The sequence below is a fragment of the Leptinotarsa decemlineata genome, unplaced genomic scaffold (genome assembly GCF_025532065.1).
Source record: "Leptinotarsa decemlineata unplaced genomic scaffold, Ldec_3_MD MMD2_P_RNA_scaffold_9, whole genome shotgun sequence".
NCBI classification, from domain to species: Eukaryota; Metazoa; Arthropoda; class Insecta; order Coleoptera; family Chrysomelidae; genus Leptinotarsa; species Leptinotarsa decemlineata.
The window spans coordinates 3,078,684-3,150,772 of record NW_027412536.1 but is presented as its reverse complement, the minus strand read 5'-3'; the positions used below and the strand labels follow the sequence as shown (position 1 = coordinate 3,150,772).

The following is a 72,089-nucleotide window of genomic DNA, read 5'->3' as shown; positions in this document are numbered from 1 at the left end:
TCGAACGAATGAGAACAAATGAGAAAAAAGTATCGCAGAAGGAAAACGGTTGTTCACACTTCAATCCCCTACAAAAACGAACTAGAAGAACGTGAACAACTTCAACGGACAAAGATGTGTTCAAATCCAAATGATCCCTGGTTGAAACACCTCGAAAAAACAGAAGTCTCAGATAGCTCGCTCTGATGGAGAAAATGTTGAGGAGGATGTCTTATGCATTTATTGTATTGACTCGAACCACACTTATTTGGAGTTTTCGTAGCGTTGGGTGGCCTGCCAGCTATGTGGACAGTGCTGGGTTCATACAGCCTGTGCAGGAGTTGATGACGCAGATTTAGAAGAAATCCATCTGCTTCTTCTGTGACAAATAAAATAGTGTACCCCATACTGCCCCGTACTGGATACCCCATACTGCCCTGGGGCACAATGGAGTTTTCATGAAGATTTTGCGAAATTAAAATTAAAAATATTATTTGATTTCTTACTTCACCAAATTCGGTGTCAAATAATAAATTAGGTTTGTTCTGGTTTTACGAAATTTAGGTTCTAAGACGTCAGGATCATGCGCAGTTGATGTAGAGCGTTCTGGTTTATTGAGTATAATTTTGGGTTGATGAATCCTCTATTCTGGTTTCGACTGCAAAATGATCCTAAACTGTCTTGAACCGTCCCAAATCGTTCTTGGTCTCAAGTCTGAACTGTTGAGAACTGTTCCCGTGGCTCATGCGCATTCATGTGGAAATTTGTTTGGGCTATTTTCTAGAGTATTTTTTTTTTGTTTATTTGATTCAAATAATTGATGATTTGGGTTAGATAACATTGGAACTGACTACAAGGATACGCTACATAACAAAATGGACATGATCAACAGTATTTTCTCTTCATATATAAGATAGGTGGCACAGTGATCTCCTCAAAATGCGTTCTGGTTTAACCAAGTGTCCGAGATTATTTCGGACTGTTTGAGATTTTTTGCTTGTACGCAGCATGTCTTGCGCAATTTCCAAACAGAACCAGAAGAAACCTATTGATAGGTCACCAAAGAGTTATCATTAGTTTTCATTAAAAATATTTTGTGTTAATTTTTTTATTGTTTATTTCCCTTAACGTACTCATCATACCCCCCTCCCCTACGTAAACCAGGTCAAAATTTTGAGTATGTTATTCGATTTAAAGCTGAGCTAAAAACAATATATCCATTACCTCAAAATGTTATGCCAAAATGGTTTGAACTCCATGAGAACCATTGCTTTGAAAACTTGGGGTGTAGACATAAATATGTTGATGACAAGTCCAACCGAAAGCTTACAATGTGAATCAGGCCAATCATATTCAGCAACCCGAAGACAGTTTTTAACCCTCACCTATGCTGTTTCCATAACAGCAAACTATGAAACCTATGAAAACCTAGTATACCATAATGTGATCGTCAATAGATTTTCGTCAACATAAAAAAAGAGCTGACTTTGCTATTTATGAGAGACAAAATCAGTATCATGTACATAATTTGAACCTCCATCAACCAAAAACCTTCTCCAACCCGAATATCCCTAACCCAACCCCATGGACTACTTCAAAAAATATTATTTAAACAAAACTCAACCAGTTCAAAAAGGTAGACATGAGTTGCGAAGTCATCGACTGTAATCTATATGAAATGATTCATACAAAACACAAAGAGTTTGACACAATCTACAAGTACACATCCAATATGACGACGGCGTAGGAGCCGCTTTTACCAGTCATCGATCTGGTTCTTCATTCAAACTCCCCCTAGAAAGCTCAGTGTTCACTGGGTAACTTTAGGCCATATCGAAAACACTAAAGTACATAGAGAAGAGCAACTCCATAAACGTTTTGATTATGTCAGACTCTTTGAGTGCCCTGGAAGCAATCAACCAATTATACTTCAACCATCCTATCATTCGTAATATAAAAGAACTGATCGATGTACTCTATGGAAAAGCGATAGTCATAAAATTTATATGGGTCCCTTCTCATGTAGGTACAATAGGAAACGAAAAGGCTGACCGATTAGCTAAAGAAGTCACTATCAGTCCTTTGAGCAGTACAGAAAACTATGTTGTCTATACAGATTTGAAGCCGTGTCATCTTCAATGACACGGATTCAAATGCTGCATGAGTGTTTCTTCAAAAATGGTTTGATTCTCAACAGATCCAGTTTTCTATAAAATATGTATGGTCACATGAAGATTCTGGATTTTATCCTTCTCCAGGCACGGACAACGGCACGGCAAACAAATGCTTCGTATAGGCCGCAGCTGACTCAATATACTTACGAATTCGAAATGAATAAAGGGGCTAGTGAAGCAGTGAAAGGGTTAATGTTCAAACTTGCTGAACCCTCTGAAAGGGGTTTGTAGAATTTATCATATAGACCTGGAATCATCCATTAGTGAGTCTGTACTGACTTGTTGGCAAAACCTTCCTTAAACAAAACTGGCTGAGAGTAACTGAGTAACTTTGATGTGGGTGCCAAATTACAAGGTAGGTACTTAAAGAAAATGAAAAATATGATAGTCTCACAGATGGCTTCTTCGAAAGGGGAGATGACTATGCTTATTTATATATAGGCTTGTCCTTTGAGGACAGTTGAGTCCGGAATATGTTCGTGGTTCAGCCTTCTACCACTGATGAGCCTGTGGCAGATTGAAAGAGTCCTATGTTGAATAACTTATGCTTTGGCTCTGGTTTTCACTAGTTATTTTGCAGTAACACTGCAGAGAAAGATAGAAGATGAATCTAGTTCGGTGGTGTATGTCGAACCTTGGCTTCCAAATATAAATATAAAGTAAATATAAGTGATTTTTCGTCCCATAGATGGCGTCTTTGTAGGAGGAGATGTCCATGCTTACTCATAATGAGAAAAGTTGTGATGTGCCGAATGTTCGACCAAATATTTGTATTAGGTGCATTTGACATATTTTTTCATGTTCGTATTCGTCTGAATATTCGGTTGCTTTGCCGAATAATTTCATAATATATTTATTAAGGTTAACATTTAAAAACATTTCAACTGTAAGGTTAACTAATTACTAAATAAGTGTTTTCCCGAAATTTCTACATAGTTTTTGTAAATGAAAAAACATTACTTTGTGTTCCAATTATTTATCGACAAAATAAAAAAGATTAAATTAAACAATCAATCTAATAAAATTTCAATCAAATGAACTTCTGCTTTTTCAACAAATGATAATATACACTGAATTTTTTTAATGAAATTAACGTATTTGGTTGAACTTACATTCGAAGGATAACTGTGGAAAAATGCAAATCGGAAACGACATCTCCTTCTAGCAGTAGTTTTATTAAAACTCAAACTTTCGATGGCGAATTTTCACGGTCAATTTATCGTAGACAATTTGAGGCCGCTGCGGAAAATAATGGGTGGAGAAATGAGGAGGAAGCAACAGCTCTCATACTGGCACTAAGAAGAAAGGCTTCTGAAATTCTGCAAAATATTCCAGTGAATAGGCAGAAGGATTATCATAACAGCTTTGGAGGTCAGATATGGTAGTGAGCACCTTCAACAAGTCTACCAAGTTCAACTGAAGGTGAGAACTCAAGATCCATCTGAGAGTCTGCTGGAGTTTTGGGGCTGAAGTCGAAAGGTCGGTAAGGCTTGCCTACCCAGAAGCACCTGATAACTTCACTCACTGGATTAGCGCCCATAGTTTCATGGAAAAGGTTCGTGACACGGAGCTGCAGCAGTCATTGAAAATGGTACGTCATAAAAAATTGAATGATGCCATCATTTATACCCTAGATTTTTTTTTATACCGGAAATTTCTAGTAAGGGCCATCAATGAAAAGGAGGACGAAGGAGCAGATCGACTCATGGTAGGTCTTGAAAAACTCTTTAAGAAATATATGTTGAATGGAACTGTGCCCAAGACAAGAGGGCGGCCTAAATGGTATAACTGCGGCAGAGAAGGACATTTGAACATCCGATGAAAGAAGAGACTGGTGTCAGAGATCACCCAAACTGGAGCGACAGGGTTTAGAAAAACTAAATTCAGTGAGAGAAGTACATTGGCTGCTGCATCCCAAGCCCTCAAGTATTTAATTTCCATGATTGGACGCAACAGTAACAACTCAGTTGTCGACGAATCTCTGAATAATCATTAATGCCTTTTTACCATCGATACGGGAGCAACGATATCGATAAAATGAGAGCCGGCGTTTTCAACAGAAGCAGTTTGAAGAAATTATCAGTAGCACCTGTTCTGGAAACAGCCACTTGAGATAAATTGACAGTTTATGGGGAAGCTGAAGTGAGACTTAGGCTTGAGCAGTGCGAAATAGAAACTAAGGTATCAGTGGCCAACATCATCGACGAATTCACTTTGCGACTAGACATCATGTCCCCCTACGGATTCGTGGTGGACATAAGGAACAAACTTCTGAAAGTCGGAAAATGAGGACATTTTGCTCGGCGTGCCCTCTCAGCCTTATGACAGTGTTAAGGTGATTATCCTGGAAGATTCTAGAATTTCTCCCAACACCGAGAAAATATTCAAGCGGAAATTGCTGGGCATGGCGGCTTGGGTACAGCATTGATAGAGCCATCCAACGGCTCTGAAGCAGGAATTATTGTGGCCAGATTTCTCGTGAATGGTAACAATCAGACCATTCCAGTAATAATAATCAACCCTAATAATAACACGGTGACTCTCAAGAAAGGGCAAGTAATAGGCACCTGCGAACCGATCGTGAAAATCAACAAAATCGAAAAAGAAGTCTCTACAGCGTGCTCAACAACCCGCAAAGGAACTCATAGACTCTTTCAAAAAGATGTGGAACCATCTGTCTGAAGGAGAACTATGCAAGGCCACCCGATTCGTGGAGGAAGAGAACGATATGTCTGTGAAGGGCAAAATCATTGATCGAACGGATCTAGTTCAACATCGCATCGATACTGTCGATGCCAAGCCCATACGCCAACTACCGAGACGTCTTCCCTTCACAAAGCAAGACGAAGATGCATCCATTGTTAAGCACATGTTGGAGGAAGGAGTAATCGAGAAATCAAACAGCCCCTGGTCGTCACCTGTTGTGTTAGTGAATAAGAAAGATGGATCGACAAGATTTTGCATAGACTACAGGATGCTTAATGATGTCACCAGAAAGGACAGTTACCCTCTTCCTAGAATAGATGACACCCTGAATATCTTGGCCGAATGCAGATGGTTCTCAACATTAGATCTGAAAAGCGGATATTAGCAGGTGACCGTTCACCCGTTCGGATCATGCAATGCACCCGCAACATTTGAACGCTTGATGAAGTTGGTGTTGAGAGGACTTACCTATAAAACATACTTGGTCTATCTTGATGACATTATAGTCACCAGAAATAGTTTTGACGAACATCTGTCAAACTTGAGGAGTGTTTTCACGAGGCTACGGAATATTCATCTACAGATCAATCTCAAGAAGTGTTGCCTCTTCCAAGAGAAGGTGAATTTCTTGGGACACGTTGTGTCTTCAAAAGGAGTTGAAACAGATCCGGAGAAAATCATGACATTGCAAGAATGGCCAACAACGAAGAGCAAGCACGACGTAAGAAGCTTCTTTGGACTCTGTAGCTATTACCGGCGTTTCGTGAAGGATTTTGAGAAAATCAGACCGCTGCATAACTTAACTGAAATGTGAACTCACGATTTTGAAATTCAACATCGGAAAGAAAAGAGTCACGGAAACGCAGATAGCCTCTCGAGAAGACTATGCCTGATATCCGGATGCAAATTCTGCCAAAGCCAGCAGGACAAGGATACCCAACTACCTGATGAAGAACTTTCCACCAGACTTGATAAGGTAGCGGGCAGAGACTTCTTTATGGACAGCTCTGATAGGAAAATAAGCTCCCCTACCTCCCACTGCTTTGGGTTTTCTGTGACCAGGAGGGTAGCAATCTGTAAAGGTCCCTTGTCCAGGGATACGGACAGCCAATTTGAGGAATCACCTGACCATGGTGTGGTACGGTCGTTAACAGCCTCTGAGGGTAACACTACTTTCCTGACGAGGCAAGGCATCATCTTAGCGCACAAGGAGGATCCCGCCTTGAAAACTGTACGAGAATGGATTGCCAAAGGAGTGAGGCCGGAATGGCAAAAGATTTACAAGCACTTCCAGCAGAAAGAGAGTTACTGGCTCTAATGGGACTCCATGAGCACTCGAGATGTCCTACTCACTCGGAAACGGGAAAGCTCGGATGGAAGAACCCACCTATATCAGATGATTTTCCATAAGACGTGTATCCCGAGTATCCTTGAACAGCTCCACGATGGTTGCACTGGGGAGCATTTCGGAGTAAATAAAACTCTGGCGAGAATGAGTTAGAGGTTTTATTGGGTCAATTGCCGTCGAGACGTGGAAGAGTGGTGTAAGGGCTGTGACCTGTGCTCTTCGGGGACGGGTCCGAAGAAAAGGCAAGGAGTAAAGTTGAAGCAGTACCTCAGTGTTTGTTTGAAGGTGGTTGAACGCAGTACCTCAGTAGGTACCCTTTCGAGAGAATCGCAGTCGACATTTTCGGACCACTCCCTATGACCACATCCGGTAACAAGTATCTTATGGTTATGATGGACTACTTCTCGAAATGGCCTGATGTAGTAAGCCTCACCCAAGCAAGAGGTCAAAACGGTGGCAGAAGTCTTTTGTAAAAGGTAATTGCCAGACACGGTTCCCCAAGAACTACACTCGGATCAAGGCCGCAACTTTGATTCGGATTTATGGAAGGAAACGATGACTATGTTGGAAATAAAGAAGACAAGAACAACTGCTTTTCACCCACAATCCGATGGAATGGTCGAAAGGTATAATCGCACCATCAATGTTTGTCTCCGAAAACCAAAGAGACTGAGATAAATTGGTTCCCAACATGACGCAACAGATTACACACCATCCATGTTGTTAACTGGTAGGGAACTGAAGCTTCCGATAGATGTATTGTGTGGCAGCCCTTTCTATGAATCTCAAGAGGTATCTCTTTCAGAGTAGGTGAATGACCTGAAGGAGAGACTGAAAATTGTACACGAATTTGCCAGGACCAAATAACAGCTTTCCAGCGACAGCATGAAGATAAGATTGAACAAAAAGTCGCTGCCAGTGAACTTCAAGAAGGGCGATGCAGTGTGGCTCCCACATAGAGAGGCTGAGTTTTTACATGGGTCGTGATGTCCCTCTTGGAATGTTGTTCGAGGCGAACAACCTCAGGAAAAGGGGTAGTGTTATGAATCATGCCCGAAAGAAAATAACATCGGCCGCCACTGGTAGCCATAAACCAATGGTGACGTAGCTAAAAGCGCGCGAATGTACGATGTTCCCTATCATTCTAGAAGCAGCGAGAATAATGCCACCGATTTCGACGAAACTTTCTACAGAAATTTCTACAGCATTCGTTTACGATATTTAAACGCTAGCCGCGAGCATTTCGCCACAGGCAAGTGGACGTTACAGTGCGGTACGCGAAGTGATCCAGTAAGGCGATAGATATTCAAATAATGGTTGAAGTTTAGTTGAAGTGTTTTTTGTATTTAACGTGGAATAAAGTTAACTTTGATTATTCAGTGCCGTCAATTATTGGGCAACCCACGGGGGAAAACGTGACAATATGTTAGTTACATTTCAGGAGACAGAGACAGAAAAAAAGACAACAAACATTTATTGAAAGTCATTTGAGGTATAAACAGCCGCTAAGTAAAATGAAATAGTAGTGATACAGAAGAATATAATATAATATTATATATATATATATATATATATATATATATATATATATATATATATATATATATTTCATTTTTTATTTTTATATCATACCCACTCGATAAAATCTCTCTTTGTATTTATATCCTGGACCCGGATGTCACGCAGGTAGCTATAGCTAGCATGTTAGATGTAGCCTGGGAATTCTAGGTCTTCTTACTGGAACCACAAATGTGCGGTTGGCTTCTGTTGTTGACTCCGTGCATATGTGTTATTTCCTGCTGTCGGCAAACAAGTGTTGCCCATCTTTACACTTGGCTACTCCGCGCTGATGAGGCCAATAGCCAGAAACACGTGTCCGCGGTTTACCCCACTTTTGGAGTGTTGTGTCCACTAATTGTTTCATTTTTGATTTTTATATCATACCCACTCGATAAAATCTCTCTTTGTATATATATATATATATATATATATATATATATATATATATATATATATATATATATATATATATAATAATTTCATAAGAACTTCGTTTGAATAATCAATATTTGCATTCATTTTTGGCGATTTTATGAACCACCGTCAATAACCATTTATCAATTACTCATAACAGTCACCAAACTGTCATAAGCTTGATATTTCTACGGCTATCTAGAAATCAAATTCTTTAAAAATTATTTTTTGTACAACTGTTATTGAAAATCTCTTTGATAGAAACACTTCAATCAGAACACCTACCAAAAATCATTTAAAAAAGTTCACACATGCAGTTCGTGCTATTGGTAATATTAAATCCCTGTGAAATTACTGACGATGACGAAGTAGTATTCAGTCCAACTGTAGAAAGTCCTTCATGACTAACCGATAATCCTCCTTGAAATAACGTGAGTTGGCGTATGTAGTTGTAACATATGCCTTGTAATCCAAAGATCGTGTGTTCAAATCTCATGCACCCTATAATTTTTTTTATTATCAGCAGTAACGTTATACAAAAAAATTTGTATGATACATTTGTTAAAAGTGATTTTTCCACAAAAACGGCTTTATTAAGAAAACTTGACGATTTAGGTATAGAGACATGTATATCATCCTGAAGCATTTTTCTTCAATTTATCGAGTACCTAATATACAGGGAGTTTCATTTGAAAAAATGAACTTTCTACTACTTTTATGCACAATGGAAATAATATGCTGTATGATATGGAGTCGATTTCTTGGTGTTATTCGAATATTTCGAGTTTGTCCAAACTATCATCAAAATATCAACTTTTCATGAATTGAGAGTACTGATGTACTTAATTTAAATTAAGGCTATGTTTTGGATCATATTTAGCACAATTTATTTTTTATCTCGAAAACAGATAAAGATAGGTATAGGACATTATTAACAAAAAAGTATTAAAATACTAGAGCAATTCCAAAAATGTATTAATATATGGGGTGTTCCATTAAAAAAAATATAATTGCTAGGACTTTTTGATAGAAGTGGCAACGCCGCAATGCTGAAAATATTTTAGATCGATAGAACAGGTAAGGAAATGTGAGAGGTGGAATTTTCAGAAAAATCATGCATTGCGTTTTCCAGAAACGTCTAACCTACCATCGACCGTGAGTCACGCTGTATATGTCGAAAAATTTTTCTTTTTTGTTAATCATATCTTCATTAAAGGACACGTTTTTAACTGTAATATGTGATGGGACATAAAACACCGTAGTGTGCGCTGGTCAGGCCCTATTCCCCGAAGCCCCGATACATTCGGGAGGGCGCGCCAGCTTAATCAACCAATGACCACTCCCCACACCTTGGGGTAAGTGATCATTCGGTCCGAGAATCATGTGCCCTGAGCAAACGCAGTGAGCCAAGAATGACAGCCTTCTGCATCTGTGCGGCTAAGATTTCTGCCTTAGTGCGGCAAGCCGGTATGATTTTGAGATTCGAGAGTAGAGAGGACATCATTCCACTAAGGACTCCAATAATCAGAACAACCATCTTGACAGAGTGATCTGGATAGAGTCTGCGGAGTTCGAAGAGAAAATCTCGATATTTTATCCGTTTTTCCTCCTCTTTTCTGACGATATTCGTCTCGCAAGGAGCTGAAAACTCCACGACAAATATCGTTTTGCTCTGGTGATCGAGAAGGACTACATCAGGCTTATTAGCTTGTATGAGCTTGAGGGTGGGGAACGAATAGGTCCAATAAATTCGGCACTTCTCGTTTCCCACAACGGATTCAATATCCCCCAGAGCGTAGGGCAACACCGGTATCTCGTCAATACCGTAAGAGTGGCGTAGATGGTAATATAGCACTCTTAGGGCCGCGTTATGTCGATGGATATAGGCCGAGACCGCATATGCTGGACATGCTGATAGCAAGTGCATTAGAGTCTCTGGCGCCTCGCGGCAGGCCCTGCACCTTATGTCAGGAGCCTCTATACCCATTACGCGACTGCAGTAGACTAAGGTGTTGAAAACACCATCTTGGTAAGCCATGGTGAACCCCTCAGTTTCCGACTTCAGCCCACTCGACCTGAGAAAAGCAAAGGTCAGGCGCTTTGATAAGCCAAGGTCTTCAATGTTATTAAAGAAGACCCCATGCAGTGGCTTATCCTTGTATCTCTGCAGAAGTAAGGTGATCTCTGCGGTTTTTATCTGAGCTTTTTGCTGAACGGGTTCCAACTCGGTAACAAAGTTGTGGTCACCTCGTTCAGAGTCGAAAACTATACCGAGTTCATCAGCTGCTCGGGCAGCTGCCCTAAGGAGAAATGCTCCAATCCATGCTTTCTGACCATTCTGTCATGTAGACACTCCAAACTCAAAAGTACACGGCCTCCCTGTTGTAGGGGAAAGTACAACCGTGAAACGGACGATTTGGGATGCAAACTCCTATAGAGATTAATAATTTTTCGGGTTTTCACGTCGAGTTGATACAGCTCCTCCCGAGTCCACTTCACTACTCCAAACGAGAAGAGTGAGATTGGAACGGCAAGCATATTTGTTGCAGCAACTTTGTTCTTTCCCGACAGTTCCGATGATCAGATCTGTCGAAGTTTGTGCTGATACTTGCCGCGGAGAGAGTTTTTCACTGCTGTTACCTCTTGTGACTGGCGTTGTTCCACCCCGAGGTAAGTATACATCTCTCCGGCATCCAGATGGTGTAGGATGCTCCTATCTACGAGCTGCTCATCCTCGCCGAAGTCCCCGCATCGTCCTCTTTTGAGATGGACCATTGAACATTTGTCTATCCCAAATTTCATACCGATAGCATGCGTGTACTCTTCCACCACCCTCAAGGACTGATGAGATCCTTCTCTCCAGATGCATAAAGTTAAAGATCATCCATAGAAGGGTGATCTTGTGCCTCCGGTTTCCGGGGGTGCCACAGTTATACCCTCGAGTATTTCTGAGCGCAACGGATAATGGCAATAGTGAGATGCAGAAGAGAAGGGGACTGAGGGAATCACCCTGCTTGCTTGACCAGATGTTATAGTGAAGCGAGTTCGCCAAAGTGGTATCAGTTGTTCAATGCATCTCAATATGTTATCGGGTACCTACCGCAAGGCATCTGAGCAAATGCAAGATGAGCTCATGCGAAATTGTATCAAATGCCTTACGGTAATCGATCCAGGCCATAGAGAGGTTACGCTTATATTGTATCGAGTCCTGCGTTACACATCTATCGATGAGCAGGTTCTCTTTACATCCAGCGACTCCTCTCTTCGACCCTCTCTGCTCATATATCCGTTCGAACACTTGGTCAACTGCTGTGAGTATTCGTGTGTATAAGATGCTTGTAAACAACTTATAACACGAATTCAAGCATGTTATCGGTCTGTAATTCTTAGGAATCGACAAATCTCCGCTTATGGGGATGAGAACGGTCCGCCCCTCGACAAACCAATCCGGAATCGGCTGCTCTCCGTCCAGTCATGAGTTGAAAACTCTGGTCAGATGGCGGTGGGTACTCGGTAGTTTTTTTCACCAATAAGTGTTCAGCCCATCTGGGTCTGGAGCAGCAAAGTTCTTGGAACCAACAAGGGCTTTTCGAACGTCATCCGGGGTTATCGGGTTGCGCAGTTCATTGAGCTCAGGCTATCAAAGGTCTCTGTTGGAAGCTTCGAACTGCGCTAGGGCTGGAGTGTCTAAGTTGAGTGGCTGCGGGTGTTCATAGATATCCTTCCAGAAGGATTCCACCTGATCAGCAGTCGGCGGATTATCCACAACACGTGGAGGCTCTTGGAATAAGCGAGAAGGTTTCTCGCGGAACCTAAGATTTTCCGCGATACTTCTCGCTCGCCTCACTAGTGAGTTCTTAGCAGCCACTAGCATTCGTATCCTATCAAGGCAGTGCTGTTTGGTGGTCAACAGCACGCCTTGGCTTAGAGTGTGATGGATACGTCGTAGATTGGCGGCTATTCGCCGTACTGCGAGCGTGAAAGGCCTATTGGCCGCCCTGTAGTCCATCACACATTGGATACGAGACGCGTGTTGTCTCGCCGACGTGATCTTAGCCTCCATCTTGTGTACACGCCGTTCAATCTTCCGAACCGCAAGGCCGGGATTTCGTCCTTCCGATTCGGAAAGCGATTGGACGACGTTATACACGGCGGTGTTGATTTGCCAGATGTCAGCCTCTTCTATTAGAACACTATGAACCTCCGCATCCAAACAAGTCAGTTCTTGTGGCTTCAGGGGCCTAATTCTGTGGAGCGCCCTGCGTGTTCTGATTGTCGTCTCCATTGGTGATATGGTGCGAGTCTCCTCTCCAGCCGTGCCAACGGGTAGTAGAACTGCCACTTCTACCACTTCGTTAGCAGGCTGGGGAGAAGCTATATAGCCCTGCCACCGAAGATAGGATACGTAATCCCTAAGATTTTGGGCGGAATTTTGATAGTCTTCTGAAAAACTCTGAAGACTCATGGGCTTTCTCGTTGTTCCTTCCAACAGTTCTTAAGACCATTTCCAACAATCTTGTTCTCTGTGTTTGTTTGTACAGGAACTTTGTAAGATATTTGTCGTGTTTTTCTGGATATAACTTGCGTAACTTCATGGTACTAGCCAGGGGAGTAGTTGTTTTCAGATAGGTGCCAGTCCGCGAACCTATACTGTGCAGGTTAATGAAGATTGGCCTGAATGAATTGTTTTTTCAGATAATTTGATTTACAGTCAGTCTTCAAGTATACCCACTTACTACAGGTGACATTTATTTGGACCATTTGTATGTGTGGTTGGTTAGTACCCCGTCTACTGGTAGAGGGGGCGATGATAGATATATTGCTTGTCGTTCGCTTCAGCTATGTTCGAGGTATGATACTCTGAAATAATTTAATTTTTAATTATTTTGATTATTATAACTAGTTTTCAAAAAAACTTAATTTCTCGATTTGCGTAATTTATTTTTACGAAGATATTCTCTCATCATTCTAGATTGAGGTTGGAGTGTTTGGTAAATATTAATTTTACGATAATAATCTTACGTATTTTCGAATCCATTCATTCGGTTATTTCGAAACAAAAGGTGCCACTTCTGAAGTATTTCCATTGAAAATGTCGCAAAACACTCTTTAGATTATCAATATCTTTTGAAAATGAAAATTTGTCAATTATCTTCATTAGAGTAGGACAAAAGATTGATATTCATTTATGAACATGATTTATTATCTGACGACACAATAATTAGCAAACTACAGAAGAAATATGACTAAATATTAATCTCACAGATATTGGTACAGTGCTTTTCAGAAATAGTTTGAAGGCGCCACCTTGGTTGTTGAAACGCGCACCAAAAAGAGTATTGCATTTCTGGTGATTGGGATAAGTGCTTGTTTTGGATAGAAATTCAAATTTATGTAATGGGGATGAAATTAAAAGTAAACACAATTTTTCAAACCCAACATATAGGTACAAATCAATAGCATACTATACAAGGATAGTAAGACAGCGGCTGTGATAAACTCGTTTGAAGCAATTTCACCCGCCATCTATTACTTTGACGTTCGTTCTTGATATTTGTAAAAGTGATACACATTACAAATCATTCAAAATTAACACATACTATTTCATAAATTTTCCAAAGCCTTGTGTTGAATATCGCAAAAAAATAATGAAATCATCAAGCAAATTACATACTAAAGCATGTGCAAAATGTGCGAAATGTGAATTATGGGTGAATAAATGTGGCAGGAGTGACCGAGGCTTTAAATCTATTGATGATGTTACTTATATTCATATTTATTTGCTCACTAAGTACATTTCATTGGAGAAAGTGGTCCAACTGAACAAAATCTCGATCCTTTAAGCTATCAGGAATTTCAACATACGTACATTATTCCTTGTTGCATTTTTGACTGTAAATTTCATAAATTTCATATATACCTATTATGTTGCATTAAATATTTTCCTCTAATAAAAACTACTAAACATTTTCAGTTTAGTATTTACATATTTGTCTAATTAATAATGTAATATGTACAGCCTCAAAATATTAAAGGCTTGATTTATTTATTAGTTCCATAAGTAATATTCTTGTCAACTGAAATATATTTTCAATTACATCAAATAAATTTACATTATTGATAAGAATAAAACTGTAAATACTATTTTTTATATGGTTTTAGATAGTAAACAAATGCTGATACCTAACGTCTCATTCAGCTCACTTTTTTCCTTTTTGTGGACGCCCATGACGTTTTAACCACCCTTTTAATTGTTCACAAATATGAGCCTCAACTGAATTACAAACAAGTAAAGCACCATCAATATTTTTTTCCAATAATTTATTTGTTTGTAGAGATAATATTCCTTGCCCAGCCACTGTTGATTAAAACAGTACGAATGTTTTGAATTACCGCCATTTCAATATAGCGGCTACGCTTGCGCTCGTCTTATGATGAAAAGGCTGCACGTCGTCTTGAGTTCATTCAGGTTGGAGCCCAGCTCGCTTACCCTTCTGGCGAAGAAGGACAAATGGGTTCATGACTGAGGGGATGTTGACGGCATGAAGTCCTCAGAACATCAGTGCCGCCCTTCACGGTTACCCCTACCTGGCTGGGGTGGGATGGATGAAAGATCTTTTCATCCTTTAACGGGGGACATGAGGGCCTCATTCGACAGTGTCGGGGCCTTCTATATCGGGAGGGTTGTCTACAGCATAATCTATAGCTTCCCTAACTAACGGATTTTCGTGAGTTTCCGCGCTATCAAAAACTCGCCGATTCCTCGACTGAATGGACTGCCGAATGGAAGGCAGCTGAAAATCTCTGCGGATGGCTTCATTCCGCACGAACCAAGGAGCATTCACAATCATCCTCATTAGCTTATTTTGCAATACCTCCAGAATGAATCATAATGAAAAGAGTATTGTATAAGTTTGAAAATGTCCGTATAGGACGAAACTGCAGTAACGTTAGTTACAAATAAAAGTTGTAAAAAACATAGAAATTTTCATTTCTCTTTTCGTTATAACCTTTAATGGCTTTTTATCAGGAGCTGAGCGGGTATCAATTAAAATTCAATGAGACGAAAAGTGATATGAATTTGAGTTTTGTTTTCAGGTAGGTATTTGGCATAATTTTTTTTTCAAAAAATTAATTTCGCAGTTTAAATTGGAAAATTCCAATTTCTTAATCGAAAATGAGTAGCTGGAAAAATAATTTTGAGTGAATAGAAAATATTTCTGGAGTTTTAAGAATATGTTATAAATGTAATAATAATGGTTTTTCTCTTCGGTACAAATTTTTCGATCGATTTTGAAGAAGTTTCATATAGAACCGTTTGACAATGTAATATGATCATTACCTAATATGTTATTAATGAAAACATGATAATAATGTTTGTATGTTCGATACAAATTTTGCAATCGATATTAAACAAACTTCATACATAGCTCTTCATACATAGCCTCATATGTTATTAATGATAAAATAATAATAATAATAATATTTGTATGTCGGACAAATTACTAATCAATTTCAAACAAACTTTTGACCATTTTTACATGTTAATCTCCATAAGCATAAGGAATTATAAGGTTCATTCTGGCGATTTTTGCTCTTTTTGGGGTGGGGGTAACAATCTGAGCCGTGCCTCTTGGCGTTCATCGTGACGTAGTCGAAAGAGATAGTCGAGCGCCTGGCTGAATTATAAAAATAATAATGAGTGTAGATGGTAAAAGTGAGATAATAAAAATGATGAATGAAAAATTATAGAAAAACACAAATGTAGTATGCAAGGTCATTTAAGGGAAGAACATGGTTGCATGAGGCAGAGAAAAATGCACCAATGAGAATATTGAAATTCAAAATACATCATCAGAAGCAACAACATGGCAGCAATGCAATGGAGTATACAGGGGTGTGTCTAAATTTTGTTTTCGAGGTGGGGGAGACGTAGCTCTCAAATTACAAAGTGCGAAACCATCGAGCAAAACGTTCTCGATGTGGAGAAGGGAAAAATGGTTAACGTTATATAGGGGTGGTTCAGAATTTTTTTTTCGAAGTGTAGGGATACGTACCCCTCACAAAACAACTACTCACCTACATTGATATTGAATTACATCCGACATTTATTTGTGCAATGTTCATCAAAGAGGACATTCGCTAAAAACACCTTTACCCACACAGAGACTAGAGATTGAATTGAGCCGAGTTTACATTAGTATGGCAAATTGGTTAGTTGCTTGTACCAGTTGCTTGTAAGGCGACAACTAACCCAATGTCAACCTACCAGGCAAGTAATAGTACAGTCGTAGCGAGGACAGGTAAGTGAATAGCCAGACCCCCCCATGTCCCCTCCCGGGTTGAGTGCCCTGAGTTGAAATTTTCTCAACACGGTTACTGTGTGCAGAACATCCCATCTTGCCCATCCACCCCTGCTCCTCCGGAGCGGTCCTCAACTTACTGATGGTTACTTCAGCAAGATTGGCATCTGACCTTTTTTAGTCGAAATTCAGCCTTTAGGTGCTTTTACTTTTCAATCTAATGTTTGCTTTTACCGTGGCTTTCCTAACTGAATTTTTGCATGGGGTCCCCTAAAACTAACCGGAGACGAGTGTTTTTATGTGGCGAGCAAGTTTTGTTTCTCAGTGAATCTGAAAATGAGATGAATTTAAATCTGGTTAAGAAATTTATATACTTACCGGAGCCGCCTGTTAGCGACTCTCAGTGGTGGTCTCTGGTTCTGCTTCGTAGGCTTCCTGTGTTTGTTCCTTTCTCGGAATCGGGAGTCATCTCTGTTCAGTGTATTGTGTAGATCGCTTAGCGTTGGATTGTCGTGAGCCCAAATTCTGTCAAACGTGTCCTCTGCGTGTTTTCTCATATATGCATCTACGTAGTGTATGTTCAGGTCTAGGTCCCGGAATATGTACTTATTCGGTATATATCTTGGAGCATTTACGGCAGCCCTCACGCACGCCTGCCTGGCCCCAGGCAGTGCAGGCATACAGGATTTTTTTTTCAATCCCATGTTGCTTCTTCGACTCTTGTCAGGGTTTATACTGATCTTCCACAGGTTGGCCATTCCTCTAATCTATCTGTCTGTTGCTGCAAGTATCTAGTGACGAGCGCTTGGCTCTCACCACTGTGTCGTTCGCGTAGAGCGCCAACTTGTTAAAGTTGTTCTCCGGCTTGGGCACGTCTGCTGTATATGCCGAGAAGAGGTGTGGCAAAAGGACTGCACCTTATGGGGCCCCTGCTTCCAGTTATCGCATGGTTGCGAGTTCCTACTCTATAGCGGCATCGCCTGTCAGCTAGAAAAGATTTGATTATTCTTCCCATTGATTTCGTGTAGCCAGAGTTGCTCATTTTGGCCAGAAGTCCGTCGTGCCAAACTCTGCCAAACACCTTGGAGACGTCTTAGAAAATCGCTCCGGTGTTGTATCCTTTGCCGAGGTTGAAACCTTCCGTTGCAAAGTCTACTACCCTCAGGACTTGTAATTCTGTCGAGTTTTCTGATCTGAAACCGAACTGTTCATCTGGTAGGATTCCTAGTTCGCTGCTTTGGTCCTCTAATCTTTTCAGGATGATACATTCTACCACTTTGCTGATTGGCCTGTGGTTGTCTGGGAATAGGTGGTTTATCTTTGACTGAGGGAAGTGGATAACAGTCGCCTCCTTGAACGGGTACGGAAAGTGCTACAGTCTGGGTATAGCATTTATGATGTTTGTTATAGCTGCTATACCCTTACGACGTGGCAGGACTTTCAAAGCCCGGTTTGTTATTTGGTCCAGACCTGGAGCTTTCCGAGTAGCTAGACGTATTACGATATCTTTCATTTCTTCGGGAGATGTTGTTGCAAGGGGTGGCGCATTCTCCCTTCTTTGTCTTCTGAGTCTACTAAACGTAGACATGCACCTTTTGTCTATTGGTGCGCGAGTACGTTTATATCGTCTTTTCAGGCGTCGTCTAATTTTTTGAGCTCCATCGTTTCTGGTGGAAGATGCTCTTGTGAGTTGAAGCGCCGGGTTGGGACTTCCCGCGCGCTTCTTTCCATTGTTTGGGCGATCACCTGTTGCAGCTGTTGTGTGGCGTTCTCCAGATCAGTTTTTGTTTCGATGCGTGGTATGTCTCCTATCGCGTCGTGATTAATGCGCTGGAATCTCTTCCAGTAGATGATTCTCTTTGTTGGATTATCTGATTCCTATTCACAATAGGGGTTGTGGACTGATGATTCTTCGTCTAGTACTTTCATCTCCGTAGTAGTGATGTTCTGCACTATCGCGACGTCAAGAATATCTAAGACTTAGTCTTCTCGTGGGTGATATGTTGGAGATTCTGGTTATACTACCATGATGTCCTAAAATTCTTCTAGTATTCTGGCTATATGCTCCCTTTTATTTGAATTCCATTCCCGCAGTTCCAGTCGCGCGACTTTGTGTTGAAGTCGCCTATGGTAACTGTTTTGTGATGATCTGGGAACAATACCCAGCCCATCTATTTACTTGTTTACTAGCCTTCCCCTTCCACCACATTTCGCACTAGCCACGCGAGCAGTTTAGTAACTAGCCTAGTGGAGACGGGTGCAGCAGCTGAACAACTCATGGAGCAGTTTTCAGCCAAGAAAAATATTGATAGTGATAGTGATGATCAGGAGAATGAAATTCCATGCAAGCGGCCCAGAAAACCTTCAGTTATTCCCGACAGAGGATTCCGTATAGCTATGCTAATCATCTTCCGGTTTATCGTAATGAGGAACAAAAGATTCGATCCAAGTGTAGAAAGCCTGGATGCAAAAATTTAACATTCATTTCCTGTTCTGCTCGCAAAATATTCCTTTGCGTTAATAAAAAGAGGAATTGCTTCTTCAATTTTCATAAAAAATTATGATTTCTGATTTTGTTGCCATATGGTGAATATTTTTAATAAAGGAATTTGAACCGATATTAAATAAATATATTTTTGATAGGTAGTGTTATAGCCCCAAGGTATCAGATGTGATACCTCGTATTTTTTTTTTGGAAAAACATGAAAATACAAACATTAAATATACCAGGGTCGTAAATGATATACCATACTCATGAAAATGCAATGACGTCATTGAAAATAAACTGTTTTATATGCTTGGGTCCGAAAAAGATAATATTATTCAGTAGGTAAAAATTTCGAGGTTAGATTTAGGGAGCTGAATATGTGTATTAATTTTCATTGTACCGAAGGATACACGACTGCCTGCCTATCTTAGAATACTAATTAATGTTACCTTTTGGCCATCGGCAGCAATCATTCTCGACTTCTGGATACCAACTTCAAATCAGAATGTATCATTATCGTCTACCACATCAGCACATAATAATTTGCAAATTGAAAACGTAACTTTTAGCTCTGTTTAGGTGCTAATCAAGTGCTAAACTATTCACCAACAAAACCACTGAAATACCTACTTCACAAAATAAAACATATTCTGCAGCACTAACACAAAATCAATTTTCATCCAGAAAACAAGCAATAATCTTCACTTCTGTTGAAGGAATCAAATCACAAGAATACATCTTTGGGCTAGGAGCGACTGTACATCCAAGAGATATTATCTTTTCTTCAAGAATATCCAATAACAGAATATATATAAATATATATATATATATATATATATATATATATATATATATATACCTATCCAACAAAGATATTATTGAGAATTTCACGACTTAACATGGTTCCATCATAATGAACAACCAACGCATCCAAGCTCGACGTCTAATAACCCCAGCCACACATACTTTAACTGCAAGCTATCTGGCCACTTAGCATCTCAATGTACAAGAAGAATTACCCAGTTACCACCAGACCAAACTACATCTACGAAAACCCCAGCACAAGAAGAAAGTCCGAACAGCATTCAGAATACACCGATGGCACCACCACAACCTCTGGGGAAAACCCATTGTTTTCGCCCATACCTCTCGAAGTTATCCAAAACATAATTGAATCAAAAGCTACCTTCTCAACAACTGAATCACAAAAAGACACACAACCTACACCAAAGAGAATCTTAGCAGACATCCTCACGCCTCCAATTGAAAGTGAACCCAGCCAAGAAAAAACAATAGATATATTAACCAAACCAGAAAGTAAAAAAATAAAAAATATAAGCATGTAACTTCCCATGAAAAGCCCCAAATGTCAATACTAAACATGATGATGGCACCCGCCAAGGAGTTCATCGAATCAGATTCTCCGCCCTTCATTTTGAATTATCATCAAAATTCAATTTCAAGAACAATAAAGAACACAGACCAAAAACATTCAACAGTTTTTTTCATAACAGAAACTCCCAAGAGAAAGCCAGCGGAGAAGTAGCCATTTACACAAAACTAGAAATTGATGCGGAACCATTAACCCTCAACACAACTTTAGAAACGGTAGCTATCACAATCCGAGACCACTCTACTCTGAATATATGCAACGTCTATATTCCTCCAAGCCATGAAATAAATCAAGCGGAACTAAACGACCTAATAAAACAAATATTATCACCAAGAATGATAGTTGGGGACTTCAATGGACATAATATCATCTGGGGAAGTAAAAACTCAAACCGCAGAGGATAAATGATACCCTACACACTACAACTACACAATACTACAATACTTCGACCTATCAATGGAAATAGTATAAGATTCAACGCCTTCGACGGTAGTTCAACAGCCATCGATCTAAGTATATACGACTCAATTCTACTGGCCACAACATCTTGGGAGGTACTACCTTTTTTATATGGGAGCGATCATTTTTCTGTCAAACTCACCCTTGATGGAAATGATACAATACCATTTTATAGATGGACTTTGGAAAACGTTGACTGGAACTCATTTACAACAGATAACGATTTAGAACAGAAATTGAACCACCTCTACAACGTGATTCTAGAAGCTGCAGAGAAAACTATAGGAAAAACTGAACACTTCAAAAAACATTATCCAGTCCCATGGTGGAATAATGAATGCCGCGAGGCCATAATATAAAGTAAACATGCCTTCAACAGATTTAAACGACATAAGACACAAGAATTACAGATTATTTTCAAAAGTCTGAGAGCAAGAGCAAAATTTGTAATAAAAAGAAGTAAGAAAGAGTCCTGGAAACACTATGTATCAGAAATAAAATCATCAACACCAATGGCAGAAGTATGGAAAAAAGTTAAGAAAATAAACGAAAAACAATCGTGTCACAAGACAACAGAGATTTCATTACCAGTGGCAAGAATCCACTGTAATACCAATCCTAAAACCAAACAAACCTAAACATAATTCTGAATCATACAGACCTATATCTATAACTAATAGCCTATGTAAATTAATGAAACAATTGTGAATAGAAGACCGGTATGGCACTTAGAATCTCGTAACCTACTTCGACAGGAACAAAACGGCTTCAGAAAGTACAGATCTACATAGTATAGACAATATTATAGACTTAGAGTCAGAAATACATGAGGCATTCTCAAACAAACAAAAATGTGTAGCAATATTTTTTGACTCAGAGAAAGCTTATGACAAGGCTTGGGTGTATTATATTTAGAAAACTTTACAAGAATGGAATATCCAAGGTAATATGTTAGCATTCGTCAAAAATTTCTTGAAAATAGGTTCTTTCGAGTTAGAGTCAATGGATAACTATCGAATCTGAAACACCAAGAAAATGGTACACCACAGGGTTATATTATTAGCGTAACATTATTTCTTATAGCAATCAACCAGATAATAGCACATGTCAACTACCAGTGAAAGCACGACTTTACGCTGACGACCTATTTCTAATTATCAAAGGAAAGAATATTGAAACAATGAGTTCGATACTCCAGCATCACCTACAACTGCTAGAAGTCTGGTCTAAATCAACAGTACTCACTTTCTCTTCAAAAAAAAACAAGATTAATACTCTTTTCGAAAACACACCGAGAGACCGACCAACACTACAACTATATGGCAAAAATCTGGAATATGTTGACGAAATTAAATTTCTTGGAAATCACACATACACCATCTCATCAGAGAGTGCCAAGGAGGTTTAAATTTACTGAGGATGCTATCCAATACAACATGGGGTGCCGACACAACTATACTTATTCAACTCTACAGATCCCTTATTAGATCCAGAATCGACTAGGGATCAATAGCATATGCTTCTGCAAACCAGTCGACAATCCGAAAACTAGACGATGTTCAAAGTAGAGCACTTCGAATAGCATGAAGGTGCGTATTCACCAAAAAAGCGAGCACGAGCGAACAAGAGTGAACGAGCATTCTGCATCAATAATCGTCTGGTGAGTACGGGCTAGCGAACGAGCGAACGTATGCTTGTTGGCGTTCAGAAAAGATCGAGAAGAAGGCGGTACATCAAAAAAAATACTTGTTCGCGGTCGCTTAGTGTGAAAGGGATCCCCGTTGTTTGTTGCAAAAAATCGACTTGCACAGTAATTGAAATATAAAATAGCTTCATTATGCATGAAATTGTGTAAGAACTTTGTTATTTTAGTGACCCAATTAAACCCTTCCGTGAAAATAATTCCTTGCTTACGACGTGTTTGGGTCATACACTGCGAAAAAGAAATAAAAAAAAATATTTTTCGAAACCTTTCGCAAAATACTGCTTAGACGATAAATAGTGGGATATGATCATAGTGACCCAGTCTAACCAATCCGTGAAAATAATTCCTTGCTTACGACGCGTTTGGTTCACACACTGTGAAAAAGAAGTTTTCAAAAAAAAAATATTTTCGATACATTTCGCAACCGACTGCTTAGACGCTATATAGTAGGATATAATCACAGTGACCCAATCTAACCCATTCGTGGAAATAATTCCTTGCTTACGACGCGTTTGGGTCATACACTGCGAAAAAGAAATAAAAAAAAATGTTTTATACCTTTCGCAAAATACTGCTTAGACGATATGTAGTGGGATATGATCATAGTGACCCAATCTAACCATTCCGTGAAAATAATTCCTTGTTTAAGACGCGTTCGGGTCATACACCACGAAAAAAAAATTTGCAGAAAAAAATATTTTTCATACCTTTCGTAACCGACTGCTGAGACAATATATAGTGGGATATGATCATAGTGACCCAATCTAACTCTGAAATGAAAATAATCCCTTGCTTACGACGCATTTGGGTCATACACTGCGAAAAAGAAATTTAAAAAAAAAATATATATTTCGCAACCGACTGCTTAGACGCTATATAGTAAGATGTAATCACAGTGACCCAATCTAACCATTTCTTGAAAATAATTCCTTGCTTACGACGCGTTTGGGTCATAACCTGCGATAAAGAAATTAAAAAAAAATTCGACATCTTTCGCAACATACTGCTGATACGATATATAGTAGTATGTGATAATAGTGACCCAATCTAACTTTTTCGTGAAAATTCCTTGTTCAATTATTCTACTGGGTCAGACTTCAGTGTTATGAAATCAATTGGAAATATTTAGAAAAGGCAACTTTCCACACCCACCCAGGAGGTATTGCCCCAAGAGCAGCGGCAGCTTGTCAGAGGAGGCAAGGGAGGTTTAGCCTCCTCATAAAATTTGAGGCTATTCATCGCAATAAATTAAAAGATATTGACAAATAATTATGATTATTTTTTTTAAGTGCTTGGGTAGCATTACTTTACCATTAATTTTTAATATAAATACATAATATGCCCGAAAAAACACTATCGCTCACTATGTAGTACGTACCACACTGTATCCTGTATCAACAAACCTCAAACGCACTGCCCATGAACGAGTAACGAATAAACCATCAACCCGAAATAATAAATGCCATACGTTGCAAGGGAGCCAAGCTGGACGAGGCGGGAATCGAACCCACGGCCTTCCGATCGTGAGTCGGGCGCACTACCACCGCGGCAAATTCCACAGGAAGGCCTCAACCAAATTTGATATCAATCAAAGCGTCAGATAGTCCACTGAATTAGTTGGTACGGTAAATGCTATTGGTTAACCGGCTCCATTAAACGAGAAAATCTTTTTTGTTGGTCCTGTGTTTTATTTTCCGTCTAAAATAGGATACTCCGATTTAAAAAATTTACCTCGTTCTACAGAAAGACATTTTGAATCTGAGGAGCATATATTTTCGTCTTGTAAATTAAAATTGTTTAGCAAAAAAAATATAGAAACAGCTTTAGATACAGCTCAAAAAGAGGCCATAATTTCTTTTAATAATCAGGTTAGAGAAAATCGGTCGAATTCAAAAAGACTTATCGATATTACAATTTATTTGGGTTCCCCAGAATTAGCTTTTCGCGGACACGATGAAACCGAAGATTCGAGTAATCGCGGCAATTACAAGGAACTTTTAATGTTACGGGGCAAATATGATTCAAAATTTGGCACTTTTTTAAACGGTAGTGTTTTTTCGGGCACCTCAAAAACCACCCAAAATGAGCTTATAGACAGTGTGGCATATATTATTAAGGAAAATATAAGCAAGGAGATTGAAAGTGTTTCTTTTTTTGCATGGGAAATTGATGAAACTACCAATATTTCCTGTACATCACAACTTTCAATCGTTTTTAGATATGTCAAAGATAAGCATAATTAAGTACTTTGTAGCAATTTTTAACAAAACTGTTATATCAGAAGAGGAAAGTTTTATTATTTATTGACTGAGAAGAGTTCATTTATATTGAATAACTCAAAGACAACTCTTTTTCCTTGTTTTTGTTTTTTTAATGGTCAGTTTTATACGTATAATTTTTGGCAATACACAATTTTTGTTTGCATTTATGCAAATATTACGTGCGGTACCCCAAAAAATTTTCGCGCCTCCGGCGGGATTTACCGTGTGTATATAGTCTTTATGACTTTAGCTTCCCCTGTTCTCCAATGCACGAGCCGTCACTGCACAATAGTAAACAATTTTATTTGTATATATATATATATATATATATATATATATATATATATATATATATATACAAATACAAATATATATATATATATATATATATATATATATATATATATATATATATATGACATGTTCCGGGTTGCCCCTTTCCTCTCATACAGACCTACGGCTTTATAGGTAGGTGTGTCTGCAGATGGCGCAGTGGATATCCCACTGAATCAACTGCAGACATAATCTATGACTAGCTGGAATTGTAGACGACTCGGCGTTGTTTGAAAATGAAAATTGCTGTTCATTTTCTCACGGTTGTCGACTTTTCATGCCCGGCCAGGCAAGTAGGTTCTTCCGTCGACGCCGAGCATCCCACAAGACCAGAGCCGGTAGCCGCCTTGGCTTCCGGAGGATCTCTTTCGCGAAATCTACTTATCGCGAGTATATTATTTTTATAAAAAAAAAACTCGATTTATTATTGAATCCCTAGGAGTGAGCTAAGCTAAAACAAAAACCGCGAGGGTACGAATAGCCTCCACGTTGGCCGCTAGGACCGGACCAGAAGTTTCCCTAGAAGCCCTATCTAGGAGGAACACAACCGAGACTTTACCTGCCTAACCTTTCCTAAACACGAGGATACTAAGTTCCTGGGAACACAGGGGCGTTTAAAGCCGCCGATTGTTAATGCAATAAGAGTCCCACGTGGAAGCTCTTATAAACAATGCGGGTTGGCGTACTTCCGACTGTATTCGCTATGGGTATAGTGAATACGGCGACGGAAACCTCTTCCTGGGATCTCCCTCGTTGGACTCGAAAGTCTTTGTTGTCGCACAGCGACTCGAGTTCAATTGTTAAAGCTGAAAAGCTCTGATTGTTTGGTAGCTTTGATAAAAGCTAATATATTACTGATCTCAGTGTGTCATAACGAATTCATTTGGGAAGTAATTTGGGTTTTAACTACTTCCCAGACACTTGAAAAGAATAGCTCTGTGCAAACTGACTGCGGTTTTTAATCTACGTCGATGCCCAAGTTGCTTTATCGCCTCTCGCCCTCCAACACGCTTACAGTCTGGTAGCTTTCGGAATACTGGATGCCTCTAGTTTAACTTTGTTATTTTACTGAATAACACACTATCAGGAGCTGTTTCGTTCTGAGAATGCTTCTCAGAAGTTAGACCACGAGTACGACCACGTGCTCACTAACTGCGAGACTACTAAAGTCTCAAAATGAACTAATCGAACCTAATCGAAGACGTTGCACAGGTACCTGATGGTTTTACTTCAACTCTCTGCGCGGCATTAGCTGGGTGGGTTGTTTGTTTTTCCATTGGGTATCTGCCACACGTACACAAACACGCTCCACCATACCCGCAAGTTCAAACCATCCACCATCACATAAAATGGCTGCCTATAACGCATTTATATATAGAATGTTAAGGATACCACTCAGCAATGAAGCCCGAAACAAAGAACGGAAAATCATATACCAAATAGCGAACGAAAACGGATACACCCAAAAGACAATAGATAAACTAGAAAACAGAATAAAACAAAAAATACAGAAAAAGGATCAAGCCACCCCAACAGACAAAACAACACAACGACCAAACCAAAAAACTAACAAACATCTTCAAACCACTGAACATCAACATCACATACAAACCGAACACGAAGATAACACAAAAAATAAACAACTATGAAAAAGAAGAAGACAAAGACCAAAACGGGATATACATATACAATGCTCGGACTGCAACAAATTCTATATCGGCCTAACCAAGAAAAAACTGATCCAAAGGTACAATGAGCACAAAAAGGCATACATAAATTCAACAGTATATAAAATTAAACCGCCATACAAAACAAACATAATTTCCCCCCACCAGAGAACATAAAACTCGTAAAACAAGTCAACAAGGGAAACCGCATGGACATTTGGGAAAACTTGAACATCCATAAATTTAACAGTCATAAATCACTTATCGAGGAACAAGTACAAATCAAAACACAACAAGACCTCACATTCAATATATTAAAAAAAAACCATACACATTCCTAGAGGAGATCTAACACAAAAAATTCTGTATCCACTATATATCGTCTGAGCAGTATGTTGCAAAAGGTATCAAAAATATTTTTTTTTTATTTCTTTTTCGCAGTGAATGACCCAAAAGGTCATTGATTGATGGTTAGATTGGGTCACTATGATTATATCCCACTATATGTATATCGTCTAAGCAGTATGTTGCGAAAGGTATGAAAAATATTATTTTTTTTTATTTCTTTTTTGCAGTGTATGACCCAAACGCGTCGTAAGCAAGGAATAATGTTCAAGGAAGGGTTAGATTGAGTCACTATGATCATATTCCACTATAATCGTCTGAGCAGTATGTTGCGAAAGGAATCAAAAAATTTTTTTTTAATTCTTTTTTCGCAGTGTATGACCCAAACGCGTCGTAAGCAAGGAATTATTTTCGAAGAAGGGTTAGATTGGGTCACTATGATCATGTTCCACTATATATCGTTTTAGCAGTATGTTGGGAAAGGTATAAAAATATTTTATATTTATAACCCAAACGCGTCGTAAGCAAGGAATCATTTTCAAGGAAGGGTTAGATTGGGTTACTATGATCATATCCCACTATATGTTGTCTAAGCAGTATGTTGCGAAAGGTATCAAAAATATTTTTTTGAAAATTTGTTTTTCGCAGTATATGACCCAAACGCGTTGTAAGTAAGGAATTATTTTCAAGGAAGGATTAGATTGGGTCACTATGATCATATCCCATTGTATATCGTGTGAGCAGTATGTTGGGAAAGGTATAAAAAATATTTTTTTACATTTCTTTTTGCAGTGTACCTACCTATGATCCAAACGCATCGTAAGCAAGGAACTATTTTCACTATTTTCATATATCGTCTTGAAGCATCTTTATATTTCAATTACTGTATAAGTCGATTTTCTGGAACAGATATCAATTATGACTTTTTGTATATTCCTATACGACAATATTCATTCCGCTAATAGTGAAGATACACGCCACTGGTCGTTCGGAAAATTTAGCAGCTGGTTCTGGCATAAGATTCCTGGGTTTTTAGACATCTAAGTCTGGCAGCCAACTTCACATAGGTTTTTCAAAATAGGTTAGAAATGAAGATATATGTAATGTATCTGTGGCTCCCTTCTCTTGTCTAAGATATGTGGTATATCCATATTCAGATCGCAATAATTACCTCAATAAAGCTCGTAATATACCACATCTAATTAGTTTCTTTAAATTCAGTTGGACAAGATAAATACATTTTTCAGAGGTTACTAATATGGCAAATGGACCAATAGCAGAAAGAAATCGAGGTAATAAAAGTATGCTCACATTTTTGTTGGTGTAATATAAGTATCTTATGTTTCAGATGCTACTATATATGTTGGAGGCTTGGATGACAAAGTGTCGGAATCTCTTTTATGGGAACTTTTTGTTCAAGCTGGACCATTGGGTGAGTAATATTCTTAAAAATGCAATTATTATATATTTACTTCTATTTCAGTCAATGTTCATATGCCCAAAGATCGGGTAACTATGATGCATCAGGGATATGGATTCGTTGAATTCATGGGCGAAGAAGATGCTGACTATGCTATTAAAATAATGAATATGATTAAGTTATATGGAAAGCCTATTCGAGTCAATAAAGCCTCCGCACACCAAAAAAATTTAGATGTTGGGGCTAATATCTTCATAGGAAATTTGGATCCTGAAGTTGATGAAAAATTGTTATATGACACATTCTCTGCATTCGGAGTCATTTTGCAAACTCCTAAGGTAAATTTTTATTGTATGTGATATAATTGGCCGATACTTGTGGGAAAATTCATAAAGTATTAAAGTACCACTTTATTGTGAGGTTTTTGCTGGACAGTTTACAAAACTGCAACTGTATGAAAATGCTTGAGGAAGTTATTCTATAGCCAAAGACATCTTGCGGTTTTGTAAACTGTCCAGTGAAAATATTACAATAGTGTTACTTGAAAAAATGTTCATTTTTGGATCATAAATGTGTAAGCTAAGTTATCAATTTCTATTCTTCGATTTATACCACCTGTTCTGATTGGGTAATTATTTCGTTTATGTGGCTGGGGTTTATTTCTAAAAAAATTATTGAAACGTAAATTTATTGGAATTGCAAACTTTTGTCTGCCAGTCAATTTTGTGATAAACGTTCACTTTGATTTATTTCCAAAAAGTACAGAGGTACAATATTCTTCAAATAAACAAGACAAAAGTTATAAAAAAGTACAACCGATAATATAATTAAAGGTTTTTTTGAAAGTGGTTGACAATGTTTCATGGTGAATTTAAATATATGATTTGAAATTTATGAAAGAACAAATAAAATAGGAATGTATAGCTGAAATATCAATTATATTGAGCCATATCTTTTATATCTTTCAATAATTTCTGGTTTGGATCTAAAGGCGTTGAAATGAGAACAATTTTCCATCCCGAAATGAATCAGAATTGTTTTAAGATACGTACTTTGATCGATAGAAGTTGTTTCTTGCAATTGATCACGTAAAAGTTGTATTCCTAATGCAAATCAAAATTTGTATTTTTTCACACAAATTTTCTTTCAGTGTATTTTTCAGTTTCATATCTTCGAAAAATATCAACAAATCGTCAACATAAATAACTACGATGAGAATTTTCTCACTGTTTCTTTTGATATAAACACATGAATCGACGGTAGATTGTGTTGAACCAAACTGTTTCAATTTAGAATCATGTTTTACATTCCGGACTCTATTTGTTTGTTGAAGCCCATAGAGTGATTTTTGCAATTGACAAACTTGCAGGGTATCATTCTCGAATTTTTTTGGCTGAAGCATGTAGATTTTTTTTCTGTCAAATTTCCTTGTAGAAATGCAGATAAAGCCACCAATAAACGAATTGAAGTGTACCTTACGACAGGAGAATACGTTTCTTCATAGTCTGTACCCCTTTTCTGAGCACGGCTTTGATTACAAGATGAGCTTTGTACCGGACAACCTTTCCATTTGTGCCTCGTTCACTTTTAAATACCCATTACATATCTAATTGCTTTCGGTTCGGAGAAAGAACACTGAATCACTCCTGGAAATAACCTCTTCTTAATCTGTCGGATCGTCAATTTCGTTGTCAGATTCTACACTATAGGTGACAAGGTTTTCCTTTTAAAGTATCCTAATCCTTGATGATTTTCATAAAGTTCGGAAATTCCATGACAAGAAGATACATTTCTGTCTGAACGAATTATGTGTGTTCTTCTGCATCATTGTTCACTTCACTTTCTGGTTTAGAGCTACGAGGTGTAAATTCATAAGAGCACGCACTTTTCCCACGTTTTATTGGGTGAATCTCTTTGGAAATCATTTCTCTGTCGAAAATATTGATGGAAATCTGTTTGGAAGTAAGTACTTCTTTTCGGTTCACTTTTGACTGCTGACTGACATCTTTCAATAAATTTTACATCTCTACAAACGAAAATGTCTGTTTGTCGGGATCAAATAGCTATTCGGTATGGTTTGGATTGATCATTGTATTCGAGCATGATGCATTCAATTGATTTGCAATCAAACTAAGAACGTTTCTGTTTGGGACCGTGTACGATAACTTTACAACCAAATTCTCTCAGGTGTTTTAAATCTAAATTTCTACCTGTCCATAATTCTTCAGCGTTTTTTTTCTGAAGCGTGACTTGGAGAACAATTGATCAAATAGGCAGCAGTTGAGATAGTTTCTGCCCAAAATTTTGTATCTCACTCAGCATCAAACAACATACAATGAGCTATTTCGACGATTGTGTGATTCATGCGCTCAGTAAAATCATTTTGTTTAGATGTATACGGGGTTTAAGTTTAATGAAGAATACCATTATTTAGCAAGTAACTTTTCAAAACAGCATTACAATCTTCCGCTCCATTATCTGTTCAAAATATTTTCATTTTACAACCGGTTTGTTTTTTAGCAAATACGCGAACCTCCTGTATCTTCTTTGGTTTTTATATGAAACTAAGTAGACAAATCCTTCTTTGAATCGAAAGAGGTATATTTTTTGGAGAGATTTTGGGAAAGAAAGGTTTTGTCTATCTACTTCTTCACCTTGATACAAAAAAATGTAGCAATCTTCCAAAGAAATAATTTTCAGCCGCAAACTATTAAAATATACAGAGGTTGAAAACTTATAATACCTATATCTGAGCAACCAAATGAAATATAAGAAATTACTTGAAACAACTTTCATAATAGGGAGGGGAAAGAATTTGATGTAATAGATAACTTGTTTTTACTTACCCCCTTGCCCCCAGTCACCCCAACGTTATATTCTCAAATGTCAACCCTCTACTTGTGATACTTTATCTAGAAGCTCTTAAAAAATGTTTTTCAATGGTACCATACAAAGTTACATTCGATGTAGTAAGTTTTGGTTTATTAAATAAAACACTATTTGTTTAAAATAAAATTTTAGTTTCGATTATTAATTTTAGAAATGTTCAAAAACATTCTTTTTACAATTGTACCATTATTATTAAGACTCTTGAACATTTTATCCCTATACTTTTTTTGTTTACCTGTACATGAATAAACCTCTGAAAAAGCCAGCTACTTGTGCTGGCGAAACGTTAGTATACACTTCCAAATCACGACGGCCTTCGAACCCGAATGAAGGTCGTAACAATGAATAGTATTTTATTTAATAAACCAAAAACTACTACATCGAATGTATCTTTGTAGGATATCATTGAAGAGAAAAATGTTAGCTTCTACATCATTTTTCCTCTCTCCTTATTGTGGAAGTTGCTTTCAGCGATGCCTTATATTGTATTTGGTTGCTCAGATATAGCCATTGTAAATTTTCAAATTATCACTCTGTATAGTAAATGAAAGAGGTAAAACTTCACTAATATTGAACACTGTCATCCTCACTGAAAGACATCCGATGTTTCGGGATTTCTTTCATTCCCCCCTGTTAGAAATTATAGGATAAATTATATATCTGGTAACGATGCAAACACACCCCTCGCGCATAGAGAGATAACAGTTTTAAGAGCTTTTGGGTAGTTAGTCAAGTGTGACGATGGTAACACGTTAGAATAGAAGACAAACAGTGCATACATTGCACATTGTGTAATATTTGGAAATATAGTTTGTTGAAAGTACTTGGGCTTTCATTAATACTAGTGAATAATTATATACAGTCCACATTGGTAACGGGTTAAAACCCTAACATTTGGTCCTTCGAGTGAGATTTGTTCCTGTGAACCGGATATATTTGGATAATTGTTGGCATTCACCATTGGATTACTGTTAGTTCGAGCATAATTCAGTGCATCAAGTTTGGATAATACTGCTATTAAGAGTGAAAATTACGGATGCCGATAGTTTATATCTGTGGTTGAGACTTTCATTTATTGAGACAATTTGGAAACTGTTCTTCAACACGAAACATAAGTCACTTGAGCGCGGTAAAAGACCGCATAGCAACAAGCAACACCCTCACATCGAGTGGTCGCCAGAAGTAGTGCTTAGCAAAATTGAACTCTATCGCCCCTTGACTGCCGATACGTTCAGAGGGGTTGTCAGCGACAACTTCTACGAATTGCCGGTGTTGAAGTTGGATAGGCGGTGGGCGTCATCTGCGACGGCGACGGAAGGATTTCTAACAACGTGAACTTCGAGGTCCACCTGGTGAAGGGCAGTGGGTACATTGGTTTGTTTATTGGAAGAACGAGAGTGAGTCTATGCATGTACCTCTATACCTATTGAGGCTGTTTTTTTGACTGTGTATATAGATTGGCAATTGTTCTATTTTCAATATTTATTTCTTATTTTGTGCTATTTAACTACCTACAAAAATAAAAATACGATGGCAGAGGATATGAAAACACTAAACAGAAAAAGGGGTGTAGTGAAAGCTCGCCTAACACTTTTCAAGAAATTTGTAGATGTGTATTTGGATAAAAAAAATAATGGTCAGCTCATTGAAAAAATATCTTTGATAGAATTAGAATCAAGGATGCAGTCACATAACGCATTATTATCAGATTTTAATGAAGTTCAAACAACAATAGAAATGTTGGTAGACGAAAATGACTTGGAGAATCAATTGAAAATCAGGGAAGAATTTGATGATACTTATCATAAAGTTATAGCCATTTGCAAGGAAGTTTTGGGTGGGTTCAATGTAAATATTAATGACAATTTCGATGATAATATGTCACAAAGAGCATCTGTTTTGTCCATACACAGTTTGAGAGCCCCTAACGCTATAATGTCACAACCTAAACTTCCACCTATTCCTATTCCCAAATTTAGTGGAGTTGTAGATACTTGGTTGGAATTTAGAGACACATTCAAGTCATTGATTCATGAGAATGACTCTATAGGCAACATTGAAAAATTCCATTTTCTTCGAGGTGCTTTAGATGGTGACGCCAGGCAAATAATACAATCACTGGAATTCTCTGCCATAAATTATCAATCTGCATGGGATTTACTTTGTGATAGGTATAACAATGAATCGTTATTAGTCAATAATCACCTAAAATCATTATTTGCATTACCGTCATTGGTGAGAGAGTCGTCAAGCGAATTACGGAAACTCATGGATGCAATGACAAAACATTTGAGGTCACTGGAGTCTCTGGGTTTGAAAATTGATTCTTGGGACATAATTATAATATTTCTTATTTGTGGAAAGTTAGATTCAAACACACTACGTCAGTGGGAAGAAGAGCGGCCTCGCGACAAATTAGCAACATTGAGTGAATTCAAAGAATTTCTGAAATCAAGGGCCGAACTCTTAGAAACATTAGAAAACAGTCATGTTGATAAAAAATCTAATCATGGTAGATTCAAATCTGATTTTAAACCCAGTAATACTTTGGCTTTAGTGTCAAATATAATTTGTACTTGTTGTAATGGTAACCACTCAATTGGTAATTGCGAAAAATTTGGAAAAATGAGTGTGCGTTCAAGATATGAATATGCTAAACGTTCAAAATTATGCTTAAATTGTTTGCGAAGAGCTTCACATATAAGTCGAGATTGTTTGAGTGGTAACTGCAGAAAGTGTGGTCAGAAACACAACACTTTGTTGCACTATGAAGTACAAAAACACAAAGGACCTATTGATGAGTCACTAAACAACCTTGAAACACAACATTCTAGGCAAATTAATGAAAGTGGATCAGCTGATCCTCAAATGGGTACTTCACAAATCACTTCAGCTAACACATCTACATTAACTACACTCAATGAAAATATAGTACATGATGGAGGCAATGAAGTACTATTGTCTACAGCTTTGGTATATGTGATGGATAAAAATAATTGTCCTCAAATCGCTAGAGTTCTTCTTGATAATGGATCTCAATCTAATATTATCACATATAGTTTTACACGAAAATTGGGAATTAAGTTGGATAATATTCAGATATCAATTGTTGGCATTAACCAGTCGGTATCTGAAATAAAAAATAGGTGCAACATTACATTTCAATCTATAAAGAATAATTTCAAACAAAATATAATGTGCTTGGTTGTTCCTAAAATTTCGGTTAACATTCCAAACTATAACATTGATGTGAGTCATTTGAATATTCCTCCTCATCTTCCATTGGCAGATCCTGGATTTTCGAAATCCAGTCCGATAGATATCTTGTTAGGAGCAGAAGTTTTTTATTCTTTGTTATGTATTGGTCTAATAAAGTTGGGACTAAAAAACCCAATTTTACAAAAAACATCACTTGGTTGGATTGTTTCAGGATCTATAGGTAGACACACAGGAAACATGATAACACAGTGTAATCTTGTTAGCAACAATCTTTCTCAAACTTCTGATCTACACGATCAATTGGAGAAGTTTTGGACAATAGAGGAACCTCCTTCCTTGAACAACTACATGTCTGAGGATGAGCAGAAATGTGAAGAGATTTTTGTTAACACAACAAAAAGATCTTCTGATGGAAAATTTATGGTACAAATGCCACTATCTGAATCACCATGTAAATTGGCAGATTCCAAAAAACATGCTTTAGATATGTTTTTGGGTTTGGAAAAGCGGTTGGCAAGGAATCCACAGTTAAGTAATATGTATTGTGATTTCATGGAAGAATATGAAATGATGGGACACATGTCATTGGCACCTCCATCTTCATATGATGAACAAGTGTCATATTTTTTGCCACATCATGGTGTCCTAAAGGAACAAAGTTCGACAACAAAATTACGAGTTGTCTTCAATGGATCCGCACAAACAAGTAACGGCATCTCTCTCAACGACATACAGTATAAAGGTGCAAATAACCAAGACGATCTTTTGAAAATCTTGTTGCGCTTTCGTCAATTCAATATTGCAGTCTGCGCAGATATCGAAAAGATGTATAGGCAAATTTGGATAGATCCTCTGCATAGAAATCTTCAAAAAATCTTGTGGCGCAAAAATCCGGAAGAAAGTATCAAGGAATATGTTCTGAACACTGTTACCTATGGAACAAAATCAGCACCTTTTCTGGCTATGAGGTGTTTAAAGGAAGTTGGTATTCAAAACTTAGAAAGTGCCCCAAAGGCGGCACAAGCTATCTTACATCATTTCTATGTTGACGATTTTATATCTGGTGCAGATTCTCTTGAAGAGACAGTTCAGTTATGTAATGATGTGTCATCATTATTGAAAGCGAGTGGATTTCCACTGAGGAAGTGGATTAGCAGTGATCCGCAAGTTACCGAAAAAATAAATGGCAATTTTTCTAAATTGGAAAATGTTCATTTCGGTGAGAAGGAAGAGAACAAAACGCTTGGTTTGTATTGGTGTTTTAGTTAAGATGTACTCAAATATAGTATTGATTTTTCGAAGTCAGACAAAATAACAAAACGATCAATTTTGTCTGATATATCAAAAATATTTGATCCACTTGGTTTATTGGGTCCTTGTGTTATCATTGCCAAGATATTGTTACAGACCTTATGGTCATTAAAGGTGACTTGGGACGAAACATTGCCGTCTGATATCCATACACAATGGTATCAATTGAAAAATCAATTTAATTCTCTCAATGATTTACAAATTGCACGGCGTGTAGTTTGTGCAAATCCTACTAGATTGGAAATACATGGCTTTGCTGACTCCTCGTTAAAGGCTTACGGGTCATGCGTGTATATAAGAAGCATAGATGAAAGAGGCAATATTCACGTTTGTTTGGTCGGTTCTAAGGTAAAGGTAACACCGTTAAAATCTCAAACAATTCCACGACTTGAACTGTGTGGTGCCTTAGTTTTAGCTAAATTAATAACCAAAATTAAAAGTTCTCTAGACCTTCAATTTTCAAAAACAGTGCTCTGGTCAGACTCAACTGTGACGTTATGTTGGATTAATACATCACCACATTTATTACCGACCTTTGTCGCAAACAGGGTCTCGCAAATACAGAATCTCATTGATCCAAAAGATTGGCGGTATATTAAAAGTGAGGACAACCCTGCAGATCCTCTGTCTCGTGGTATAAGCCCTGGGAGAATTGGTGATTGTGAAATGTGGTGGAAAGGTCCAAGTTGGCTATCACTTGCAGAGGAAAAATGGCCCTTATTATTTGTAAAAAACATTGAGCCAGAAAATATACCAGAAATAAAAAGACGAGTTTCATCTTGTCATGCAGCACAAAAAATTTCATATTTTCCATTTGGAAAATTTTCATCGTTAACTAAAATGAAACGCACATTGGCTTATTGTTTAAGGTTCATTCACAATTGTAAAAGTAAATTTGATAAACGTCATGATTCGTTAACACCCCTCGAGTTAGAAATTGCTATGACAACTTTAGTAAAATGGTCTCAAAAGGAGTCCTTTGTTGAAGAAATAAATAATATTGAAGCGGAAAAACCGATTAAGTTGAAGTCATTTGCTAGCTTAAGTCCATTTTTGGATGAATCACATCTACTCAGGGTGGGGGGAAGACTTCAACTATCAGAATTGGATTATGCTAAGAAACATCCCGTAGTTTTGTCATCAAAACATCATTTCTCCTATCTTTTAGTCAAGTTTGAACATGAACGACTGCTTCATGGTGGTCCTCTCATGTTGTTGAGTTCAATAAGGGAAAACTTCTGGATAATTGGAGGTAGGAACCTAGCCAGAAGAATCGTATTCGAATGTATTAGATGTTTCAGAACTAAACCGAAAGGTATTTCTCAAATTATGGGTATTCTTCCTGAAGAAAGGGTTCGTCCAATGCCACCATTTTTCACCACTGGAGTGGATTATGCAGGTCCTTTTTTAATTAAAGATAAACCTGGTCGTGGTGCAAGGCTCTCAAAATCCTATGTTTGTTTATTTGTCTGTTTCACCACTCGAGCAGTCCATTTAGAATTAATTTCCTCCCTTACATCTGAAGCATTTATTGCTACATTCAGAAGATTTTGCTCGCGTAGAGGTAAACCGAATTGTGTATGGTCTGATAATGCCACAAATTTCGTCGGTGCCAATTTGGAATTGAAAAAATTGGCTGAATTTTTGAAAAATGATGAGATTCCACTCGTAAACTACTTTGCAAATGAAGGCGTAATTTGGAAATTTATTCCCTCCAATTCTCCAAATTTTGGTGGTCTATGGGAGGCAGGGATAAAATCAACTAAATTTCATTTGAAAAGGGTAATGGGTAATGTTTCATTAACATTTGAACAATTGTCAACTCTGCTCACCCAGGTAGAAGCAGCTTTGAATTCCCGACCATTAACCCCACTCTCCTCCAATCCAAACGATATGGACGTTTTGACACCATCTCACTTCCTGATTGGAAAAAGACTAACTAGTTTACCTGATCCAAATTTAATGGAAATTCCAATCAATAGACTCTCGAAATATCAGCATATTCAACTGATGTACCAACACTTTTGGAATCGATGGTCAAAGGACTATATCGCCGAACTCCAGCAGCGTCATAAATGGCAAATTGAGCAAGATAACCTGCAGACTGGACAGCTGGTTATAGTACGTGAAGAAAATCTTCCTCCTCTCCAATGGAAACTTGGCCGTGTGTGTGAAGTGTTCTCAGGTCCTGATGGGAAGGCTCGTGTTGTTTCCATTAAAACAAAAAATGGTGTTATTAAAAGAGCTATTTCCAAAGTGTGTCCTTTACCAATTGACAATGCAATCACATGAATGTATTGATGCTTAATTTGTAGTTGTAAAATTATGTTATTTTCTTGTAACTTTACATTTCGTTTTGAAAGACAATCTTTCAAGGTGGGGGGTATGTTAGAAATTATAGGATAAATTATATATCTGGCAACGATGCCAACACACCCCTCGCGCATAGAGAGATAACAGTTTTAAGAGCTTTTGGGTAGTTAGTCAAGTGTGACGATGGTAACACGTTAGAATAGAAGACAAACAGTGCATACATTGCACATTGTGTAATATTTGGAAATATAGTTTGTTGAAAGTACTTGGGCTTTCATTAATACTAGTGAATAATTATATACAGTCCACATTGGTAACGGGTTAAAACCCTAACACCCCCTTCATGCCCCTTCACATTTTTCCTTTCCTCATTTGTTCTTCTCCAATTCCTGCACTGATATCTTCGTGTCCTTCACTCACTCTATCCACCTCCTCAACATGTCTTGCACCCAGAGGAGTATCCTATACCCTCCTTCCACTCTCCCTTCTACTTTTGTCTCTTCATTTATCTCTCATTCCTGCTCTAGGACAATGGATGTTTACTACTTATCATGTAATCGCATATTACAAGGTACAACTTTTGGAAATTACAGTTGTATAACAAAAAAACTAATTTCAACCCATCCACAAACAGTAAATGATTTTCGGTTCTGTTATCACTCATCAGATATGTGAAGTTTCCTCATTTTTTTGTTATTATTACTGAAATTACATCCACCAGTAGCAATCCAATCTATCAAATGATGTCACATAATAGATTATGTAAATTGAATTACATAATTCGTGCATGCATCACTATCATAAGATGTTTATTCATCCATTTTTATCATTTATCAACCCTCAGGTTTTGGTCCTCTACATGGTTGCTCTTGATATAAGTAAATAATCTAGCTCTCATTGATATTGAGGGTGAATTTATTTCATGTGTTGATCACACAACTCAAGAAACGGTAATAAAATCAGTAAAATATTGAAACTGATTGAGATTCAGTACAAACCCAGTGTGATACAAATAGATTATTCCTTAAAGACTTCTATTTTAACTTTCAAAGGAAATTAGGGATGCCATTTTTATATAGTCAGTTTTGAATCAACAACTGAATTTTTAGGTTTATATTTTGATGATTTTCTCTTGTTTTGAATAGCTGTCTACTTCTCATCAAGAGTACCATCTAAGATATGGAATTTGTTTCTGGGGAAATCATTTCTAAGTTTTGGTGAAAGCAGTAGGTGTGTATATGGTAGGTACACAGAAAAGGTTGTTCCGAGATTATTTTCAATCATAACAACAAATCTATTATATATAATGCCAAAAAACTTCAATCACTTAGCATCTTACATTAACACGATATCTGTTAACAGAATATTTAAGCCTTTGAATATATAGAGCCTTGACAAATATTATGGAGAATGTTTTTAAACAGTGACTCAGAGGCGAATTGCGCATTGACTTCCCTGCCTCAATAAATAATATGCAAATTCTAACCCTCAGCTCTCAGTTCACCGGGATAGCTCCAGTGCCAAATACATGCCCCAAAGCGCAAGGGAAAGCACCAGTGAGATACTTCCTTCATTGTAAATTATTCTAAGTCCCCGTTTATTTTGTTTACTTATTGACAATAAGGTTATTCACGTCTTGCTTTCATGCTTAATGTATTTTAATCAATTCTTAAGAAAAAGGGTAACGACTCAGTGTCACTATTTTTCGGATTTGAAGGCCGTCGATTTTTGGAATTCATTTCTGACGTTTTGCTGGCGCAAGTGGCTAGCTTCTTGAGGAGTTTATATCCTGAGTTCCCTGATGACTGGATATTACAGCTGCGTAAAGCGTATTTATGTTGACTCAGGTAGTTTGACGTGCTAATACCTGTACCTGGATTAGGTAAATTGTCAATAACATTCCTCGATCCTTTTCTACCTGTCGTCATGCTGTTTTTTATTCTTGAACTTCTTAGAATGGGATTCCGTATTTGGTTGAGGTTCACAGCTTCTTTTTTTTCTGTTGAAATCCGTGTGTTTGCGGATCTCTATTGCCTTCCGTACCAGTTGGCTATGGTATCCCTGGTCAGGGGCAATGAATTCCGTGTTTTCATACAGAATCCTGTAGTTTCTTTCACTGAGTGCGTGCTCTGCCACAACCGACTTGTCCTTTTGGCCTAGTCTGCAGTTCCTTTCACGCTCATGCAGCCTTGTTCCCGTGGATGTTTTGGTTTGGAAATTCCAAAAATAGTCGGCTTCAAACCCGAAAAATAGTTACACTGAAAACCTCGGCCGCGAAAGCCTTAACCATTTTGTCAAAAAAGTTCACTCTTTTCATTGCTATTTATTTATTTTTTTTATTATCACTATTAGAAACACTATGGGAAGCGTGATCCAACTTAATTTTCAAAATTCATAAACAGGAGAAAGTCCCAAGACATTACACACAGATTAATATTAATTTTATGTACCTATGTCATAACATTTAGGTAATGAGTATTAATATTAATAGTAATAATCTTTATTTGAAATAGGAAAATCCTAATTTACATACATTTCTAATATTTTTGTTACATGTTTGTTACAAATTGGAATAATTTAAAATATATGACAAACATTAAATGAATATATTTTAAAGTTGATCATTAAGATAGGATAGGATAATATCTCAAGAAAGAAAATTGTAGCTACAGGTAACAAATACATAATACATATCAAATCAATTAACAGAATTTAGCTTATTAAAAGAGAAAAAGAAAAAAACACCTCAAAAGTGCTGCTTTTTTCCCTCCTGTTCACAAAAGAGGACTATGCCTCCTCACTCACAAGCGATTTTGGTGAAATTGGGGACACGTGTGAATCGTTGTATTCATTCCACGAATCACTATAAGGGTGTCTGCAATATGCTGTGTAATGCCTGTTGTAAGTAGTCCCACTGATAATAAACTAATTTTATTACATACATATTATCATATTTGTACATTGAAAACAAATTTCTTGAGTTCGTTTTTGAACCCTTGAAAAACCTATTGTATAATTTATCCAAACAAAAAATATTTTTTATTAAATGAGTTATGCAATTAAAGAACAATCCCAGTAAACATAATAGTATATTATGCAACGATCGTTATTAAGACACGAGCATTAACCGGGATACGAAACGAGCCGAAGGCGAGTTTTGTATGGTATATGCGAGTGTATTAATAACCATTACATGAGAATTGCATACGCTATTTTTTCTAAACCCGATAAATAATGAAAAACTATAAATATTATATTTGTATTGAACACATTTACAGTAATGAACTCATATTTTTTTGAAAAACACAAACTTAATGGTATTATCATGGATATATGAAAACTATAAAGATTCTAATTATATTTATATTGAATATAACAACTGTAATTAATCTGATCTTTTAAAAATATTGGAGTCGATGGTATTCCTTCTATATCGCTGTTTTTAGACATTTTGATAATATAGGTAGGTAATATGAAAACTGATTTTGACAAATAAAGCAATTAGTTACTTAGGTTAGAATCTAGGACAAACAAAGGAACAGGATTCTTCATTGAAAAATTATGGGTTTCTATTGGTTGATAATCTGTATCGTTATGAAAAATCTGTATCATAATGGATATCATTATGAAACGCATTATGGTGATATAAGTGTATTGTTAGAGTACGGGTGTAGAAAAAATTACATTTTTGCATAGGAACCGCTCTAAGGGCGTTCTCAGGAAGTTCATTTCACACACACCCAGTTCTCCAAGTAAAAGAGTTCTCAAACATAATAACATAAATATTTGAGTATATAAGTATTAAAAAACAGATAAGAAAACTAATATTAATATATATCAATGGGTTAAATTATTGAAAGAAATAAATGTATTAGTGACTGCTACTCATGAAATCTACTATCAAATAAATGAAACTATTAGAGAAAGTACATGTTGGAAAAGAAAAACGTATTCCAGTAACAACAACTTATGTGAATGAACCTGAAAAATGAGTCAGAGTGAAATTTATTTACACTATAAAATGTTTTCCTAATTAGGAGCTCCATTTCTTTTTTTAGATATGGAATATATTTTAATGTCCCTCAATAGTTTTAGGTAGCTTATTGAAAATACTAATCTATTTTAATAAATACTTCAATACATTTCACAATTGTTAATATAAAAAATGTATACACCCATCAAATATGAATTTTTTTTTTCAAAATATATATTATTCATTAAAAACTGAAACAGACGAAAACATACCAAATTATCAACATAAGGCAATCACAGAACACCAATTGAAAGTCTACCTGTTGTGGAAAATATCTAGAACATTCACAAAAATAATCTGAATTTGCTCATTTATAGCACATGAAATCAAAATATATTTCATCTGAAAACATTCATTTGTCGTTTCTGTGATTTTTTCCATTTCTCATTCATTTTAGACTGTATTCAAAGTTTCCTAAAAATTTTAACAAACTTGGAGAATTACTTACCGCTTTTAGCACTGAAAAAAAAAAATTACATCATCTTATGATGCCTGATGTGTTTAGAGAAAAGTTACCCAGTACAGATACAAGGAAACGTAATTTAATCAGATATACTGTCAAAATAAATGATGTGATCGCTTTTTTTTTTGTAGATTATGAGAGATCCGGAAACAGGTAACTCCAAAGGATTTGCATTCATAAATTTCGCCAGTTTTGAAGCTTCAGATGCATCCATTGAAGCAATGAACGGCCAGTATCTCTGCAATCGACCTATTTCTGTATCGTATGCTTTCAAAAAGGACTCCAAGGGTGAAAGGCACGGTTCTGCTGCAGAACGATTACTTGCTGCTCAGAATCCTCTCTCACAAGCAGACAGGCCTCATCAGCTCTTTGCCGATGCTCCTCCAATTGGTATGATGCCCATGACGATAGCTCCACCACCTCCTCCTGTTATTTTAACAGGGATGATGCCACCTCCCACTCCCGCAAACATGCACCCTCCTCCGCCACCACCAGTTCCTCCTCCAAGTGGATTTCCTTCAGGTATACCGCCTCCTCCATTACCACCATCCCAACCACCGTTACCTCCGGGAGCTCCTCCTCCACCCCCAATTTCGGCCTCCACTGGATCTACACCTAGACCACCACTTCCCCCTAATCCGACTTCCGCTCCAGGTGGTCCCCCTCCTCCACCTCGTTTGATTCCACCACCATGGCCAGGAGCAGGGGCAGGTGTTATCCCACCTCCACCACCAGGTCCACCTGGGTCTGTATCGTCAACTGCAGCTACACCATTTGCAGGAATGTTTCCACCACCACCGCCACCAGGAGGTCGACCACCTCCTCCAAACTGGAGACCTCCGCCACCTCCTAGTTTTCCTGCGGGGCGACCTCCATTTCCTCCGAGAGGGCCACCTCCACCCCCCGCAACTTTTGAAAGCTGAGAATATTTTGTTTCTTATCATGTAAAAATACTAAAAATAAACAGTTTAAATGATTTTTTTATGTATGCAATACTCTGCAGCACTTATAAACACCTTTTTTGTTTGTCTGTGGCTATACATAAAATATGGTGTTCCTGTCTGAAATAAGTGAAATTTTTGTTTCAGTTTTCAGAATATAACTTTTACTTTCATCTTTAACAATGGAAAGGAAAAAAATCATTTGTAACATAGTCACTACCATGACTAAAAGTAAAAATCCAAAGTTAATTACAAATTTGAACTATGTATACAGAATTAAAAAAAATGATACATACGAACCTATTCAGACATGGGTCTCGTAGCAGTGATATAAAATATGTAATAATTATATTCTTGTTTTCCAGAAATTAATTCTCCATAATATATCCACTCCGAATGTTTCCGTAATAAGGTTCAATGATTTGTTATATCAAATTTGAAGTTTATTCTCTAATTTTTATTTTTGAATGAGAAAGTAAATCATTGAAGTGATCAAAAATATAGATTAAGTAGATAATTTTCATCAATCCATGAAGCTTTATATAGTGCAACACAGTAATAAAAATAGTCAGTTACATATAACATAAACAACCATACACATACACATAAATTAATGGTTAATAAATTCGCAGAATCAGAATTAGTAGTATGGAAATATAAAAACTTATCTACAGAATAAAACGCATGATTAATTAAAAAGTCATAGAATGTCATTTTGAAAACTTCAATACTTTTTATTTCACCAATCAATTTTACGCATTGTTTATTAGATATGTGAATGAGTTTTGTGCTAGGCCCAGCAGACAAGAAAGTACAAGCACATAAAGGCTGAATTTCGACCAAGAAGACGTCAGATGTCAATTTTGATGAATTGCCCAGCAGCAGGTTGAGGTCCACTCAGAAATGATTATGGGTGGATGGAATGATTATGTATATATATAATCATTCCATCATATATCAATCATATATATATATATATATATATATTACAATGTAGGTTTTCACGGATGGTAGAATATGATGTGTTGTTTTTCCGGCTGTTCATCCGTTGTATGGATTTGTTACCTGTTTTTCTACCTGAGGGTTGTTGATGGCTTTTGGTAGTTCTCCTACCTGTTTTTCTACCTGAGGGTTGTTAATGGCTTCTGGCGGTTCTCCTACCTGCAATGGTTCATTATCAATTTGTGGTTGTCTTTGGTGGTTGTTTTTAATTATTGTTTTCCAAATCCTTGGGATGTTTAGTGAGTCATCCCTTTTGTTGATGAGGCCTTGCTTTTCGATTTCGATAGCTTCCCTGATTTGTCGTATTCTTGGGTTTTGCACCTGTGCTACCTGTAGTACACAACGGATGAACAGCCGGAAAAACAACACATCATATATATATATATATATATATATATATATATATATATATATATATATGCATTTGTAACCTTTTTGACTCCCTATACAGTTAAGGCTTCCAACCCTCCACCAGAAGACATTCATTTACCTGAGTGTAAATGACGGTTTATTATTAATTTTAACACAAATATACGAGGCAAATAGAGAGTGGTAATGAAATGTTGTTTTTTTTTCATATAAAATATTAACATGTCAGGAGTACTCGTTGAACTCCTAACACTTCTATACCTCATTCACCTCCTTCAATAAAAAAAAGTCATATTCAGCGGTACGTTCTACCTCCAGCAGGGTTGCCTCTTTTGCTTATTGAAACTTATTGCATGTTTATATGGCTCCATGCGGAGGTTTATTTTGCGATCATCCACGTGCCCTTTTCATTGTGGTAGGTAATACGAGTTTACCTTCTCGCAAGTTATTCCGCCTGTTTAAGATGAATATTTCACGGTAAGTAATTACCGCAATATATAAAGATGAAAAAGAGGCGAATCCGTTTAAAGAAGAATGTCATTCGTCAGCTAGTGACCAGGAGTCTTCGAATTGAACCCCTTAAAAAAATTTGTAGGGTGAAATAAACTCAGGAACAAACAAAATTTGTTTTGTCATATTTTGGCTGGGTTCGAATAAAAACATTCATTTGTAATTCTTACACTCAAAAATAAAATGTATCGTGAATTATACATCCTGAATTTCCACAACTATTTACTATGAATCTAGTTTAATTTTTATTTTGATAAAACTGTTGGTAACAAATTACTTGAGTTTATTTGGAAACCTACCTTCTCCTGTACAAACAAGGCATACCTAACGGAAACATCATTTTCCATTATTATTGCAAATTTTTTCTATGCCATGAAAAAATAGCACTAATAACCATACTGATTTTCTTCAGTCAGGAACTGTTCCGCTCTAGTCAAATTTGAGTAATATCTAATGGAGATTCAATGAAAATCAAATTTATATATTTTTTTCGAAATTCTTCGGGTCAAGGCGAAATGAATAATACATACTCAATTTTGTGAAAACCATTTTGATTCGCAGCAATTCAAAAATGCCCATAGAAAAACATACAGTGTGGGTCATATCAAGCTTCCATCAAAAGTTTGAGACGAAGGAGTATCGCTATCAAAAAGTGTTTCATACAAAAGTTCTGAATTTCAATGCATTCGGTTTTTCTAAAATATTGTTTAATATACAGGGCATCCAGTAAAAGCGTGCAGTTAGGTGTCTATGATCGGATAGATATATATTTCATATTCGGATTCTGTCAGAAAAGTACTTTCAAAAAATATATATACGCAGCAGAACAGAAATTATTCGAAAAATAATGTCGAAAAATGTATTTATTTATCCGTCATCATTTTTAATGAGAAATCATTCTTATTTTATATTTGATTTACCTTTGAAAAGTGCTTTCTGAACATAAGGAGTGGCACGAGTCCATACCTAGCGATTCAAAAACATTCCTCAAAAACATACAAAACAAATTACAAACACAATTTTATTGACAAAGTTATTCATCTCAAAGATTTCAGATGATTTTTTTTTTCACTTTTTATGTTTTTCTTGTTTTCTGAAATAAACTCTGTCATTGATGTTGACGAAGTAAACTCTGTATCTCCTATGAGAATTTTCAATATTTTTTAAAATTTTTACGTTAGTAAGAGTCTCGAGAACAGTCATTTTGATAATATCCTCTTTTCATATTCCCAAACGAGTTGATGATCTAGAGATCTAATAATTTGTCTCAAATTTATTTCACTCTGAAATTTTGTTTTCTGAGTTTACGCCTAGAACTTTGAAACTGCATTTCATTATATCTGACTTTCATTGTCTAATATTGTCGGTCGGTAGCCAGGCGGTTCGACGTGGGTGCTTTGTTCACTTACTCGAACTGAACCACCGACCAACTCGTGTTGGTCGGTGGTTCAAGCTCTAGTCTGAACGATCGATTTTCACTTGATATCGTCCAACCCGTGTTAGGAATCACACGTTAAAAGGTAAGACCTAGTTAATCCTTAGCTCGCATAAGTTTCAACTTATGAGGGTTTTCGTTCGTAGGGGTGCGACAGCTGATGTGAATTGATTTGAAATCCCTGGAAAAAACTGTAAACAATTAAAAAGTCAGCTGAAAAAAATCAGTTATATCTAGGCCAAAAGGAAATCGATCATACAAAAAGATTTTGGATTTATCGACCGCTCACAAGAATTCCGCTGAGCATCTAAAAGGCACTCAGGGATACAAGTATACTAACATAATCAAACCGTTGTTTTCTACAGCAGAAAATCGTGGAAAACATGGTAAATGAATACATTTATTGGGACGATCCCAACGAGCTATGCGAACGTCTCAAATTATTGATAGACTCTCGAAATGCAGGAAATACTTCACACAACATTGAAATAATTGCCATTTTGAATGAACTCAAAGAGGCAAAAATAATTCTATGAGATACACTACGTTCCCCAATACATTATCATTTTCAAAATGGTTATCGATAAGTTTGGTTGTAGCGACAACAACAGAAAGCGAAAATTGCCAACGCCCTCTGGAGAATGTTTGTTGCATTACACATCAGATAGTGTCATGTAAAGAGCCCCACCACTGATTACGATGTTGCTAATAAAAAGTATGTGGATGGAACCGATAAAGAACTTGCTTCAATTATATATCAGCTAGCTAAGCAACACGAAAAATAAATAACCCAAGTAAAAAAAAACTAACAAAATTTCAAGGTAACATCTCCAAACAAATCACCGAAATAAATTCGAATATAGCTAAGGTACACTCTACTATCAAGGAAATCAACAAGATACAAAATGTAGTTTAAACATTACTTTAATAAAAGAGCGAGTTCACACATCTTCACCATCAGTCTTCATGACTTCCAAAGACAAGATTCAACTTGTCAACGAACTACATAAACCAATTAGAAAACATTATCCTCGACGCCGTACAGTTATCAAAGGAATATATGACTTATGGCAAATTAACTTGGCTGAGATGATATCATTCGCTCTCCAAAATCGAAATTTCAAACTGATTCTAGTCGTTATAGATTGTTTTTCGAAATTTGTGTGAACTCGACCACTGAAATCGAAAACGGTAGAGGAAATTACCAAAACGTTTGCAGATATCTTGACACGTACGAAACGTTGTCCAAAAAATTTACAAACCGATCAAGGTAAAGAATTTTACGTACGTTTAGTGACGTACAGCGTCACTAAGGCTTCTATAATAATAATAATGATAATATTTATTCACCATTTGTGATACATAGCGTATATATGCTAGGTCAATGATTACATTTACAAAAAACAGTATGAACACTTATGAATAAAATTATGGAATCAAAGCTTAAATAAAAATTAATATTTGCATATACAAAGGTAAAGGTTTATATAGATATATATAATGATAATTAAAAAATGAATAAAAAATGTGGCAATTTTGCTTGCCTTAGTCGAATAAATATACATTTGTATATATTTACATATATACATATATTTACAAACATGTACACACATATTTAAAAAAAAACATCTTTATAAAAATTTTCAACCCACTGAAAACCATCGTAAGGTAAAAATTCTAACATTGCCCACCCATATAAATAATTAATGTCTAAATATACAAGATATTTTGAAGGTTTCTCGAGATTGTAAGCTTCCATATATTAATTATTTGCATCAGATTATCTATTTGAACAAACCGACATTTCGCCCTTTATCCCCTTTTCTACAAACATAATCATGTCAATGTCTTTTAAAATTTGTAATTTACATTCCGTTTATTTCAACATGGCATCCCACGTGTATCCAGGCATAGTTTAATACCACACGGAGTCCAACCAATAAGTTGCCATGCTTTTTTGAAGAAAATTTTCGAAAACGTCTGTCAGTAATGAAATATCTGTTTTCAAATATAGATCCGCATACGATCCCAAATTTGTAATTTCGAATGATTCCCACACATTTTGTGCGTGAGCATATTTCTCATTTGTAATGTATTCATCATTTGATTTATCATAGAATTCTTCTCGTGATGGTAACTCGGTGTTGAAAAGTAATGGGTACCACGAATAATTCTCGAAAATTGACATCACAGGGGGCTTCGTGCGCAAATCCGCGGAACGCCTCCGTATAATGGTCATGATAGTACACGATAACATCTTTGGGGGTGAACGGTTTTTCGCAAATATGACAAGTCGTTGCAGTACCGATACTATTAAAGGCATTGTCATCGGCTCAATATTCTTTATTTTTGATTCAACAAATTTTACAATATCAGTCAACTCATCGGCAAACCATTTCATACAGTCTTCACTTCGATAGCTTTTGAAATGAGAAAGACTGTCGTCATAGGAACACTTGAAGTAGTAGTCTGCACTGAAAGGTATATGTTTTTGGTATTTTGTAGTTTTGTTAGATATGCTTTCGTTACATTTTTCCAACAATGATTCAAAATCAGCAAAAATTATATACGGACATTTTTGTTTATATACATAATTTTGAAATTCCACATAATCGTATGTAGGAAAGGAAAATTCAGTCATTCACTTTTTCGCACAAAACAGTATGATCATTCAATTTTTGCTGATTTGAAAAGTAATTGAGGCATCTATCAAAAAAAAAATTTCCCCTTTCTGTTCAATTGATTATTCAATAATTAGGACATGTCTTTGATCCAACAATAATGAAATTCAATTTCAGTCTCGTCATCATCATTAATGGGTAGATCCTCATAATCATTCAATTTTGGAAAATATTTGTCTTGAATTAATAACAAATTAACATGTCTGTCTCATTTTGTTGTCGTGAGTCTGGCAGGTACTACTACATAAAATGATCTTTCATTTACTTGATTCAATTCTAAAGTGTAAACATTTATAGAAATATCATTAAGTTTTTTAAATTTGGAAATTTGATAAAAGTCTATTGGAATATTTAGCCCTGTAGTATTCAAAACTGTAGAATAATATGGATATTTTAACACTCTTTGTGGATCTTTTGCTACAGGATACAAGGCGCTAATAATACTCCAAAAGAAGCACATTTCGTCATCGTTTTGTACATTAATGCATGCCTTCTTCCTTGCGATTTCTTGCGGCAGTGGAATGGAAGAAGAACCGCTACCAATCACATATTTATTTACAGCTACTTCTAACAAAAGAATTTTACTCAAAGAACAACTGTCGGGACAGTCACAAAAAACACCCTATATCAACAGATATAGCCGAAAATATTTTTTTTATGATTTCAACAATAAAGTGCCGCCAGATGCAAAAAACAAAAACAAATAGCGTAAATATTTTTAATGAAAATAACGGAATTACATTCAAGTTTTCACGCAAATTAACTATAACTAAGACCTAATATTTCAATTTAAATCTTAGTTGCCATGGAACTGATATTACAGTTTGACACTTGTGAGAGATTTAAGTGTACTATTGTCAACAATATTCACCTTACAGTTCTTCGAATTATTTTGTGTCATGGCTGCAAGATTGAGCGTAAGAGAGAAAATTGAAATTGTACGCCTTTCGGGAAATGACGTTAGAAGTGCTAGAGAGGTTTGTGAAGTATTTAATGAGAGATATTCAGGTCGTCCTCGTATTAGCTGCGGTACGGTAAATAAAATATTCAATGAAACTGGTACAGTATCAAAAATGATGTTAAAAAGTAATCCTATACAAAGACGAAACGGGAATGACAGGAATGATCAAATCATTTTAGATTATTTCGGAAATAATCCTAATGCCAGTACAAGGAATGCCACTTTAGATTTGAATATTCCACGAGAAACGATTCGGAGATGTCTCAAGGCGAGGAATATCAAACCTTTCAAGCCAAAATTTTTACACATACTTCAAGAAGGCGACGAAGCAAGACGCCTGGAATATTGTTTATGGGCCCAAGGGGAATATTTAAACAATAGAAATTTACTAAAAAATATTTTATATACCGACGAAGCCACTTTCACTACAAATGGAGTAGTGTCATCACAGAATGGTCGCTATTGGGCAGCGGATAATCCTAACTGGGTAATAAACTGTTAAAGCCAGTATTCCCAAAAAATCAAGGTCTGGTGTGGGATATTGAACGAACGAATTATTGGTCCTTTCTTTTTTGAGGAAAACATTAATGGGCAGAGGTTTCTAGAATTTTTAAACACAGAGTTTTGGGATGCTATTCACGAGCTGCCAATCAATGAAAGATCAAATTTAATTGTCCAGTTAGATGGGTGTTCAGTTCATTATACCAGAGCTGTGAGGCAATGGCTCAACGAACATTTTCCAAACCGATGGATAGGCCGTGGTAGTCCGTTTATAGAGTGGCCACCCAGATCTCCAGACCTCAAAGTTTTGGACTTTTTTCTCTGGGGACTTCTCACACAAAAGGTTTACAAAAACCGCTCAAGAGATAGAAATGAACTTTGTGCAAGAATTCGACAGGTATGTGCAGATATTAGCCCTCAAGAACTAAGGAACGTAATCAGGTACATTCGTAAGCGCTACGACACATGTATCGAAATACGTGGTGGATTAGTAGAGGCTACTAGAATATGAGTTAGAATTAATTGTTGCACTGAATCGAAACATTTCAATAATTAGTTATTAGTTACGTTTATTAAAATTTTTTGCTTCATTGTTAGATGAATTGTGTGAATTTAATTCCGTTTTTATCATTAAAAATATTTACGCTCTTTGTTTTTTATTTCATCTGGCGGCACTTTATTGTTGAAATCATAAAAAAATGATATATTGTGACTGTTAGCTGTGTGTTTTCGAATTTTTGAGTTGTCATAACTTTGTTAATAATGAATATTTTTTCATGAAATTTTGGTCACACCTATTTAGAGGCACTCTGAATCCAGTGGCGTAGTGATTTTTTCAATAAAAAAATCGCTAATGAAAAATCCCGATTTTCGACCAAGAAAAAATATCGTAGTATGCCCTGAAACTTTAATGAACATTTCAAATTTTGTCCCAAGGTAGACCTTTTAGTACTTGACATTTAAAAAAAAAATTATCAAAATCGATTTACAACTTCAAATAATTTAAGGGGGGTGTTTCCATTAAAAATGGGTCACACTGTATTTTTTTGCCTATTAAGGATAACTTCACCAATGAAAAAAAATGCAAGGGTTTTAGTTCAATAATTATAGGGATTTTTATATTAATTTTCAATTCAGAAAAAGTTATCAATTAACGTTAAAATTGGGATAAACATTTTTTGACTGCGTATCCCAATGTTACATGAATTTTTTCATTCCTAACTATTTACATTTAATATGTTTAATTTTTTTTTGTTTTTATGTCGGAGTGACGAGAGGCGCGCGAAAGCCAGACTACCCGCTTTTGGCTCTATTTTGAGGGCTCTGTAAAAATTATAAATAACCGAGATACAGTTTCGGGAGTCGGAACTTTTTTTACGCAAATTCATTGATCTTTTCAAATCTTTTTTCAAATTTCTAAAATTTTGAAAATTTTCCGAAATATTAAGAAAAAACTAAAGCCCCATTTAATTTTTTCACTTGATTGTTTATAACTTTTGTAACTTTTATCGACGCGTTTTCGGACCTCTCCTTAAACTTTCTAGGCAAAAATACGAATCGAATGACACCTTGGTCGTAATTACTATTACTTTCAAGTTGTTTGATATGTTCAATAAATTTGAGCTTATTGTCAATGTGATGTGATGTACAAAAGACAGCCAATCCCTTAGTGGTGTATGTATCCTTTGAACCAACTACATTTGGATTTTATTTATATTGTTCAACTTACTTAGTGAATCGTCAAACTATCGCATACAGGTAATAAAAAACAGAAAAATCAGACGTATTAAAAAAACTTTATTGTGATTCACAAAAACGCAACACATGTTTCGCCATACAATGGCTTCTTTGGGCGTGTTTCTACCAACTACATATTCAAGTACCCCAGTTTTTCCTGGCCATTTAATATGTTTTATGTGTACCTGAGTTTGTAATGAATTAAATTACCCGAACTTTTGTACCAAGTTTCCACATTTGAAAAATTATTTATTAACGGTGAGTTATTCAATTCTATTTGTTTATTACCGAAATTTTGTCTTTGTTTTTGATAAATTCACTTAGACTATTTATTCGTTCTGTAAGCTATGTCTACGCATTCTTTTTTTGAAAAACGGGCGATATTATTGCTCGGTTCACCCAAATATGACATGGTCACATGAAGAATTAAAGAGCAAAGAAGTAGTTTTATAAATAGAAAGACCAATTCCACATTTGCAAACCACCTTTTAGCAGAAGGAAATGAGATCAACCATGAATACGACGTGTTCCAACATTTAGAAGAGAAAAGTCTGAAACTCAATCTTCAAGAATGTTTAGAAATCTATAGATTTAAGAATTCGGGTAATTTACAGAATAATCAAATAGAATTGAATAACTCACCATCAATAAATATTTTCTCAAATGTGGAAACTGGAACACAGAAACTAGACTCACTTGACCGTTGGTCAATTAGTCACAATTCCCAATTTTATATTCTTTGCTCCAGTGAGTGAACACTGCAACAAACCTGTTGTATCAAACCAATCTGTCACCAATGGAGAGTACTCTAGCAAACAAAAGCAAAAGGAATTCAGAAAATCAAAACTATTAATTTTTCAATTCTATCTATCATTTATTCCATTCACAGTATTGCTACCAGCTGTTAAATTGCTTGAATTGTTTTGTCTACTTTCTTGTCTTTTGGGAGTTGAGTTTTTAAATTTTTTGTCATTTGGTTTTATACTCTTGAAAGAACTGCTGTTCTTTGATTTCTGTGGAATGTAAACCCCTGGAGCTTGGTACCTGAAAATTGAAAAAAAATAAATTGATTGAGATTATCTAGTGAACAGTTTGACCCCTTTATTTCCTTTACTGGAACTCAATAGTTCTTAGTGACTTTTGTTTTTGAGAAAATATTAGATTATTATTCTCTAACTCAGCACACTGACAATAACATCAAACCTAAAGATAACCGTGTCTTTATTACTCTTTTGTAACACTAGCCCAAGTTAATCAATGATTACAATTATCTTGGCAGCTTTGATTCACTTAAAAAAGGAGACTGAAAATTTCTATATTTGAGAAATAGTCTGAATCCATTTTCAAATCTGTTAAGATAAATATAGTCAATAATTTTCACTAGAAATATTCATGCATTTGTCACAATAAGATTTAAGTTATAAGAAATGCTAGTCAAGATAATTCTCCTAACGTAAAATTTGTGACTAACTTGAATTATAACTAATTAATTATCAGATACCAGTTTGGTGTGTGTGTATGTGTGAGGGTATCTGAATCTTCTTAACGAAGAAACTAAAATGGAGTATCACATAACATTTTTGAATAACTTTAATGTTTTAAATATTTGATTTGGTGACAGTATCAACAAATATCTATCATTAAAAGTGCCACTCTCTATGTCTTTCAGAACAATTGATAGTAATACAGAACTGAATCAAGCAGTATCGTCTATATATAATTTCTTGCACTGCACAACCAAAACGTGAGCAATTTCCATTAGATAATAACATATTTTACCTACCCTAATTCCTCAGTATCAATTGGCGTTTCAGACAGATATATATGTATCATTGGTAACTTGCGTTTAACCACTAATTGGTCAAGTTCTGGAAGTAAGGGATCCCAATATTCATCGACACTGGAAAGAAATTATTTATATATCTATAATGCTCATTTTCCCAAAACAAACCTTCTATAGCACAGTCTAGTTATTTGGTGAAGGGAATTGTTACATTCCCGTTTCATGATTTCTGCACATGTAATACATTTTCCAACAGATGGTCCAAATCCTGTCCATACTACATGTTTTATATTAGGAAATTCATTGAGGGCGTGAGTGAGAAGGTTTCTGATTTTGCTGCCTCCTCTTACCTATAAAATTAAAATCTCAAATTGAGATATTCTCCAAGATTTCACCTCATACCTGCATCCATAAAAAATTTTCTGGAAGATTTTCAATTGGGATTTTATTCCTTTCTAAAGGTTCTTCATTGTTTTTTCCTTTCCTATAGTTTTCCATAACTATTACTTCTAGTCTATTATGTAGATTTAAACTTTAGTTTATATATCGACTTCCATACAACTTACTTTTAAAAATTAAGGTTAGATTTTCTGAAAAGAATTCTGCTTCTTTTATTTTTTTTAATTTTTGGCCTCACTACCATAACTCTCCAGGCAGGAAATCTGTTAAATACAATGATCATCTTCACGGTCAAAGTCCTTAGAAATATCAAGCGCAACTGCTCTCGATCTTTCGTTGTTTGACTGTTGAGGTGTTTGCATCGTGCTGTCTACCCAGGAGTTTTTGCGACGAAGTTGGATTCAGGTGTGCTCTTTTCCTACTAATTTTTCACATTTTCTCAATCTAAAATTTCATTCTCTATAAACATAAAAGAAAAAAATATTTTCTTAGTTTGAGCTAATTTATAATCATGAGTGTTCATTCGGGTGGCGGTTCCCCGCCACCCACAAAACAATCGTTTTTGCCGGCTGATAAAAACTTGAATTATGAAGAGGATCAGGAAAATATTACTTTGGACGAACTTAATGATAGGGAAGTTGAGGAAATAATGAGTTTTAGTAACTCAAAGGCAACTCATTCATCAGATAAGGAAACAGAGGACGATTATAATGAAGAAAAAAGAGAAATTATTCTTTACAAAGAAAACGACCTTGGACCTTATCTGGTGATAGTAGAGGCCAACGGGACCTCAGGCAACAATATTGGTCGATTCAACCACCTAAAGATAGCAAAAGACATATGTGATTTGAAACTTAATCATATTATTAGAATTAGAAACAAGGGAAAAAATAAGATAGGGATTGAATTTAACAATTGAGCAAGGTTATCAAACATTCATTCCGTATAATAGGGTAACATGTAAGGGAATTATTAGAGGAATCTCAGAGGGTATTCACGAGAAGTATTTAAAAAAATTAATCAAAAGTCCATATAAAGTTTTAGGTGTTAAGAGAATGAACAGGAAAGTGGTAAAAGGGGACATAATAGAATATCATGCAACTAGTACTATTCAAATTACTTTTGAAGGCATTAATCTCCCCAAACATGTAGAAATCTGCTACATGAGCTTCAACATTATTCCTTTCATTCTGCCAGTCACCCATTGTTTTAATTGCCTCATGTACGGACATACTAAAAAGAACTGTAAGGGAAAACGCAGATGTCACAGCTGCGGAGAACAACACGAGGATGAGGAGGGTTATAATTCATGTCAGTCTGTAAAATGTTTCAATTGTAAAAGTGAATATCACAAAACTCTCAGTAAAGAATGTCCGGAATTTGACAGGCAGAAAAAAATCAGAGAAAAAATGAGTCTGGAAAACCTCTCATTTCATGAAGCCATTCAATTCTTTCCAAAAAATAACCACTTTAATACTAACAGTATAACTGAATTCCCTACCCTAAGAAATAGATCAGAACCTCCTCCAAACAACATAATTACTACTTCCCAAAGAAGACATATCTACCATACAAACACAATTAATAAAAGAACCTTTTCGCAAACAATCAAAACTTCCAAACCTGTCCACAGTAATAATGAGATGCAAAACTTAAACGAATACCTTCTATATCCAAATGGACAAATACCACAACCCAAAACAGGAGTCATGCTCAACAGGACTGCTAACACAAAAGCGGGAACTTCTCAATCTACTTTTAATGTTTTACATCATCCGAACGAGGAATATAATATTATTAAAAAAATGAAAGATTTACTTTCGGGACTTCCCGAAAGTATTAAAACAAAAATAATTAGTTTATTAAACACGTATGAATGGTTGAAAAATTCCCAACATCCTGACGAAACGAGTCAGGATGAATACTAATTAATTAAATCAATCTAACAAAGGGGAACTACAGGGGAACAAGAATAGTACATTAATGATAATCCATCAATGGAATATTCGAAGCATAACTAGTAACAGAGATAATCTAATTAAATTAATTGATAAACATAACCCAGATGTAGTAATATTAAACGAGACTTGGTTAAAAAAAGACAAATACTTTCAAATTAAATACTATAATATTTTCAGGAAAGACAGGGAAGATGGATTCGGAGGTATAATTACCTTGATTAAAAATAATATCAAAATAACTGAAATTAAAATAAACTGGGACGAACAAGAAGAACATTATCAATTCATGATAACAAAAATTAAGGACATTAATATAATTAATTCTTACATAACTAGCAATAATATGCCTAACATTAATAAAATTAACCACATGCTGGGGAATCTAGAAGGAAACATCATCTGGATGGGGGATATGAACGGACACCATCCTTTGTGGGGTAGTAGCTATACTAACAAAAATGGTAAAATTATTCACGATATATTAGAAAGAGATGACCTCGTAATATTAAATGATGGAAGTGCCACAAGGTTTTTCTATTCCCAAAATAATAATAGCCCAATAGATCTCACAATTGTATCAAACCCAATCGCCCTTCAATGTCATTGGAGGGTATTGGAGGATTGCGGTAACAGCGATCATTATCCCACCATGTGTATATATCAAAAAAATATTTCAGAGTTCGAACACAACAATAATAATTCAGGAAAACATAGAAATACACATACGAAGAACTAATAACAATCCTAAATCAGGCTGCAGATACTAATATACCAGAAAAAAATACCACTTTCACTCAAAAAAAACCTTCGAATCCGTGGTAGGATAATGAATGTGACGAACAAATCAAAATCAGAAGGGATAAACTCTCATTATTTAAACAATTCCCCACTCTAGAAAATTATATAATAATAAAAAAAACCATAGCCCAAACTCGTAGATTTAAAAAAAAAAAGATTAAGTTTTATTTCATTCTGCTCCACCCTAAGTAGGGAAAGTAATATTTCTCAAGTCTGGAGAACATTAAAAAACTTTGCTAATAACTCAGTCACATATAGTAATAACAAGAAATTACCTAACAGTACAGTTGCTAAAGAAATTCAAGACAAACTCTCTATATGTAATATATCTCCAGAGTTCACTTTACAAATAGGAACCTCAGATTCGGATCCATTTCCTCTCCCAGAACTCAACCTCGCGTTGCAACGCAGGAAAACCAAAACAAGTCCAGGGTTAGACGGAATTTCTTACAGCATGCTTACGAATGTACCTGAAATATTCAAGATTAAATTATTAGAAACATTTAATGAAATACTTAGGGGGGGGGGTAATATACCCAAAGAGTGGAAAGAATCGCTGATTTTGTGCTTACTTAAACAGGGCAAACCGGACGGTGAAACCAATAGTTATAGACCCATAGCTCTAACCTCCTGTCCTCTGAAATTATTAGAAAAAATAATTAAATTCAGAGTAGAATGGCAAATAGAAAATAACAATACATTATCATTGTATCAATACGGGTTTCGTAAAGGTAAAGGAATTATGGACAATATATCACACTTAATAACATACATCCAAATAGCATTTGGATTAAACCAATCAGTCATAGTGGCCTTTCTAGACATAAAAGGAGCGTACGATAATGTAAATATACATAAACTATACAAATACCTTTTGCAGTATGGAATAAACTCAGATATCAGTAATCTTTAACATATTAATGAACAGGGAAAATATAATTATGGACAATGAGGGAGAGAAACATGGTCCAGCAGTAACAACCAAGGGTCTTCCACAAGGGTCCCCACTTAGCCCTACCCTGTTTAATATTTACATTGCTTCAATTTTTCAAATAATCCCTAATCACAGTAAATTATTAGCATATGCGGACGATTTAATAGTAATGGTGAAAGGATCAGATATTTCTGACATCAATAAAAAAATTAATAAAACCCTAGATATTATCCATCAATGGATGGATCATCACGACCTGACCATTTCACACGACAAATGTGAGGGTATTTTATTTAATAAAAAAAAATTCAAAATAAATCTCTTAATATAAAGATAAATAATGCAACAATCAATTTAAAAAACGAGGTTAAATACCTAGGTATGATCATAAATTTCAATCTGAAATGGGATAAACATATAGACTACATTACTAGAAAAGCAAGGGAAGGACTTAATGTTCTGAAATGTTTCTGCAAAGTATGGTGGGGATCTGATCCCAAAACAATGATGCTAACTTACAAGGGACTAGTACAATCACATTTAGATTTTGGCTCCATGTTCTTCAAACCCACCACTAGAAGAAACTTAAACACTCTAAACAAAATTCACAATCAAGGGCTAAGGTTAATAACAGGTACAATGAAATCCACACCCATGAACGCATTACTAGGGGAAACTGGGGAAATAAAATTAGAATGTCGTCAACTCTTGTTAGCCTCCAAATTTTTGACATACAGACTGGCATGCAACTCACCAATAATCCAACTTATCACTACCCTTAAAGCAATCTGCGATGAGAAATTAGGTTACTGGAAAAATAGAGAAAAACCATATTTGGTAACAGTATTAGAAAATTTACAACCTTATAAAACTTGGGTATATACTAATGAGATTCCTCCTTGTTTTAGCTTTAACTTTAAGACCTACACACATGAAATGACATTAATAAATTTAAATATGGAAAAAACAAATATTAATAATAATATGATATTTGAAATAGCCACTGAAGAATTTAAAAATCAATATAAGTTCGTATATACAGATGCATCCAAAAAGGAAGGAAAAACGGGTATAGGGATCTTTATACCAGATATAGATTATTCCTTTTCAGCCAGGGTCAACGACATATTAAACATATGTGACGCAGAATTAATAGCTATCCACGAAGGTATGATATGTTTAAGAAAAAATTTAAAAAAAATTTAATACTTACGGACTCCAAAAGTGCATTAGAAAAAATCTTGCTGAAAAAGGTCACTTCCAAAATCGACCACATTAGTCTTTCGATCAGGAATATGGCATATCACGCTTCTTTAAACAATATCATTTTCAAATTTGCATGGATACTTGGACATTCAGACATCATAGGGAATGAGAGAGCAGATTGTTTAGCAAAAATAGGAACCAACTTGAACATCCCATTAAAAATCAAAATAGACAACAACACAATATACTCGATTTTAAAAAATAATATCATAAAAAACTTCAAGTCGCTATGGGAAAATGACATTATAAAAACAGGTAAATCCTATAACAAAGTCCATGAAAAATACCCCAGTAAAATAGCATTATTCTCCCTACCATACATAGATAGGAGACATATCACCACCATAATACGGATGAAAACCGGTCATTGTCTTACTAAAGAACATCAGTACAAGTTAGGAATAGTTGATCACCCATACTGTGAATGCGGTCTAGTAGAAAACATAAACCATATTTTCCTGGAATGCCCTATCAATGTTATCCCTAACAGAGATATTTATTTTGAACTTATTAAACATGGTATCAATTCCCCCTTTAACATATTTCAAGTTTTTCGTAATCTGAATATACAAATCACAAAGATTCTTATCCAATTTTTAGATTATAATAAAATCAAACTATAAACCTTTAATAAACTAAATTCCTATACTTAAACTCCATCATATATCCCGGAACATTTTGTTTGTGTATCTTTGTCAATCCCTAACATTCTCATAGCAGGAGAAGAAGTAGACGAACAAACACTAAGAAGTCGACAACATGATTCAGAATTAAAATATAAGGGTTGTTACTGAGTGCTAACCCAGACAAGGACAACCCCCCGTATTGAGCTGGCCCCAATTGCGCCTGAACAGGAAGTATCGGCCAATAAAGAAGAGAGAGAGAGAGAGAGAGAGAGAGAACTGCTCTCGATTCTCCATGTTTCTCGATTGCGTTATTACAAATATGGGTGACATACGATAGAAGGTCGCCGTTGATCTTTGTTTCCAAAAGCCATATTATTGATGATTGCTCAAGATGTTGAAGCCTTCCAAATATTTGAGGTTATACTGGTTCACGACTTTCTACATGATTTTTGATATCACTGATAGCAAAGTGACTGGTCTATAGTCATTTGAAAGATTTTTCTTGCCCTTTTTGGGAATAAGCTAAACGCTGGCAATCTTCCAACAAGAAGGAAAAACCCCTTTCTTGAAAAGGTTGGAAAGTCTGCAAAATACTGGTATGAGTTCATTTGAGCACTTTTTAAATACGATGACGGGCACTTCATCAGGGCCAGACGTCTGCTTGATATTGAGCTGTTTTAAAATTCGCCTGACTAGACGCTGTCGAAAGGTAATTTCCGGCATTGTGGATTCTAGTGTGGGAATAGTGGGTGGTGCCTTTCCCAGAAAACCGACTGTGGAATGGGATGGGAATTGTTCAGCTAGTAGATTTGTTTTTTTTGGCTGTTGTTGCAATTGAACCATCCGCTTGTATTAGTGTGGAATTGTGGATTTTGTAAAATTCTGATTAACAACTTCAGCTACCGACCAGAAGGATCTAGACCCGTTGGGATTGGCAAGCAGTTTATCCCTAATTATCTGATTGTGAAGTTCTTTGCTTTCATTTATCCTAAGTTTGCAGCTGTTACGAGCATTAACAAACCTATTTCGGTTTTCGGCCCTGGGAGTTTTGAACCACTGCCGGTAGGCGAGACTTTTAGAGGCAACAGCTTGCTCGCAATTTTTGTTGAACCAATGTTTGTCGTTAGAAGGCTATTTCATTGAAAAAAGAATATATGCATCCATGGATGATAGAATAACTTTTGTGACTTCAGATTCACAAGTTGATGGATCTTTAGAGCTGAAACAAATATCTAGCCAGATGAAATTTCGGAAAGGGTCTTGAAGACCACCCAACGACAGTCGCTTCTCTCTCCAGGTGTGCAGCGAAGCACTCAGGTTACCTCAAACGAAATATTCGATATACTTCAGCAAATGAGAGAAGAGATGTGATTGCTTAGGGAGTATGTTGCCTTTTGCAGCAGATAACAGATTGCCTAAACGGAAATGTATAAAATGAGAGAGCACATGGAAATTGTCGATAGAGCTATCGCCGAAAACGTTCAGCTGAAAGAAAAAGTTGATTCATTAACCGTTAAATTAAATGAGCTCGATCAAGCAAGTCAAATCAAGAATCTTGAGATACATGGAATTCCGGAAGGAGATAATGAGAACTTAGTTGAAATTTTGAATAAAATTGGGGATCACGTAAAATTTTTGATTGATGAGAATATGATTGATTGTATTCATCGTGTTCCAACTTACAAAAAATTTTCTCCTAGAGACGAAGCAAAAAATATATTCGTTACTTTTTCTAGTTGCAAGTACCGCGATGCTTTACTAACTTCAGTAAAAGCTAATAAAATGGATGCTGGATCAAATAATTCAGCCTTGGAAGTGGTTGGCATTTCTGATAAAATTTATATCAATGAACATCTTACACTTATAAACAAAATTTTGCATAGAGAAACTCGGCAAATTGCTAATCAAAAAATTTATAAGTTTATCTGGATAAAAAATGGAAGCATTTTCGTGAGAAAATCCAAAAATTCACTTATTCTACATATTAAAAATCATGACATGCTTCAGAAAATATAATCAATATCTATTCGTTGTAATATCATCAACTTATTTTGTAGCAAAAATGGCTTATACACTGAATATTTATTACCAAAATTGTAGAGGACTTCGGTCCAAGACAAATGAATTCTATTTGAATATTTCATCCAGTAACTATGACGTGATCTGTCTCACGGAAACATGGTTGAATGACAATGTGATCTCTCCTGAACTTTTCAACGACAAATATCAAGTATTCCGGCGCGATCGTCGTGATAGTGCATCTTCCAAATTCGAAGGTCTTGTAGTAAATCATCCCAATATGCAGTCAGATGCCAAGGATTTGTGGATATCAGTGGACGCTGACAATGGGGAAAGATTATATATATATATATATATATATATATATATATATATATATATATATATATATATATATATATATATATATATATATATATATATATATATATATATATATATATATATATGCTGTGTCTACTTACCTCCTAGTGACTCTGTGGCTTATTATACTTTCTTATCTAATTTCCGTAAGAATCAACGTATTTTTAATAACAATTCGTTAATGCTTATAGGCGATTTCAACTTTTCAAGTATTGAATGGATTCCCGTATTGCGTGAAGATACCTTTGAAGCGACCAATGTTGCCTCCAAATATTCTGAAGTTATTGATATGTGTTTTTTTCTGGAACTCATGTAATTCAATAATGATAAAAATTCAAATGATAGGATCCTAGACCTTGTATTCTGTAAGAAAATAGGCATCGAAGGTATTACTCATTGTTCTGATCCTTTGACCAGAGAAGATTTACATCATCCACCTCTAAATATTGATTTTGAATTCCATAAACTCAAATATTTGTTTGAAAAATCAAGCATTCAATTGAACTGAAACAAAACCTATTATGATAGAATGAATTTGGAACTCGGGCTAATAAATTGGGTCCATTGTTTCATGGAGGAAAACGTGGATACAATAGTTAATCCGTTAATCCTTAGCTCGCACAAGTTTCGACTTCTGAGGATTGTCGTTCATAGGGGTGCGACAGCTGGTTAACGGAAAAACAGATTTTAAACACAAAAGATTTGAAAAATATGAAGGACAAATTCTGTATCAACTTTTTTCTCAATTACGTAGACATTCCAAACGGTTGATTTGAAGGGATTACGATAACTATATAAATAATATCGAAAATGAAATCCTCATTGATTCTAGAAGTTTCTGGAAGTACTCATATAAAATCAATAAAACAAAATAATTCGAATATAGCTCAATCACTATTTTTAGACGATCTGTCAGCAGACACCGGAGAAGGTATGTGTGAATTATTTTCTATGTATTTTAAGAGTGTATACAGGGTGTCCCTGGACTTCCTCTTTTTCTCTCGGGAATGTATAGATGGGGTCAAAATATCACCAGTACTTCATATAAATTTTTTTCCTAAAAGTCTTCGTAACCAAGTTACGGGCCCTCGAAGTTACAAAATGAAAAATGTTTTTCTTTGATAACTTTTCAAGTGAATATTCAAAGTCATCCAAATTTTGGTAATTGACTAAACAAATGAATTCCGTCGATGAGCCTTCATGCAGGAGTCAGTTGTTTTGCTACAAAGTCAGGAACGGACTACCCCCGATGGTCCACACCCCAAAACTTTGAAATGACAGATATTTTTCAATATTTTTCAACAAATTAAGGTTACTTGGACAATTTTATGAATAAAAGTACTCGTGTGGAAAGTCGATCGGAGCAACGAGTCTTGATAAAAATGTAGTTCTACTCGACGACATCAAACCCGCTCGTCCACCATTATTTGAAATAAATAATTATCAAAGCAGAAATAATAATGATAACGTTAATTCAACAACATTTATAACAGAATTAATATAAAGTATGCTAAAATGAAGTCGTAAACAAAAAGTACAGTACCTATATGGAAGTTTAAGTCACAATTGTGATAGCAGATATTTTTTCAAAAGAAATATCAAGTTCTGTAGATTCGTGGTGTTTTTAAACTAACAAGCTACTCTACTATGAAATATCGAATTCATTCCATATTTTGTATGTACATAATACGTGTGGAATAATCACGTTTCGTGTTGATCAGTTAGGTATCTGAATCTCATGAAACTCAACATTCGAATGTTTCAAATTCTTCTTCACAGCTAAACTGTTGAGGAGTTTCACTGATAATTATAATTTTATGGGAGAAATTCTTTAACACGAATCTAAATTTAGCTGAAAAAACGCACATCGGAAAAAATATTTACTATACTAATAAAAAGCAAACGAATGAACTACAAAAACGGCTGCACATGATCAGGTGAAAAATATCCAGGGAATAATTATGTTCCATTTCTTTCACAGATGTTGACAAAAAACCTTTTAGAAAGTTTTGATAAAAAATGAGAAACTGGAATGCGATTTTGTTTTGTTGAGTGGTGCGTTGTCATATGACTATCATTGTATTGTCAATATTCTATAGGATATTTTGAATTTTTTTGATATGGCCGAACAGTTTACATTCAATGAATATGCAGATATGCATGTATTTTATGGACGAGCATTTTGTAATGCTGCAGAAGCTCGTCGTCTGTATTCCGAGCATTTTCCCAATCGAACGGTACCGTCAAGAGAAACATTCGAGCGTGTCGATCGTAGCTTGAGGGAGACAGGTATGTAATAATTGATAATTAATTTGAGCACGTTGTTTTATTTCGATATTATTGTAGGTACAGTTTTGCCAAAACGAGGTGGTGAGGGCGCTCCTAGGACTGTACGTACCGTTGTATTGGAGGAAAATATTTTGGAAGCCGTCGCTGATGATCCTTCAATGAGCATCAGAAATCTATCAGAACAGTTCCATACATCCAAGTCCACTATTCATAGAATAATTAGGGAACAACTGCTCCACCCATTTCACATCCAGAAGGTACATGCCATGATATCTCAAGATTTTCCAGCACGACTGGAATATGCCAATTGGTTCATGGATAGGCAAAGAGAGAATATGACTTTTATTAATCGAGTTTTATTCACTGATGAAGCAGGTTTCAGTAGAGATGGAGTTATCAACTCTCATAATCTCCATATATGGGCCGAAGAAAATCCCCATGGGATATTGCAAACCAAACACCAACGGAAATTCAACGTGAATTTTTGGGCTGGTATCATAGGAAACCATCTTATAGGACCATTCGTTCTACAGGACCGATTGAATGGAGAACGTTATTTGGAGTTCATTCAGAACGATTTGAATGGACTTTTGGAACATGTTCCATTGCAAACCCGAAGAGATATGTGGTTTATGCATGATGGCGCTCCTCCTCATTTTAGTTTGATTGTGCGTGACCATCTGAACCATATTTTCCACAATAGATGGATTGGTAGAGGTGGGCCATATTCATGGCCATCGCGGTCTCCGGATTTAAATCCATTGGATTTCTTTCTGTGGGGGCATCTAAAAAGCCTTGTTTACGCTACACCTATTCACACAAGAGATGCATTGTTGAATAGAATAACATTACATTGTGAAGCCATACGAAACGACCCTGGAATGCTATTTCAAGTACAGAGAGGGTGTCTTCGCAGACTAAGAAAATGTATAGAGAGAGAAGGTGGTCATATCGAGCAGTTTCTGTAGCGGATTTTTCATTTCTGTTTGCTCTTGAGGCTCTTGAGTTTCGTTAGTTAAACGTGTTTGCATTATAAAAATTCGTTATGAACATTTTACCTATCATTTCCATTTTCCTTAAAAACTAATATTTTCGAATAATGGTAGACATCTCAGGATAAATGTTGTTGAATTAACGTTATCATTATTATTTCTGCTTTGATAATTATTCATTTCAAATAATGGTGGACGAGCGGGTTTGATGTCGTCGAGTGAAACTACATTTTTATCAAGACTCGTTGCTCCGATCGACTTTCCACACGAGTACTTTTATTCATAAAATTGTCCAAGTAACCTTAATTTGTTGAAAAATATTGAAAAATATATGTCATTTCAAAGTTTTGGGGTGTGGACCATCGGGGGTAGTCCGTTCCTGACTTTGTAGCAAAACAACTGACTCCTGCATGAAAGCTCATCGAAGGAATTCATTTGTTTGGTCAATTACCAAAATTTGGATGATTTTGAATATTCACTTGAAAAGTTATCAAAGAAAAACATTTTTCATTTTGTAACTTCGAGGGCCCGTTACTTGGTAACGAAGGATTTTAGGAAAAAAAGTTATATGAAGTACTGGTGATATTTTGACCCCATCTATACATTCCCGAGAGGAGAAGAGGAAGTCCAGGGACACCCTGTATATTCACCACCCGCTTGCAACTGATCGTCCATTGCTTAATGATAATCTTGATTACTCTGTTAGCATTTCTGAACAGCAAATTTCTGAAGCAATTAATGATATATACATACGGAAGTGTCCTGGTCCGGATGGCATATTTATAAAAATGTAAAGAGAACTTGATACCACCCCTTTTTCACATCTATAATGTATCTCTACAGACAGGAAGATTTCCTAGTAAGTGGAAATCTTCTATTGTCATGCTACTCCTCAATAAGAGTAACGTTAAGAATTATAGACCTATCAGCAAACTATGCATTCCCGGAATTTTTTTTTTTAAATTATGCATAGAATTATTTTAGATCATCCCAATCACCCAATCAAAACAGTTAATGAAGTACTTGATTTGGGAGTGATAATGGATTCCAAACCAAAATGATTTTCAAATCCCACATTGAGAAGACCGTTAATATGTGTAATCGTTTATTGGGTTTCATTATAAAAAATACAAGCCATTTCAGAAATGCAGAAAAACTTTAATTAATTTATACTACTCTTATGTATATAGTCGTTTGAATTTTGCATCTGTCGTTTGGAATCCACAATATTCGATTCACCAACAGAGAATTGAAAGTGTTCAAAATAAATTTGTCAAACAATTGGCCCCTAAAATTGACATTTCTATAATCAATGGAAAGTTCCGTTCAATTTTCAAAAAGTATTCGTTGTTGTCTCTTACAGATAGGAGGAAAATGTCGGATATGTTAATGCTGTACAAATTATTCAATAAACGTGTCGATTTTCCTACGTTGCTAACAAAAATTTCATTGAATACACCTTGCAGAGACTTGCGAAACCGTGATCTCTTTGCAACCGCATTTTGAAAAACTAATTCAGGAAAAAACTCTCCTTTATGCAGAATTGTCAGATCCTTCAATACTCATTGCAGTGATATTGAAAAACTGAGGTTACCTTTCCTTAAATTTAAAAAGTATGTGAAATCTTTTTTTATTTGCAATTAGTTATCGGTTCTTCATATATTGTTTATTTATTTTTTGTTAATATTCATTATTATATAGTGTAATGTACTTAGCATTTATATTTTGTTTACTCAGTATCTTTCATATGTAAAATGAGGATATTTTTTGTATTTATTATGTTTGTATCCCTATTAGTGTAAAATAAATAAATAAATAAGATCCTCCCATTCAGCTGATCTGTAATGGCAAACTTTGCGAGGCTTAGATCGTTTCTCAAAATTCATCGGTAATTCACTCAACACTGAAATGAGTTTGTGGTCAGGGGATCCTAATGGAGGACTCACGGTCACTGTGTAAGTTTCTGGATTGGTGTTAGGTATATATCCAGAAGACTAGCATATTCTCCATCACGGTCAGGAATCCTGGTTGGCTAATTTATAATCTGAGTAAGTCCGCTTCTTATTGCAAAAGCCTCAGCTTCGCGACCTTGTTCGTTGTTGATATTTGAAAATTTGAGCCATTTGATATTGTGGACATTGAAGTTACCGAATATGGAAATTTCGACACTGGGATGATTGATTTGGCGAAAGTCAATGTTGTTTGCAAGTGGAGAGAATAGTACCCTATATTGTGTATTGCTAGGTGGTCTATAAACGCAGCATATGAATTTGGTGATCTTCTCTGATATTATTTTGAACCACATAACATCAAACTTTCGGGTTTCCAGTTGACAGGAGAGATCGCTTCTGATAAAAAAAATATTCCAAAGTTACGTCTGAAACTATTTGATTGCAGATGTTGGTGCACTGAGTTTATATTTGAGTTGAGTTCTCCGATGTTGCAGAAATCGATTTTGAAGTTGCTAGTGGGCGTCTTAGCAACTGCAGTTACCATGCTATTTCCCTGTGGACCGATGTTAGGAAGTCCTTGCTGACTGTCAGAAATAGTGATTTTCAAATAACGTCTGCAGGATGATGCCCTTGAATCAGCCCCCACCCGGAGATCTGATTGGGGAGCTATTTTACCTCCAGAGTAATAGTTCCATATTAATTTTATTTCTACGGGTTTGTCAAAAATATCTCCATAAACTGACAAATACACATTAATATTATAGATCTTTTACGGTCTCTCCTTGTCAAAAGGTATACATTCATAAATATATCATTGGTGTCTACAAGTCGTATTCAGATTGCTGAAAGAAAGTATGCTTATAACAAGAGTGGCAAACTTGTACTAAAGCGCCCGATCTAGGGGGGGGCAAACTGGGCAATTGAGGGCGGCAAAATTGAGGGAGGCGCGGCGTCGGCGGCGAAAATTTGAAAGATGGTTATACAAAAAAAAACCACACCCTACACAAAAGTTGTTAGAATATTGTATATTACTATTGACATCACTGAAATTTTACATCATATTTTAGTAGATTACAAAAATAAAATGTGGTCACACTGCGTCGTTCAAGCTGTGCTGGATACTGGATTTCAATAAATATCTTAAAACGAAACTTATTTTCTTTCATTAATATCGGCAGGGAAATTTTTTTTATAGGTTAAAATAACACCATTTATGGAATAACGCATGGGTAAAAGGTGGCAAATATTATTTCGACCGGACCGACGAAATAGCTGGATAGGGCGCTGCTTGTACATATCAAAGTACAGAACTAACAGGGGGAACGGCAACTTATAACTAAAATACATAAACAATAGAATAATAGCTCATACATAGTTACAAAAGAGATAAGAATATTCAATACAGATATTCATTACATATATCGACATGATACGATTTCATTACGGAAGCTAAACGTGCCTGATTCATCTTAATTAATAATCAGGGTAAACATCAGAGTTAAAACGATAATATTATATCGTAATCTTTCACCAAAGACTGGGTTCATTCTTAATGATGGCTCACACTTGTTCCTAGAAAATCAGTTTGAGGACGAATATAGGTGCATAAAATCGTACTTTGGACTTTTTACGCGTTTAATGGATGTTTTTTTTTTGGTTCACTCACATAATATGCAAACAGTTACGAGAGGGCAAATTCTTCGAATCCTGAGTTCGGTAAACTGAGAAGACGGCATGATTGAATACGTATTCACTAAAACATAGTCGTTCGTACCTAAACTCTTCTATTCGGTCGCAGTAATCAATTTTTCGCATGATTTTTTTTGTAATATTATTTTTATGTAATATACTATATTATGTAATATGTAATATATTATATCCCTTTTGAAAGTTAAGAACGAAAGGGCTCTGATTTTAATCGAAAACAGATCATTTTATTTTCAAACTTGAAATACCGGGGTTGAGTTTTAGGTAACCGGAAACTGACACTGTTTTCAAGGTGTATTTCATTAGTTCGAACTTCCATTGTCTAATATGATGTAAATTGATTTGAAATCCCAGAAAGAATCTGTAAAAAATCAATAAGATTAGCTGAAAAATAAAAATTATATCAAGCAAAAAAAAATGAAATTACAATGAAATAATATACAACCAACAACCAAAAGAAATTGAAATATTAACACAAAATGAAAATTAAAAAAAATCATTAACAAGAAATAAAAATTAAAAATTAAAAGATTCCAAGTCAAGTTACTTCACGACGCACAGTGGGGCCAAATATACGAATTGTTGGCAGAAAGTAATCTATTGTTTTTTCATGTTTTTCGGGAAGAATGTCACATTGGAAAGTGGTGCTAGATTGGTATTTGTTATTTGCATGTTGTTAGTGGAGAGTCAAATTATTCATTTCACACAAATATTCATTTTCATAGCGATTCGTCGAAATTATTACTCATCAATGATCCGCTGCTGTCGCTATCTTGTAAGATACCCACGTCTGGTTCCTTCACCAAAGACAATACATCATTTTCGAGCGATACTGCTTTCTTCTTGTGTATTTTTCTCATGCTGGTGATGAAAGGATCATATGTTATGAGGAGCAAGTGAAGGACATCTTCGTTCGTTGCAGTACGTGATATCTTGCGAAAATAATACTCGTGATACCTCTTGAAATCTTTGTTGCGGGCTTCTTGGGCTTCTTCGCTCAGTTGGCCTATTGGAAGTATATCATGTTCTATAATACTGGAGCCGTGTATTAAGACTTTATGTACACTTGGTGGCATCGGATACCTTGGATACTCTTCAATAAACTGTTTTGCCGTTTCTAGAGCATACATTTGATAGCTCTCCACATTTATTTCATATCCACTGGATATGGTTTGTAGAATTATTTTGAAGCGTTTTAAAATATCAATGTTAACACCAGTTATTTCTGCTGATATATCTGGATTATTGAAAAAGCGCCTTGCAGTATTTCCGTCATTGGTACTTCCAAAACCGGGCTTTGGTTTATCTACCAATATACCTAACTCATGTCGGAACTGATTTTGGATATCTTTTTTTGTAGTCGCTATAATTTGCTTATTTTCCTCTCTATGGGCTTGCCATATCTTCAACGATAGTTTATATGCAAGGTGTAGTAGACATTCGAAAAACCGTATCCATGCATGAAGCACAGATATGCCAAATTCCATTTTAGTTTTGTCCAGTTCGGTTGCGAAGGAGATTTTTTCAATATTATTGAAATATTTGCATGTGATACCACAGATAAAACATTTTTGTGTTGATGTAGTTTCCGTGAGTACATTACACACCTTGCCGTCAACCATTGTGAGTAGCAATTTGAAATTTACCTCAATATGGGTGTTATTGAATTCATATGTCAGTGGCCGCAATTGCTGTATTTGTGCATCTATATATTCTCTTTCCCGTCTGGATAATTCTTGGGTTTCATGTTGGAACTGAAATCTTATTGGTCTACAATACCATGTAGAGGAACTTCTTGTGTTCTGCCAAACAATAATTTCCTGTTGTTCTGGGGTTTTTTCCGATATCAGTCTAATATAGGTACAAGAGAGGAAATGAAAATATTTTCATCTCTGGCATTTAGATCACTGTCGAAATTTTGTTCATATTCTGCTTGTCCTGATCCGTCAAAACCCCACTCACAAATCAAAATCAATTCCTCAAAGGTATTGGGTGTCTTGCTACTCAAAACTGCGTGTTCAGCATCCAGGAGACGTGAAGCGGTATGATTGAGAAGAGCTTGCAGTTGTACTTCGGCAGA

General features: G+C 36.0%; 2 protein-coding genes across 2 annotated transcripts; one reads left to right on the top strand and one right to left on the bottom strand.

The window, feature by feature from the left end:
* The first annotated feature begins 28,169 nt into the window (after positions 1 to 28,169).
* On the top strand, positions 28,170 to 43,760 carry LOC111514309 (splicing factor 3B subunit 4). Its single transcript, XM_074170436.1, has 4 exons — positions 28,170 to 28,427; positions 28,484 to 28,567; positions 28,619 to 28,893; positions 42,915 to 43,760. The coding sequence occupies exons 1-4, from the start codon at positions 28,394 to 28,396 to the stop codon at positions 43,704 to 43,706; spliced, it is 1,185 nt and encodes a 394-aa protein (XP_074026537.1). The 5' UTR covers positions 28,170 to 28,393; the 3' UTR covers positions 43,707 to 43,760.
* A 9,200-nt stretch (positions 43,761 to 52,960) lies between these two features.
* On the bottom strand, positions 52,961 to 55,294 carry LOC111514629 (ribonuclease P protein subunit Rpp25). The gene is made up of 4 exons (XM_023170883.2): positions 55,106 to 55,294; positions 54,872 to 55,053; positions 54,704 to 54,820; positions 52,961 to 53,964 (listed from the first exon to the last, which is right to left on the bottom strand). Exons 1-4 carry the CDS (start codon positions 55,199 to 55,201, stop codon positions 53,784 to 53,786), a joined length of 576 nt encoding a protein of 191 aa, XP_023026651.2. The 5' UTR covers positions 55,202 to 55,294; the 3' UTR covers positions 52,961 to 53,783.
* Positions 55,295 to 72,089: the final 16,795 nt, after the last annotated feature.

Bases quoted from the DNA above. Each gene is read 5' to 3' on its own strand.
- LOC111514309 (XM_074170436.1), top strand. From the start codon at position 28,394: ATGGCAAATGGACCAATAGCAGAAAGAAATCGAG. The intron at 28,428-28,483 runs GTAATAAAAGTA...CTTATGTTTCAG, and splicing joins AATAGCAGAAAGAAATCGAG to ATGCTACTATATATGTTGGA. The intron at 28,568-28,618 runs GTGAGTAATATT...CTTCTATTTCAG, and splicing joins TGTTCAAGCTGGACCATTGG to TCAATGTTCATATGCCCAAA.
- LOC111514629 (XM_023170883.2), bottom strand. From the start codon at position 55,201: ATGGAAAACTATAGGAAAGGAAAAAACAATGAAGAACCTTTAGAAAGG. The intron at 54,821-54,871 runs GTTTGTTTTGGG...ATTTCTTTCCAG, and splicing joins ACTAGACTGTGCTATAGAAG to TGTCGATGAATATTGGGATC. The intron at 53,965-54,703 runs GTAGGTAAAATA...TTCAATTTTCAG, and splicing joins ATTGATACTGAGGAATTAGG to GTACCAAGCTCCAGGGGTTT.